The sequence below is a fragment of the Lithobates pipiens genome, unplaced genomic scaffold, assembly GCF_037356315.1.
Source record: "Lithobates pipiens isolate NorthernLeopardFrog02 unplaced genomic scaffold, aLitPip1_a1.2 Scaffold_19, whole genome shotgun sequence".
In the NCBI taxonomy this organism is placed as follows: Eukaryota; Metazoa; Chordata; class Amphibia; order Anura; family Ranidae; genus Lithobates; species Lithobates pipiens.
The window spans coordinates 233,197,702-233,258,649 of record NW_027507764.1 but is presented as its reverse complement, the minus strand read 5'-3'; the positions used below and the strand labels follow the sequence as shown (position 1 = coordinate 233,258,649).

Genomic DNA, 60,948 nt, shown 5'->3' with positions numbered 1-60,948 from the left:
AGATAAAGGAGTTAGGAAGCTGAGAGGAACCCTCACCCTCTACAGTCTCACCTCGACTGATTGAGATACCTTGGCAACAGGGGCTTATCTACCATGAGACAAGTAGGGCCTTTGCCTTGGGGGACATTTTTTAGGGGGACAGCACCGCCCCCAGGCTCCCTTTCCTTGCCACTTTACCCTGCTGCACTTAATTCCCCCCCCTCACAAATCCGATGCCCTGCAGCTGTTTATTTCCCTCCTCTGCCTTCCTGCCAACTTTGAGAGCTGCAGGGCATTCACAGAGGGATCTGTTTGGCCAAATAGATCCCTCTCCAATCCTTTGACTCCCCCTTCAGTGCCCCCCACCTCCCTGATTTCTGGGCGCCCCTTCCATGCAGCTGCTGGATGGTTTCCCCACTTCCCCCTCCTGCCGGCTGCAGCCACTGCTAGAGCGAGAGAGCTGGATGGATGGAGAGCGGGGGCTGCTCCATGCCGCTGCTGGCCGGATCCCCCATCAACCCCTCCCACCAGCTGCAGCTGCTGCTAGTGAGGAAGATCGGTGGATGGATGGAGAGCTGGTGAACTTGTTTACCAGCCCCCTTACTTTCCTGAAAGAATATAGACAGCAATCACAGTACTGATCGCTTCTGTATTCATTATTCACTGATACATAGTAAACTGTAAATGAAATATAGTAAACACTGTTTACTATATTTAATTTTATGAATGAATAGGAGTCTCTATATAGACTCCTATCACACTCATCCACAGTGCAGCTTAGGCTGCAGAGAAAGGCACTGTCTTTTCTCCCTTTCTCTGTCTCAAAGAGGTCTGTCTGTCTAAAATAAATAATAATTAAAAAAAAATTGTACCTGTACAAAACAATAAAAATAAAGTTGTAAATTAAAAAAAAAAAATAGTAAGTCTTCCCACATAGCTTGTAAAGTGGATCTGCCTGCTCAGTGGGGGATCTTTCCGCTATGCAGAGTGGACAACCCGCTCTTCTTTATGGGGCTGTTGGAGTGAAACGGACCATCTGTCCATTTCCATCAGACTGCCACCTAATCCGGCGGACAGATGGGGAATAGACCCCCCATCCATCTGTTTTTGGCAGACAGGATCGGCTCAAATGATGGCGAATGTCAACTGACATTAAGGGATGGGAAAAATTTGAATGGAGGGCACCCGATTTTAGTGTTGCCTAGGGCAGCACGAAACCACTGCATGCCAAGCAAGTGGGACCTGTACAGCTGGAGGCCTTTGCAGAAGTCACCATCTATGGTCTAGGACTCAGGGGACGGAGTGAGTAACCGCTGCCTATTTCACCATACAAACTCTATAGGAGAGTGTCACAACAAGTACTTACCGAAGCTGAGATGCCGAGAGCTGTTAGCCCATGCAACTACGCGCACCCCGTCCCCCGGAGGCGGTAGAGGGAGTGGGTGGCACGCATAAGCACTGGCCACCAGCAGGTGTAAGTTCCTGAAAAGGGCTGAGGAGCTGAGGAAGTGAGTTACTGTAGTTCAGGAACTGGCTGAGGGTCCCGTGCATGGTAGTAAACAATCCGGGAAGTAACCAGAGATCAGGCTAATACCTAGCTAGGCATTCAGGAGGGACAACTATTGCCAACCTTCAACCCCTGCTTGGGATAATCTTGTGCTAATGTACCAGTGCTGGGATCAGTATTGGAAGTGCTGTGCCAGTCTGTTAAAAGTAATTCCCCCTTGGAGTATAATCTGGAGTTTTGTGCTAAAAAGACAGTCTAGCCACAGTTGTCCCCGTAGTTCTTATACACTCCCTCCCACACCCGTTAAAGCCTATAAGGGAGATTGCAGCCAAGTGCAATATTTAGCTAGCTTTCAGAGGCACAGCATGTTGTTATCTTCAGTTGGAGCCAGGTGTGCTGGTATTTGGTAGGGAAGACTAAAGTACTTGAAATCAAGTTGGGACTTGTGGCTAGCCAGGATTTACAGTTATTTCAGAGGGAGTACAGTCTAAGATATTTTCTAGAAGTCTGTGATCACTCAAGTTGTCCTTAAAGTTCTACATTGACCAAGTTTGGGGCATCCCATAAAATCCTAATCCCATCCAAGTTATTTACCCCAATAAATAACAAAATCCTGACATTTCTGACTATGTGTGCCTGCTGAAAATTCATGCAGCCTGGCTATGCAGACAAAGCGGGACCCAAATGACAGTGACTCCTGGAGTGGTATCACTACACATGTGTAAATCTACCTTAAGCCCTCCTATCCTTTATAGTCAAGGAAGCTGCCATCTTAGCCTCTGTTTGACCTACAGTAGCCATGGTGCTGCACATGTCATCAGACATGACACCATTGAATGTAACAAATTTGGGAAGCGGTAAAATGTATGTAATTAGCTCTGCTGTAAGCATCATTTGAAGAGGATGACGCAGGCATTGGCAGAATTACTATTCTAACCCTTTAAATAATAACCTTTTTGCATGTAATATATAAATATATGCATGGGGGTCTAGAGAAATGTGGTGACTTAGTTAGCGCACAAGCACAATGAGGTCCAGAGCATACTCAGAGGTCAAGATGTTTTGCAAAGATGGCAGATGTCTGTACCAGAATTAGTTAGTATCAGGCTATGAAAAACATAATTTCCGGTTGGCGGACAAACAATAGGCATTTTAATTCAATGAGCATATGATTCCTGTATGCAAGAGAGCACACTTTTTTTCTAGAAGATCGCTATCTTTGTTTTGTCTTTTAAGTACAATATTTAGCATGTGGAAAACTCTAACAACAGTGTAGCATTATTCTCTCAAATATATGATACATAAGAAAACAGTTTAGAAACATGACAGTATTTAGATTTGATTGTGTGCAATCAAATTCAATGTTCATAGAATGTACTTGGGATGCATGATAAGTCTGCATCGTGTATATGTGGGATTTACTAATAAATGTATTCTGCCATGGGGTATGCATTCCAGCTCCTGATCTTACACTAGCTAAGTTGTGACATGTCTAAAATAAAAATGTGTTTTTTTCTCTAGTGTTTTGGGTCTAAGTAGGCAATGTCAGTTGTTTTAAATCCGCATACCATGTAGGACTAAAACCACATCAAGTGCAGTAGGCTTTTAAAGAACTCTAATGGGTTAAAAGCTTTAGCGAACAATATGCTGAAAGGTATTGTGCTGTGTAAGCACATATCTGTGTTCAAACATTAGTAAGCATGCAGATTCGATATATTGTTTCATGACTAGGGTAGCCAGATAACTTACTTCCCCAACAATACATGTAAACCTTAACTATTAACCTTAAAATAAATACTCGGACACCTGCTTGGATGAAAATGGCCTCAACGGCCTTTATTTAAATAACAATAAAAAACTAAGCTTTATTTTAAATATTTTAATAATACAAAAACTTGTAACAACTTCCAGTTACCCAAAAGACCCTAAGTGCTTTTTGACTGGTCCCTGACGACCCCTTATTATTTTGAGCCTGTGATCCCCTCTTCGTCAGCATCTGTCCCCAGCCGCCAAACTTGCCTCGAGGACTCACTAACTGACCACAGACCCCCCAAACATGTTAGCCATTAATCTGGACTGACATCAGCCCAAACACAATGACTCCATCTCTGGCATGGGTCCCAACCTTTTTCAAATGACCCATGCATTTCTACATATATATTTTCATATATATATATATATATATATATATATATATATATATATATATATATATATAGCAGTCGCCAAGGACCCAACGCCACACCCCGTAACGACAACACTACAAACCAAACCACTATCTATTATTAGGGAGGGCGGGCGGGAACGTCTCTCCTCGCTTGCTGACCCCCAACTGCTGACTTGCCCCAGCCTGGCACATGGAAGAAGGAACCACACTCCTCCCCCCTTGTGACAATCCACCAATGGGGTAAGTACGCCTGCATCCTAAAAACCACCCCCACGCTGCTTTTTCTTAGCCCAGTCATTCCCTTGCACCCTGTCATGTATGTCCTGCGCTTCCTTTTTAATACAGCTCCGTACATGTCTTGACTAGGGTAGCCAGATAACTTACTTCCCCAACAATACATGTAAACCTTAACTATTAACCTTAAAATAAATACTCGGACACCTGCTTGGATGAAAATGGCCTCAACGGCCTTTATTTAAATAACAATAAAAAACTAAACTTTATTTTAAATATTTTAATAATACAAAAACTTGTAACAACTTCCAGTTACCCAAAAGACCCTAAGTGCTTTTTGGCTGGTCCCTGACGACCCCTTATTATTTTGAGCCTGTGATCCCCTCTTCGTCAGCATCTGTCCCCAGCCGCCAAACTTGCCTTGAGGACTCACTAACTGATCACAGACCCCCCAAACATGTTAGCCATTAATCTGGACTGACACCAGCCCAAACACAATGACTCCATCTCTGGCATGGGTCCCAACCTTTTTCAAATGACCCATGCATTTCTACATATATATTTTCATATATATATATATAGCAGTCGCCAAGGACCCAACGCCACCGCGGAACAAGTGTGAAACCTTACACTTGTGACCGCCGCCAAGCCAACAAAGCCCGGTGTACTCCATCTTCCAGCCCTAAGGCCCACAGATCAATGCCCACAGGGTTCAAATGAACCCCGTCACCCCTCAAATACCTCCAGGTGTCCACCTCCAGCTCCCAATGACGAACGACCACCCCTCCATTCCGGGCCACAAACCTTCCCACCTCCTTGTTTACCTTAATCCTGGTTTTGTTCAGTTTTTCCCAGGACCGAGCCCCTCTCCACGACATGTGGGCCACTATATCCGACCACACCACCGTCATGTCTGGGAAAGCGGTACGGAGCCTCAAGAAATCCCACTGGATATCTTTGATCACCTGTCGCATCGATCGGACCCCCAGATCATTGCCCCCAACATGGAGCACCAAAATATCCGGGGACCGATCCAAAGCAGCAAAACAATGTACCTCGGGGACTACCTTATGCCACATCATCCCCGGAATCCCAATCCACCTGACCGTGCCTTCCTCCCTGACCACCCTGAGTTGTCTACCTTCAGGCCTGACATCTGCCCTCCTGGCCCCCCAAAAAACAAAAGAATGTCCCATTATCCAAACGAGACATCTTGGGGGATCTGAAAAGACATAACCAAAGGAAAAACATTCAAACCCATCAACATTATTAATAGACAAAATTAACAAAGCAAATCAGTACAACAGTTGTGGCCTAACATATAACCGGTACCTAGCCGATTCCCACCGACCTATCCTCTTAATGACTTCCGACGGAAGTCCCCATCGAGCTGCTTCAGTAGCCGCCCCTATCCTAAAAGAGTGGGAAGCATACTCACCCGAAGGAAGACCAGCCGCCTCCAGACACTTTCGAAAAACCGCAGGAAATTGAAACCTGGACAGGCAGGATCCATCCTGATGTACAAACAACGCCCCCTCCCCCGGCGGACGGAGTGCCAAAAACTGCTGCATGGCCGTAACTGGACAAAGCTGCTCATCCACCCCTTGAAACAACTCTACCCAGGCCCCCCTTCCTTCCTGATCCATCTTCGACTTCCTAATCCAGATCCTTACCTTGCCTCCCGAGCATTGGACGTCACCCCACCGCAGTCCACCAGCCACCCTCCTGGACGGCGAGACTAGCTCCCCAATCCGGAAGGCCCCAAAGAACGCCAACACAAATGCCGCCTTAAACAGTACTACCTCGAAACCCGTTGAACACACCTCCCCCAACACTGACAGAACTGACCCCAGCACCGCAAAAGAAACGGTGCGCCTGGAGTCGCGTTTTTGGGAACCCCGTCTGTAACCCCGCGAGCCCTGCGGACCAAAAATGCCTTTGTGACATCCACCCTACCTTCCATCTGAAACCAGAAGGCCAACGCAGCCATTTTCTGTCCTATGGCTGCCCCAGACACGCCCCTTGCAGGATTAGCACATACAAAGATCAACACCAGCATCTCCATCCCTTCCCCCTATACCTCCTACCTCATTCACCAAGACCAACCATTCCTGCCAAACTTTCTGATAAGCCTTCCACGTTCCTGCGCTGAGAGACGGTCTGATCAATCCTGCGGCGACTTCAATGCAACCGTCCACAGCTCCTGCGGGCACAGTTCCCCTTCCCGACTTGCCTCCGGTGCCAATTTGCGAAACGTGTCCCACTGGAAACGAGACAAAGCATCCGCTAAGCCATTGTCGACCCTAGGGATATGCACAGCATATATAAACGCATTTATGCGCAAACAGCAAAGCACCAAGCGCCGCAACAATCTTATCACCGGGGGAGAAGAGGCCGAGATGTTATTAATGGCCATCACCACCCCCATGTTGTCGCAATTGAATCGCACCTTCCTGTTCTCAAAGACCTCCCCCCACAACTCAACAGCTAAAACGATGGGGAATAATTCCAGCAAGACTAAGTTTTTGAGAAAACCCGCTTCCCTCCAACTCTCCGGCCTCAGACCCGCGCTCCACCTACCCTGACAGTAAGCGCCATAGCCACCCGAACCGTCCGCGTCCGTGAACAAGACCAGATCAGCATTGCCGACCGGCCCAACCTGCCAAATAGCCCGCCCATTGAAATCCGCCAGAAAGGAATCCCAAATCTTCAAGTCTTCCTGTAACTCCCTTGTCAACCTCACAAAGTGATTCGGCATGCGCACCCCGCCGTGGCAGCCGCCAATCGTCTACAGAAAATGCGCCCCATAGGGATAATCCTGCGAGCAAAATTCAATTTGCCGAGCAAGGACTGCACTTCCTTCAAGCGAAGCTTACGCTTGCCACTGGCCACACACACCTCCTGCCTCAATGCCACCAATTTGTCCTCCGGCAATCTACATTCCATTGCCATCGAATCAATCGTGATTCCCAGGAAAATCAAGTCCGATTTTGGGCCTTCTGTCTTATCCACCGCCAGGGGGATCCCAAATCTGTTTGCTAAATGCTGAACTGTCCCGAGCAAAATGCCGCAACAACGAGAATCCGGGGGGCCTATGCATAAAAAATCATCCAAATAGTGGATAATAGAACTCACCCCCGCAACCTCCCTAACCGCCGATTCAAAAAATGAGCTGAACTGTTCAAAATATACACCAATGGGGTAAGTACGCCTGCATCCTAAAAACCACCCCCACGCTGCTTTTTCTTAGCCCAGTCATTCCCTTGCACCCTGTCATGTATGTCCTGCGCTTCCTTTTTAATACAGCTCCGTACATGACTTAAAATAAAGATTCCAGTGATTGATGAACACTGCTTTATATGATACATTTCATTTCTGCAACAGCATAGCAAACAGGGTTTTTTTACATGTTGTTTAGCTTGGTGCATGTGCCTTTAACTTCTAAGCAAGTTCGTCACTTCCATTTATTTATAGTTATATATATACACAGAACTACATTGCTATAGAAACGACTTCACTTATAAATCATTCCCTAAGTTCTCATTGTCATTTTTTAACTTCATCTTTATTTTCATTTTTTCCAACATACAAAATTTCCATACAAAAAACAATAAGATATATTCCATAAAATACATACCCTTAAATCTGCCCCCCCCCCCCCAAAACCCCCACTCCCTAATAGATTAATATATTAGCAAAACAGACTTTCTCTTGGGGTTTCAATCCATACTTTCCAAAACCTTTCCTTTCAAGTCTACTCACCCCCCCCCCCCAAGTAGGCCAGTTTTTCCCTTATTATTATATTGTTGATCATTCCCAACCAATCCATTACCGATGGTGGCTTAGGTTTTATCCCTTACCAGGTAATTGCCTTTCTGGCTTGATATAGACATCTCAGTACTGCTATTCGTTTAGCCCCATATACCACAAGCTGCTCCATATATCCCAACACACACAGCACCAGATCCAATCATAAACTTATTCCAAATACTGTTTATTTTACCCAAAACCTCTTTACAATATTTATATAGTTTGGGACACATCTAAAGCATATGAATCAAGTCTAAATTTCAGACTCCACATCTGGGGCAAGCATCATCCGGATGTCTACCAGACCAAAACAATCTTTTAGGTGTGTAGTATGCTCTATGGATGAGCTAAAAGAGACAACAAATCTATTGAGGTTAATATACTATTCAATTGAGCATCTGTTAGTTCCCCCACATCATCCTCCCATTTTGCTCCACTAGATAGCTGAGAATCTTTTTTTAGTAGTTTTAGATGTATGTTTTTATATAATTTTGAGATATGTTTTTATATAGATTTCAAAGTAGAGGCCGCTTCCTTTAGGGAAGCAGCCTCTACCAAGTGTTTTCAATAAGTGTTTTCAGTGTTTTCAATAAGGGAGTTTTACTCCATTCTAACCTCCCCTCATTAAACTGTGTTGTCAGTGCATGTCTTAGCTGCAGAAACTGATAGAAATGTATATTTAATAGCCCAAATTCCTCTTTTACCTCCTGAAAGGTCTTCAGAACCCTTGCTATGTATAATTGCATAAGCCTTACCACTCCAGCCCCTCAAGCTCATGCAAGATCACGTTGTCCCAAATAGGTGTACATTCTGTAAATCCTGAGTATTGAAGTATTGTTCGTGTTGTATTCCATACCTACACCATCAACTTTCCCGTGGAGCACCGACCTTCCTTCCCCAAGGAGTCTGCTTCTAATGCTTCCATCAAAGATGTGTGTCAGGTACAGGCTAATATTGCATGTGAGTTATCTAGTGGTGTTATTGCTCACCTCCCAGCCAAGCACCTGTTGTAGCTGGGCCACCAGTCAGAAACTCCAGGGGTGCTGCACAACCAGACCCCTCCTATCTCTTGGTAACTGTAACACTCATAGATGGATTCTAGCTTGCCTTTTCCTCCAAATCAGTTCCCTAAAGAGGCCAAACCACACTCCGTGGAATCAAATTGGTGAATTGTGCAATTAAAGTTGAGGTAACCACTCCATTTTAATTAGGCTACCTCGACCCATTACTAACAGGGGAAGACAGCTCCATATTTAACATTTCTCCCTAAATACATTTATTAGAGGCTCTAAGTTTTTTTTTATACATATACAGCTTAGGATTTACTATTATATTTATTCCTTGATATTTAAAGCTCTCCACTAACTGTAGATGTCTAGCACTCTCCGTTAACTCCTTTCCCAATCTATTAACCGGGAGGAGAACCGATTCCTTCCAGTTTATAGAAAGCCCAGACATTCAACTGAATATTTTTATGATATCCATCGCTGCGGTTAGCGAATAGTATTTAGAAACAGGAGAATATCATCTGCATATAGCGAGATCTTTTCTTCATCCACCCCTCTTCTAATATTTCCTTCTGTCCTAATTGCTATTGCCAAAGGTTCCACCACTAGGGCCAAAGGAAGGGGCAATAAAGGACACCCCTGCCTTGTCCCCAAAAAAACAGTGGAAAATATTTAGAGAGTCTTTCATCTTCACTTCACCTTTGGACCAGTATACAACAGTTTCACCCATTTTATAAAGGAGGGGCTGACCACAAATAGTGCTTCTCAATGCTGTCAAACACTTTGACAGCATCGAGGGACAACACAACTCTTGAACTCTTGATCCCACCTCTTCTAATGGGATTTGTAAGTTTAAGAATAGTCTCCTAATATTTAACGATGTGGCTCTACCAGGGTTAAAACTACACTGATTGGGATAATTTATATTGTGAACTATCTAGCTTAATCCAATGGCTAGTACTGGCACCAATAATTTAATATCTGCATAAAGCAAAGAGATAGGTCTATATGATGCAGGTTGGGTTAGATCTTTACCTTTTGGTAATATTATTATCATAAATAAATGTAGAATTATACTCATGCTTAGTGAATAAAAAAACAGCAGCTGAACACTATATTATATTATTATGACTGATATGCAGTTTCAATACAACTGTGAAAAATAAAAATAAAAAATGCATATGTAAATAACACAATGCATATTAAGCATATACTGAACTGTAAAGTGCAAACGTGCAATAACAACTGTGACCAATGTGTAATAATAAGTGACAATACAAAAAAATTTAACAAAAGTTCATACATGACTGATGTTCAATAGCTGATATTCAGTAAAGGAGATCCCATATAGGTGTAAAGCATTGATCAGGTACTTGGCAGTGTGATACCCATCACCATAGTAGGATTAAAGGCTTACCAGAAAGCCTGCGACCACCATACTCAGGAGGGTCACAAAGCGCTTTGTTGGATCAAAGATCCACTAAAGAGGTGTCCAAACATCTCCCACCAGAAGCCTGTGTGTGCACTCGGTGATGATCAAAAGCCTTAAAGCGGGAGTCCACCGGGACTCCGCGTTTTTTTTTTTTTTAAAGCCAGCAGCTACAAATACTGCAGCTGCTGACTTTTAAAATAGTGACACTTACCTGTCCAGCGCACCCGCGATGTCGGCACCCGAAGCCGATCTCTAGATCGACACTCGAGTGCTGCCGCCGCCATCTTGGGTATGGGAATCAGGAAATGGAGCCTTTCGGCTTCATTTCCCGGTTCCCTACTGCGCATTGCGCAAGCCGCGCTGCGCAATGAGGACGGTCCCCGCTGCCTCTGGGATCTGTGTGTTTCCCAGCAGGCAGCGGGGCACTTGCGGGAAGGGGCGGGCACTTGCGGAAAGGGGCGTAAGTTACGCCCCTTTCTGCAGAGAGTTATCCCGGAAGTGGGTGCAGTTACCTGGATTATCCAGGTAACTGCACCCCCCTCCCCTCTGAAAGGTGCCGATTGTGGCACCGGAGGGGGGGAGGGTTCCGATGAGCGGAAGGTCCACTTTAGGGTGGACCTCCGCTTTAAGTTCAGACAGCCTAAGGCAACAGGATGTTTGTATATGCAAAGAGACAAGAGGCTCCAGAGAGTGTAATATTGTCTCTGTAACAGTTTTATTGGCAATGCTGCAGTGCTGCATACACAAGTTTCAAACACAGAGTAAATCCCCAGTGTAAAACAAGCCAAAAGCAATTCCTTACAGGTTACAGAGCCATAAAAGTGATTGCGTATGTGCAGATCCGTTTTCCAATGCCCATGTAGAAGCCCTGGCAACATTATCTCTCCATATTCCTTATAAATCTCTTTTGGTAGTCCGCATTGCCCAGGTGTTTTAGCAGATACCATCACTGTCTCTTGTAATTCTTCAATAGTAATGGGTCTTTCCAATGATTCCCTATCTTCCCCTTAAAGATGTGGAATTGTTAAACCCTGGATGAACTCCCTCCACTCTTCACCTACCTTTCCCATCCTAGAACTATACAGGTCAGAGTAGTACTCTTTAAAGACATTCACTATTTCTACTGGACACCTAGTCACCCTTCCAGCATAAGTCTTAGTGGACATTGTGGTAGACATAGAAGTATTTTGAGACCTTGCCAAGAGATCCAGCGAGTGTCCAGTGCTTTCTCCTTCTTCATAGTGGGCTGTTTCAACCACTTCAGCCCCGGAGGGATTTACCCCCTTCCTGACCAAGCTCTTTTTTGCGATACGGCACTGCGTCACTTTAACTGACAATTGCACAATGGTGTGACATTGTACCCAAACAAAATTGATTTCCTTTTTTTTCCCACAAATAGAGCTTTCTTTTGGTGGTATTTGATTACATCTGCGTTTTTTATTTTTTGCGCTATAAACAAAAAAAGAGCTACAATTTTGAAAAAAAGCAATATTTTTTACTTTTTTCTATAATAAATATCCCCCAAAAATATATAAAAAAACGAATTTCTTCCATTGTTTAGGCCAATATATATTCTTCTACATATTTTTGGTAAAATAAAAGTTGCAATAAGTGAATATTGATTGGTTTGTGCAAAAGTTATCGCATTTACAAAATAGGGGATATATTTATGGCATTTTATTATAAAAAAATGTTATCAGTAGTAAAACGGCAGTGGCGGCGATCTGCGATTTTTATCATGACTGAAAAATTGTGGCAGTCAGATTGGACACTTTTGATACTATTTTAGGACCATTGGCATTTATACAGCGATCAGTGCTAAAAAAATGCACCGATTACTGTGTAAATGTCACTGGCAGGGAAGGGGTTAAACACTAGGGGCGATCAAGGAGTTAACTGTCTTCCCTCAGCATGTTCTAACTGTAGGGGGGGTGGGCTCACTAGAACATGACAGAAATCACTGCTCCCGATCACTGAGAGCAGTAGATCCCTGACATGTTGCTAGGCAAAACAGGGAAATGTCTTGTTTACATAGGCATCTCCCCATTCTGCCTCTCCGTGCCACGATCGCGGGCCACCGGCAGACATCGAGTCCGCAGGATACATCGAGTCCGAGGCGAGCTAGCTGCGCATGACGCATCGGCATACGGGTACATTGTTTTACGCACCTGTGCCAATTTGCTAACGTATATAGGCGCGAGCCAGGTCGGCAAGTGGTTAAGAAGTACAATACAGCACAAGTACAGTACAGCTTTTTTCAGGGTTACTCTTCAATATAACTTTTATTCCTCAGTCCATTTGGCTACATTATTTGGTGATGGATCTTCTATATATACTTTTTCCATTTCGGTCACTTTCCCCATTATGTTAATTTCCCAGTCCTTAGAAAAAAACTTCCTTTTAGAAATCTGCTGAATTATTTTCCCCCTAAATAGGCTTGCAGTGTCCCACACCATACCTGGTGTTGCTGATGTTCTATTATGCACCAGAAATTCCCAGAGTGTGTCTATCATATACTCTTTAGGGCTAATTAGTTGTAACCAAATGGGGTTCACTCGCCACTCTCCCTTCCCCCACCGCTTCCCTGTTCCTAATGTTAGAATTAAAGGGGAATGGTCTGACAGCCCTATCTATCCGGGAGAGTGATAAGTGCATTCCAGAGTGGCATGAAAAATGTCCTGGCCGTTTTTTAATGCATCCCTAGCTGCCAGGTGCTGCATGCAGGCAGCCCATTCAAGTCTATGAGGATGCAGCGGCTGCACAGACAACCTATTGCCTGTATTAAGACTTAGGTTTGCTTAAAAAATATGACACTAAAAATAACATGGTGTATCCTAATCTCATGTTATTTTGGGACTACTGCAATAAAACAGTTTTTTTTTTTTTTTGGTGTAAAAGCAGTAAACTATATTCAGAAACAAATTTGCTTCACTCATGAAGTTATGTAATGTTATATAATGTATAGGCCTCATTCCCAGAGGTGCTGATGCCCTTGCATCTTTATTTAATTATGCATCCCTAGAAGCCAGGTTCTGCATGCAAACAACCCATTCAAGTCTATGAGGATGCAGTGGTTGCACAAACACAGTCGCTCATCCTAACATGACAGGCGTACTGGTTTGGATGAGCAGTGAATGAGCAGTTCACGAGCACTGACGCCCACAAACCTATCAAACTAGGACAAGCAACTGTGTCTATGCAACCACTGCGTCCTCATTTGCCTTGCACACACGGTCGGACATTCCGACAACAAAATCTGTCTGATTTTTTATGACTGATTTTGTCCTAAACTGGTGTTGCATACACACGGTCGGACAAAGCTGTCAGAAAATCAGATCGTTCGGAACGTGATGACGTTCGCTCGTTACGATGGGACCATGTCGAGGCTAGTAGCCAATAGCTCTTGTAGTTTGATCTGCGCATGCATAGCACTTTGTCCAATCTGAATTCTCTACAAACGATCAGAAAAAGTCAGATCAGATATTTTTGTCGGAAAATTTGAGATCCTGCTCTCAAATTTTTTCCGTCTGAATTTCCGACGGAAAAAGTCTGATAGAGCCCACACACAATCGGATTTTCTGACAATATAATCGGATCGAACCTTTTCCGTCTTAATTTCCGACCATGTGTAGACTTGAATTGGCTGCTTGTATGCAGCACCTGGCAGCTAGGGATGCATAAATAAGTAGCTTGTTAAAGGTGCATAGGCATCTGCGCCTCTGTGAATGAGGCCTAAAACATTACATAACTTCATGTAATCATCCTTAGTGAACCAAATTTGTTTCTGAATTTGCTTATAGCTTAATGTTAAAAAGTTTTATTGCAGTAGTTCTAGAACAACATGGGCTCAGTGTACACCATGATGGATAAATTAATCATTATTAGTGTCATATTTTTTAAGGAAACCTAAATCATAATACAGGTAATAGGCATATTAATGAACATCGTCCTTTGTTTACAACATTAGAAAAATATGAGCTGCATTATCGTAGCATTAAATTGTGTGATGTGACTTACAAAATGTCATATCCCCTCAAGACATCTTTTTTAATTTAGCTTTATACATTCATATTTAATATTAATGCACTGTATCTTCATATTTCATTTCTCATCTTTAATATCATATAGCACATATCAACCAGCCTACAGCAACGTATTCTGCATTCTGATAATGTTTAAATCTTCTGAAGAATATGATTGCACTTTGAATGGGTGCAGTCATTTAACTCTATCCCTGGTCAACTGCTATTAAGTTAATGTGGTTTATCTGGGGATAATGAAATACTTGAATTGCATCTTCAGACTCTTTCAACCTGCCTTCAGCATATACAGTTATGCCGCGTATACACGACCGGACTTTCCGGCAGACTAGGTCCAATGGGATCAGTCCGTCAGATAATCCGATCGTGTGTGGGCTAGTCCAATAGTTTTTCAGAAAAAAAATCAGACGGACCTAGAAATAAAACATGCTTCAAATCTATCCGATGAACTCAATTCCGACAGACTAAAAATTGGGAAAACTGTTCGTCTGTGTGCTGTTCTGAAGGACCAAAAATGACGCAAGGACAGCTATTGGCTACTGGCTATTGAACTTCCTTGTTTAGTCCGGTTTACATCATCGCGTTCAAACCAAACAGACTTTTGAACGGACTTAGTTCATTCGTGTGTGGCCAAGTTCATTAGTTCGGAAAGTCAGTCGGACCACCGCTGATAGTCCGTCGAAAAAGTCCGGTGTGTACGCATTATGTTTTTGTTTTGTTTTTCAGCTGGTGGGCTATCATCAACACAAATGAGGTGTGTTGGAATGGAAGAATCCTCCCTATTGTAGCATTGTATTCTGATAGTGGGGACTCTCCATTGTCACAATACACTGATCAACAGCTGCAGCCATTTAGCTGCAGCCGATGATCGATTCAAGTTTTCTAAAATAGCTGTTTGACAGAAGTTAATCTATTGACCAACTACTGTTGAACAGAGAGTGCTATACACAGATCAAAATTCAGCCAATCGCTGCATAATTTTACATTTCTCAACACTAACCCTCATCTGCCATAAGGCCCAACCTTCTATTTTATCGATGTCTTGCTGTAATTATGTTACATCTTGCGCCAAAGTTATCTCCAGACACAACTTGGTGTCATCAGCAAACACTAAAATTAAGCTCTTGATTCCAACCTCTGTATCATTAAAGTGTTTTTTTACCTTTGTACATTCTATATATTAACCACTTCCAGACCACCCCACGTGCATATACTGCGGCAGGGCAGCCCTTCAGTGCGAAATCACGTACCTGTACATGATTTACTTTTCTTGGTCTGGGGCACACATGCGCACCGCCGACGACCAGCTCCCTCTGTGATTGAACACAGAGGGAGTCAATTCACACTCACCTTAGGGAAAATCATGCCTCTGGTATAGTGGTCTTTAATATTCCTGAAAGTCTTTGGTCCTTTTAGTCTCCTCAAATGCGCTCAGAACAACTTCTTCAACATTTGCTCAGTGTAAAAAGAAAACTTTAATCACGCAAAATTGCTTCAATAAATATATTTTATTAAACTAAACATTCACACTCACATAGCAATCTTCTTGTACAATGCATACCATCAAAAAGCTCGCCTCCTCACCGTTCATTCCAGATTTACCGAGGCATCGACAGTGATGTCACAGCTCTGCCCCAAATGTTGCTTGACTTCTTCAAGGTAAAGGAATCTAGTCCACTAGGCTCCTTTCCCTTGAAGTCACATGACCAGTGACACAATGCGTCGGGCAGAGCCGGTGAAGTCACTTCTCTGTAAATGGCCTGGTCATGAAGGGGGGTAAACCTTCCAGAGCTGAAGTGGTTAAAGTAAAAAAACCTTCTCTGTGCAGATCTCCCCCAGCCACCCTATACTAACCTGAGCCTGACCTTGGTCCAGTGCTGTGTATGAGAGCACTGGGCAGATTGATAGCAGCGTGAACCATTGGATCCTGATGTTGTCTACCAAATCCTATGATGAGAGAGTGGGGGATGGGCCAAAATCATTGCACAGAGCAGGTAAGTATGACGCTTACAAAATAATGTATCCCTTAGAACCACTTCAACCGCTTGCCGACCAGCCACCGCAGTTGTACTGTGGCAACATGGCTCAGCTGTGTGAATCACCATTATGTTAAATCGCTCCCTCTGGTAGCCACTAGAGGTGCATGCGCAGCTCGCCTCCGGAGCTGATGCGAGTGTCCGGTGGTCTCCATGACCGCCAGGCTCCTGCAATCACTTGACATGACAAGAACCAGGATCTCTGTGTGTAAACACAGATCCCGGTTCTCTAAGGGGAGAAGTGACAGATCGTTTTTTCATACAAAGTATGAACAGTGATCTGTCATCTCCCCTAGTCAGTCCCATCCCTACTTCAGTTAGAACACACACTAGGAAACACAATCAACCCCTTGATCTCCCCCTAGTGTTAACCCCTTCACTGCCAGTGACATTTTTACAGTAATCAATGCATTTTTATAGCACTGATCGCTGTATTTATGCCAATGGTCCCAAAAATGTGTCAAAATTGTCCGATGTGTCCGCTTTCCTTCTCTGGGATGGCTGCTCAGCTGTCGGCTAATTGCCAGCTCTCATCTCTCTCCACAGTTACCAGCTGTTCCTGATAATGTTCGTCTGACCTGCCTACTTAAAGCTGTCCAGCTCACTTCATCTCTGCCTTCGCCTTGGTCACATCACAAGAAACCATCTCCTGCTTTTAAGACTGTCTGTTTTAAGACTGGCTTTCTGACATCCCTTCTGGCTCCTTATGCCCCGTACACACGAGCGGACTTTTCGACATCCAAACTCCGACGGACTGAGTCCGGCGGACTATCCGATCGTGTGTGGGCTGCAACGGACTTTAGCGAAGCTAAAGTCTGACGGACTTTAGAAATGAAGCATGCTTTAAATTTTCCCGACGGAACTCCGCCGGACCCGGTCCCCTTTGAAAAATCCGCTCGTGTGTGTGCTACTCCGACGGACTAAAACCGACGCTAGGGCAGCTATTGGCTACTGTCTAGGAACTTCCTACGTCGAATCCAGTCGTACGTCATCACGTTCGACTCCGTCGGAGTTTGGTGTGATGGTGTGTGGTCAAGTCCGTTCGGTCGAAAAGTCCGCCAGAACTCCGTCGGAACTCCGGCGGAACTCCGGCGGAACTCCTTTGGAGGTCTGTCAGACTTAATCCCTCTCGTGTGTACGGGGCATTATACTGCTTGCTGCTACTCTACTTGGATTCCTGACTTCTGGCCTGGCTGATTATCCGATCTGGTTATTGAACTCTGGCCTGGCTGACTACTCAATCCGGTAACTGGACTCTGGCTATGCTTTTGACTACGCTTTCTCTATTTACCTTTTTATTTTTATTTAATAAATAAGTGTGATTTAATTGTACTTCTGTCTCAGTCTGATTCATGGTTTCTGACACCTTCTTGCATTCCCTAAGATATGTGCTGCTCAGGCCACCAATTTTTTTTTTAAATAGTTGATGTCTGCCATGGGGACCTGTGGCTTCACCAATTCCAGCAGTTTCTCCATCGCTGCCTGCCTCTTTATTTTGTTATTATATTGTGGATGTTTCACCTGCCACAGACAGGGCAGCTTCCTGTACTTGTCTATGAAGATTGGGAGAAAGCTGTGGTCTTTGAACCCATCCATTGTCTCTGCAAGACACAACATGAGACAAACACTAATGTCAGGCTAAACTCTCCTAATCCTGACCCAATATAGGCCTTGATCTCTAAGCAGTATAGGCTAGTGATGCACCAAGTTAAAATTGTACCTTCGTTAGAACGAGCTTGCTTCCGTCAGATCGTACACGTGTTATGCTTTATATACACTGCGCATGCGTGAAACTCTGCCCGCCCCTGACGTTCTTTCTAGTCTATTCCCTGCCCCTTCTCTTTCGGCCCAGTGGGGAGAGCACATGATGGAGACACAGCAGGTGCATGATAATCTCAGCAACGAGGACAATGAAAGCCAAGAGCCACAAACGTCCCAATCCTGCACGAGATTTAAGGCCTCAAATATGTTCTTTGTAGAGATGGTGGAGATGGCGGACATCTTGAAGAGGGCCAACTATGACGGGAAGCAGGGACTTAACCTAAACCCAAATGTCAGAAAGGCCAAGATCATGGCTAAAGTTGTGAAGAGTCTGCAGAAGAATTATGGGGTACAGCGATCCAAGTATCAACTTGAGGAAACGATGGTCAGACCTCAAATTGTGGGAGAGGGATCAGTACAGAAGAATCAAAAGAGTGCTTCTAAAAAGTAATTAGTTGTCCTGTGTTCCTATTATTATTATTACTTGCATACTGGCCCATGTGCTTTGCTTTACTGTTGTACAGTTTAAAATGGCAACTTTCATGGTCATGGGCACATTAATCGGTCGTAGGAAACATTGTTCATTCGCCCACTAGAATACAATGTTTTCGGCAGATGCAGGTTAACTACATTTGCTCAGGCCTATTTGTATTAAAAGAAATTTGTTGTCTATATGGGTTTGTAAGTAGAATGAAATGCAAACTTGATTCAGTGTAAGTAAAGGACACTCAGCAGCTGTTTATACATCTGTTTATACATCTGGACGCAAGAGCACTAGTGTGGGACACCAGAACAAACTTTTTTAGAGTGTCCCACACAGGTGCTCCAGTGGATACTAGGGGTCTCTCCATGTGCGAAACTTGTCCAAAAAAAGGAAGTATTCCAGCTTTAGAAAGGAAATAAAAATGTCTTTAGCTTGGAAATCTGCCAAAACACACACTTGTACTGGTTCTGGAAGTTGGCGAAATTGTCACCACAACCGGTGAGTGTCTGAGACCACAGCTTCAGATAAAAGATGGGCGGCTGCATATTTATAATACGTGGTGTGTTTTTTTTGTTTTTTTTAGGTGATGCGGGTGTTGTGGAAGAAGAATGTAATTTCACAAGTGAAAGTGCCCAGATCCTCATCGGGGAGATAATGGGGTGCAATCGCAATTTCGAAAATCTAAGTAAAACATCAATGATGTTCAACAAAAAATAAAGAACATCATTGATGTTTTAGGGAGAATCTGAAATGCACAAAAATGTAACCCTTTTTTATTGTGTATTTTTGCTTTTAAAACATGTGCTATCTGCCATCAGGGAATATCAATGTACATGGTTATTTTGTAAAGGCAAATCCACTTTTCAGTGTAGTTTCACTTGCACTTTTGCAGTACACTTGTAGTGCAAAGTGGATTTGCCTTTAGTAAATAACACCCACAGTGCTTTATCATTTTCCACAATCACGCCATTTTCATGACTCCCCAAATTTCATTTAGGGTGCTGAAAATTATGAATATTTTTCTCAGTAATGCATTTCATACATTAACAACGAAAACAAGGTGTGTGTAGCAGACCCACAACATAATAGTTTGCTGAAGAAGAGGTTGTCACCTCATGTATCAAAGAAATGTTGTTTTCACTATTGAAGAAAAAGGCCAAAAAAAAAAGACCATTAGATAACCCAGGAGACAGCAAAAAGAAACCCAAGCAGTAAATCAAAGCAAATATTAGTTCTGTTTCAAATATACAGTATATTTATTTAAAAAATGTCTAAGACATTTGCTGGCATATCAATGGCCCCCCTACCCACAAAGTATTCCATGTATTATATACGGACCTCACGGGAGCTTTGGGGGGGCAAACCAGGACGACCAGCTTCAAACGCCATCAGGGTTTGTTCATTAATAAGTCTGGCCCCAGGCTCAACTGAGGCAAGATAATTCAAAGAATTTCTCCTTAAAAAGTTGTGGAGGATACAGCAAAAAAGGATTATATGATTGAGCTTATATTCCGCCATATTAATTGGCATAGGAATAGGCGGAACTGGCTGGCCATTATCCCAAAAGCATTCTCCACCACTCTTCTGCCTCTGGCCAGCCTGTAATTAAAAACCCTCTGCTCCGGGGTGAGGGTCCTCAAGAACGGCCACATCAGGTGTTCACCCAGACCAAATGCTTCATCAGCAACAAACACAAATGGGAGTTCTTCAATCTTTTCTTCCAGAGGTAGCAATCCCAACCCACCACTCTGAAGACGCCTGTAGAACTCGGTCTGGGCGATGTCTTCACCATCCGACATCTGGCCACTCTTCCCCACGTCCACATAGAGGAACGTATATGTCGCCAACACCACTGCCAACATCACAATACTATTAAACCTCTTATATTTATAATTGTATGACCCCAAGTTGGGGGGTGAAACTATGTGGAGATGTTTCCCATCAATTGCCCCTCCACAGTTGGTAAAGTCACAACAATCAGCAAAGTGGAATGCTGCAGTCTGCCATTGCTGTGGCATTGAAGGAAACTGTGGAGTCAAACAAGAAAAAAAAATAGTAATTTTGCACATAAACATTGCAAGCACATTAGACACAAACATTCTTGGCCAACATCAGTATAACATTTATTTTAAGGAGTATTTAAAGATAAAAGTATAAGGTGCACTTATCAGATTCCTCCCCCCTCTGATGGCCCATTGTAAAAATTCTAGGGGGGGGGGGGGGTGTTTTGGACAGGTAACCCTCTCCACTTCATTGAAAGCTGGATGCATACATAATGTGTGTTACTTTGGCCAGCCCCTCCTTACTTACACTATTGGCAGCCCACTGAACAGATAAGTGTCATAATACAAAACTAAAAATACACACTGTACAAATGGAAGCACATTTTTACACTCTGCAATTACCTATCAAGATAATAGGAAAACAAAACTTTAAACAGTACCATTTGAAAGTATTCAGGCAGGACCATTCACTACATGCTTTGATGAATCGATCCAAAAATATGACCACAAAAGAGGTAGGTATAGTGTGTATGGGTTTGGGCCTCTGCATGAATTTAAGGACACAAATAACATTTGTACACATTTTAGGGGGTGTTTAGGGTAAAGCACTACTATGGAGCTGACAAAATACAAGTGATTAGGCCAGGTGGGTATGGGCCCAGGATAGCATGCTGGGGAGATTAGTGAAGGCAAATATGCATGAAGGACAAAAAAGGAAGTTTAAAAACTTCCAGCATGCATGAGGAAAAAGAGGACATTCATAGCATATTACAATCATGATAATTAGGGAATGATGAAAGAAATACAATACATTAGCAATCATTAAATACATAGAATGAGATGTTAAAGGAGAAATCTTACCCTAATATAGTCAGAAAAAATCCCATGGATTTTGTTGTCGGAATGTGTGATCATGTGCACAAGGCATTACCCTTGTTTACATAGGCAGAGCTCTGTTCTGTGTCTCTCCTCACCGATCAGCAGGTGCTGGTGGACATCTATTGGCCAGCACCCACTGATCAGCTTGTGCTGTGTCTAATCACAGAACAGCTTGGACGCTGATCCAGAAGTGCTAGGTATGTGATCTGGCGCAGGAGAGCCGCTCTGCGCTCTATAACTAAGTTATGCAGTCGGCAATCGGTTAAATATGTATGAGTATTTCCTCCAATTATTACCCTCTCCCCTCCAGGTATATAACACCGAACTTCCATTATTACCCTCTCAGGTGCTGAATACTGCCTCTCTGGGTGAAGAACTTTGCCCCCATACCCTCATTACCCACTACCCACTAGAGAATACTACCTCACCCATTATTATCCCCCCAACCCTGATAAAGAATACAGTACAGTCACTCACCAGAGAATATACAGGAAGCTCACAGGAAGGGGAAGTCCAGAATGTGTGAGAAGAGTAAAGGGCAGAGCAGAGAGGACTGAGGAGATTTTCTCTCACTATCATCTCCCAGTCTCACTGAAGTTGTAGGTGAGGACTCTCTGGGAGTGACACAGCCATGCCGGGCAGCTCTGTGCAACACATGCATACACACACAAAAAAACACACACACACATTAGCAGAAAAAGAAAGGAATACCCCTCACTGACCCAGTGCATGAATATGTAGATAAATGTGGCCTCAGCCAGTGATACTCCAGCCATGCCACACCCTCTTAGCGGTGCTTCTTCCTTTCTCTGCTAATGTTCTTGCACTTCTGAATGGTGCACAGACACCTTGCTCCCTTCATTGTAACCGTCGGGGAGAACTTTGTCTCAGCTTTGAGCGGCGCTGCAAATTATACTTGGATCACACACACACACACTTAGTACACCACAAGTTGCAATGTGAGACGGAGCAGTGAAGCACAATCATTGTGTAGCAAAGAAAGTAGCAGAACCTACATACAGTGCCTTGAAAAAGTATCCATACCCCTTGGAATTTTTTACATTTTGTCATGTTACAACCACAAACGTAAATGTATTTTATTGGGATTTTATGTAATAGACCAACACAAAGTGGCACATAATTGTGAAGTGGAAGTAAAATGATGGATGGTTTTCATTTTTTTTTTACAAATAAATATGTGAAAAGTATGTTGTGGATTTATATTCAGCCCCTTTACTCTGATACCCTTAACTAGAATCTAGTGGAACCAATTGCCTTCAGGAGTCACCTAATTAGTAAATAGAGTCCACCTGTGTGTAATTTAAACTCAGTATAAATACAGCTGTTCTGTGAAGCCCTCAGAGGTTTGTTAGAGAACCTTAGTAAATTATGAAGGCCAAGGAACACGCTATACAGGTCAAGCATAAAGTTGTGGAGAAGTTTAAAGCAGGGTTAGGTGTAAAAAAATATCCCAAGCTTTGAACATCTCAAAATAGAAAGAGTATGGCACAACTGCAAACTTACCAAGACATGGCCGTCCACCTAAACTGACAGGCCGGGCAAGAAGAGCATTAATCATAGAAGCAGCCAAGAGGCCCATTGTAACTCTGGAAGAGCTGAAGAGATCTACAGCTCAGACAAGACAATCTGTTCACAGGACAACTATTAGTAGTGCACTCCATAAATCTAGCCTTTATGTAGGAGTGGCAAGAAGAAGCCATTGTTGAAAGAAAGCCATAAGAATTCCTGTTTACAGTTTGCAAGAAGCCATGTGGGGGACTCCACAAACATGTGGAAGAAGGTGCTCTGGTCAGAAGAGACCAAACTTTTTGGCCTAAAAGCAATCATGTTGTGGGGATACTTTTCTTCAGCAGGGACAGGGAAGCTGGTCAGAGTTGATGGGAAGATGGATGGAGCCAAATAGAGGAAAATTTTAGAAGAAAACCTGTTAGAGTCTGCAAAAGACTTGATACTGGGGCAGAGATTCACCTTCCAGCAGGACAATGGCCCTAAACATACAGCCAGAGCTACAATAGAATGGTTTAGATCAAAGTATATTCATGTGTTAGAATGGCCCAGTCAAAGTCCAGACCTAAACCCAATTGAGAACCTGTGGCAAGACTTGAAAATTTCTGTTCACAGATCGCTCTTCATCCAATCTGACAGAGCTTGAGCTATTTTGCAAAGCAGAATGGGCACAAATTTCACTCTCTAGAAAAGCTGGTATAGACAACCCCAAAAAGACTTGCAGCTGTAATTGCAGCGACAGGTGTTTCTACAGAGTATTGACTCAGGGGGGCTGAATACAAATGCAAGCCAAACTTTTCATATATGTGTAAAACATTTTGAAAACCATTTATTATTTTCCTTTCACTTCACAATTATGTGCCACTTTGTGTTGGTCTATCATATAAATCCTAATAAAATACATTTATGTTTTTGGTTTTAACATGACAAAATGTGGAAAAAATAATTAAAATATTAACACATAACACAAAAAATGTTGCACATTAAATTCAATACTTTTATAAATATATTTAAAAGGGCTTTGAAAACACCACACACTGTTTGCATAATACATTTTTTGCTATTATGTTTTTTGTTTTGTTTTTTAGTTTTGGATTACATGGCTCAAAGTTACAATGGGATTTGGTGCTTTTGGATTTAAGGGTGCAATGGGCTTCAGTGAAAATATATAGAACAAGAGAGAGTGCACTCCAGCCCTAGTGTGTTATCGTTTAAGTGCAAGGTGCAATATATAAAATACGAGAGTTGCACTCACTGACATCAGATGTTAAAGAGCATTGAAAATCCATATTGACCCCCTCTCCTGGTCTGTAAGGGTCAGTTGGCTCACTGAGACTTGCAGCATGGTGAGGGGTAACAGCAAGCACTAGCCGCCTAATACCTAGTAACACACCACCGATCAAGACACTCGCAAGGACCAGCCGGCACTTGTGTGAGGTCACTCGTGGCCAGGGGAGGGGGAGCACAGTGATACGGCTTACTCCTCTAGTTTGCTTCATGCAGCACTGCCTCATCAAGATTCTACTTCCACATTATGGCTGTACTGTCCTGCACCCTGGATGCAACCTTACTTTAGGTGCCATGCTGAGGTCTATAGCTATTGCTACCTCCTCCACTAAGGGTTTCATTCCTCCTACATCTGACTGATCCCTTACCACCACATCCTGGAGGAGTAATTCTTAGTCCCAACTGTGCTAGGGTATGGGGCCCTACCCTACTCTGGCTGGATGGTCTGCTACAGCAAAGGTGAAGATGCTGAGTTTATCTGATGAGAAAAGTCTGCTTGGTTTACTCATTCTGTCCCTGCCTGATCTTCTTTTATATTAGCTGAACTAGTGCCATGTGTCTTGAATATTGAGCACATTAAATATTTAAAACATTTTTTAATTAGAAAAAAAAATAAGAAAAAATACCCCCAAAAATTCATATATATATATATATATATATATATATATATATATATATATATATATATATATATATATATATATATATATATATATACTATATAATGAACTTTATCATAAAAATAAACAATTCATTGATTTATATTAAAAATATCCACAGATTGGGCACATTGCTGCAGTACCTCCCCTGACCTCGAGGGGTTGTCTCACTTTGCTGTGCTCAGCCAGGGTGTGCAGCCCAGGCCGTGGTGGCTCGACCCTGCTCCCTTTTCGGTGGGATGTCCATTCATCACCTGGAGTTTGGGATGTCAGTTCCCATGGCAAGCCAGATGACATTGGACTCCTCCAATGCCCCCTTGTCTCACGGGCACTAGGACCGATCTGTGAGGATTGGAGCGTGGTGCGCAGGCACAGCTACAGTCTGGCTACAGTGAGACAAGGGGACATTGAAGGAGGCCAATGTCGCCTGGCTTGCTGTGGCTGGGTGACGTCAGATGCTAGTCTGGCGCATGATCCTAGCCTGAACACACATACAGTATCTCACAAATGTGAGTACACCCCTCACATCTTTGTAAATATTTTATTATAGTTTTACATGTGACAACACTGGAGAAATGACACTTTGCTACAATGTAAAGTAGTAAATGTACAGCTTGTATCACAGTGTAAATTTGCTGTCCCCTCAAAATAACTCAACACACAGCCATTAATGTCTAAACCGCTAGCAACAAAAGTGAGTGAAAATGTCCAAATTGGGCCCAATTAGCCATTTACCCTCCCTGGTGTCATGTGACTCATTAGTGTTACAAGGTCTCAGGTGTCAATGGGGAGCAGGTGTGTGAAATTTGATATAATTATTATTATTACTCTCAGTCACATAGGTACAAAAATTATTTGAATAAAACATAGTGTTGCTTGACCCATATTGCCTGACCACTGATATTCTCCAGTAAAGTATATAATACAATAGTTAACAATACAAAGCCATTGGTTTGGTCTCCAGTAGTAGAAAAATATTCAGAGTCCCAGAGAGTGGTGCCAGGTATGTGGGTCCGTATTTTTAATTAGCAAGATAGCTCGACATGTTCCGCGCTAGTTTGGCGCTTCTTCAGGAGCGATTCGCGCTACAAAATATATACATATACAAATCAGTGAACAATTAAAACAATTTTTTAAATACATAAGTAATCAATAAAAACATAAAAAACAAGATAGAAAAACACCAGCTATGGTGTTAAAAGGCATAAACGCATGCTGATGCCCATGGGTTGCCAAACTGTACCTACCCAAACACGAGAGGGGATGAAGGAGCAGAGGGGTAGAAACACAGATCCCAACAGACCTCCGGGGACCCAAGAGCAAGGCAGGGAGATGGGAGTCTGCAGGCATATGAACAAACCAATGTGGTGCAAGTCGCCCCAAAAATAACATAAGGCATGCATTGCCCATTTAGTTACCAAGCTGATATAGAGAAAAAAAACCCGGAGGTCTGTTGAGATCTGTGTTTCTACCCCCCTGCTCCTTCATCCCCTCTCGTGTTTGGGTAGGTACGGTTTGGCAACCCATGGGCATCAGCATGCGTTTATGCGTTTTAACACCATAGCTGGTGTTTTTCTATCTTGTTTTTTGTGTTTTTATTGATTACTTATGTATTTAAAAAATTGTTTTAATTGTTTACTGATTTGTATATGTATATATTTTGTAGCGCGAATCTCTCCTGAAGAAGCGCTAAACTAGTGCGGAACATGTCAAGCTATCTTGCTAATTAAAAATACGGACCCACATACCTGACACCACTCTCTGGGACTCTGAATATTTTTCTACTACTGGAGACCAAACCAATGGCTTTGTATTGTTAACTATTGTATTATATACTTTACTGGAGAATATCAGTGGTCAGGCAATATGGGTCAAGCAACACTATGTTTTATTCAAATAATTGCTGTACCTATGTGACTGTTTTATGTGTATGACATTTTTGATAATTAACCACCTCGCGCCCGCCCTATAGCCGGCGCGTTCGTCCGCTAGGCCGTCCCTGGACGTCCTATTGTTTACTTCCGCAATGCGCGCCGCCGCGGGCACGCACCGCGGAAGTTCTGTGTTCGCCGTGTCCCCCGGGGACAGGCAAACACAGATCACTGTAAACGGCCAATCACAGCGGCCGTTTACAGCGTGATCGGCGTGTCCAATGGGAGATGATCTCATATGTAAACATATGAGATCATCTCTCAGCGCCGCTCTCCCTCCTCACACAGAGTGTGAGAGGGGAGAGATGAACGGCTGCAGCGGCAGCCGTTCTGCTTCGCTTTGAAAAAAAAAAAAAGTTAAAAAAAAGTGCCATCCTTCCCCAGCAGTGCCATCCATCCTCCCCCAGCAGTGCCATCCTACCCCAGTGCCATCGCCCCAGTGCCATCCGCCCCAGTGCCATCCACCCCAGTGCTACCTGCCCCCAGTGCCATCCACCCCAGTGCTACCTGCCCCCAGTGCCATCCACCCCAGTGCTACCTGCCCCCAGTGCCACCTGCTGTCAGTGCCATTTGTCACCAGTGCCATCTGTCATCAGTGCCACGTGTCATCAGTGCCACATAGTGCCATCTGTCATCAGTGCCACGTATTAGTGCCATCTGTCATCAGTGCCACGTATCAGTGCCATTTGTCATCAGTGCCACCTGTCAGTGTCACGTGCCATCTGTTGTCAGTGTCACGTGTCATCAATGCCACTTATCAGTGCCATCTGTCATCAGTGCCACGCGTCATCGGTGCCATGTATTAGTGCCATCTGTCATCGGTGGCACGTATTAGTGCCACGTATTAGTGCCATCTGTCATCAGTGCCACGTATTAGTGCCACGTGTCTTCAGTGCCACGTATTAGTGCCACGTTTCATCAGTGCCACGTATAAGTGCCACGTGTCATCAGTGCCACATATTAGTGTCATCTGTCATCAGTGCCACATATTAGTGCCATCTGTCATCAGTGCCACATGTCATCAGTGCCACGTATAAGTGTCATCATTGCCACGTATCAGTGCCATCTGTCATCAGTGTCACGTGTCATTGTCCCGGTGCTTCAAAAGTGTAATAAATAGTCAACAAGTTAGATGTGTAATTTATGTTCCTAGAACACATGATGGCACTACATGCATGTTGGGCCTCTCTATGTGGCCAGGCTGTGAAAAAGTCCCACACATGTGGTATTGTAATACTCAGGAGGAGTAGCAGAATTTTTTGGGGGGTGTCATTTGTGGTATACACATGCCATGTGAGAGAAATAACCTATTACAATGACAATTTTGTGGAGAAAAAAAAATGAAAAATCTTAATTTTGCAAAGAATTGTGGGAAAAAAATGACAACATAAAAAAGCTCACTATGCCTCTTACTAAATACCTTGGAATGTCTACTTTCCAAAAAGGGGTCATTTGGGGGGTATTTGTACTTTCCTGACTTGTTCGGGTCACAAGAAGCAAGATAGGCCACCAGTACATCAGATGTGATCAATTTTGTGCGATTCGCACCACAGCTTGTAGACTCTCTAACTTTCACAAAGACCAAATAATATCCACTAATTTGGGTTGGTTTTACCAAAGATATGTAGCAGTATAAATTGTGGCCAAAATTTATGAAGAAAAATTAATAATTTGCATAATTCTGTCACAGAAACAAAGAAATATGCGTTTTTTTTCAAAATTTTCGGTCTTTTTTCATTTATAGCGCAAAAAAATAAAAACCCCAGAGGTGATCAAATACCACCAAAAGAAAGCTCTATTTGTGGGAAAAAAAGGACAAAAAATTCATTTGGGTACAGTGTTGCATGACTGAGTAATTGTCATTCAAAGTGTGAGAGCACCGAAAGCTGAAAATTGGTCTGGGCAGAAGGGTGTTTAAGTGCCCAGTAAGCAAGTGGTTAAATAATAAAATATTTCTAATACTTTTTAGATTGAATACTCATGTGCCGTATAAAGTCCACCCAATATTAGTCTTTTTTCCTTATGTAACCTCATGGTAAAGAACTCTCTAAGGATCTGAAAAAAAGAATTGTTGTTCTACATAAAGATGGCATATGCTATAAGAAGATTGCCAAGACCCTGAAAGCTGCACCTCAGTGGCCAAGACCATACAGTGGTTTAACAGGACAGGTTCCACTCAGAACAGGTCTCACCATGGTCGACCAAAGGAGTTGAGAGCACATGCTTAGCGTAATATCCAGAGGTTGTTTTTGGGAAATGGATGTATGAGTGCTGCCAGCATTGCTGCAGAGGTTGAAGAGGTGGGGGGGTCAGCCTGTCAGTGCTCAGACCATATGCCTCACACTGCATCAAATTGGTCTGCATGGCTGTCATCCCAGAAGGAAGCCTCTTCTAAAGATGATGCACAAGAAAGTCTGCAAACAGTTTGCCAAAGACAAGCATACTAAGGACATGGATTACTGGAACCATGTCCTGTGGTCTGATGAGACGAAGATACACTTATTTGGTTCAGATGGTATCAAGCGTGTGTGGCGGCAACCAGGTGAGGAGTACAAAGACAAGTGTGTCTTGCATACAGTCAAGCACGGTGGTGGGAGTGTCATGGTCTGGGGCTGCATAAGTGCTGCCAGCACTGGGGAGCTACAGTTCAATGAAGGAACCATGAATGCCAACATGTACTGTCACATACTGAAGGAGAACATGATCCCTTCCCTTCAGAGACTGGGCCTCAGGGCAGTTTTCCAACATGATAATGACCCAAAACAGACCTCCAAGACCACCACTGCCTTGCTAAAGAAGCTGAGGGTAAACGTGATGGACTGGCCAAGCAGGTCTCCAGACCTAAACCCTATTGAGCATCTGTAGGACATCCGCAAACGGAAGGTGGAGGAATGCAAGGTCTCCAACATCCACCATCTCCGTGATGTCGTCATGGAGGAGTGGAAGAGGACTCCAGTGGCAACCTGTGAAGCTCTGTTGAACTCCATGCCCAAGAGGGTTAAGGCAGTGCTGGAAAATAATTGTGGCCACACAAAATATTGACACTTTGGGCCCATTTTGGACATTTTCACTTAGGGGTGTACTCACTTTTGTTGCCAGCGGTTTAGACATTAATGGCTATGTGTTTAGTTATTTTGAGGGGACAGCAAATTTATGTTGTTATACAAGCTGTACACTCACTACTTTACATTGTAGCAAAGTATAATTTCTTCAGTGTTGTCACATGAAAAGATAAAGTAAACTATTTACAAAAATGTGAGGGTGTACTCACTTTTGTGAGATACTGTATATAAAATAAAAAAAAGAAAAGTGCCATTCTCTAGGTGCTTAGAGGGAGACGGCTGTCCCCTTGTCTTTCTCTCTCCCCCTACCCACTGTGCAGCACTGGACATGGATATACAGCAGCTTTGACCATTTAATACAGGTTGGTGTAGGATTTTTCAAACTTATCCAGATACTGTGTATGTTGTATATATTCCCCTCTGGTTCCTTATTATATGCTACTACTTATTATTACTTATCATCTCATCAGGTGTTACCATGAGAACCATTATAAAGCGAACGACATTGCTAGGGATTGTATGCCTTGAATTATATATTATCTACTGGAACCGTGATGTTCTAAGCACCAACCTAGTTTTAAAGTATTACTGTTCTTTTTTCTCTACTTTATCCCTCAGTTCCATCTATGTTCCAACTACTGGAAGATTCATGGTATTGTGACTTACTTGAACCCTTTTTAATGTCCCTCCTTAGGTCTATACGGTAGGTAGCCCTAAAGATGTTCCAGTGTTAGGAGTGCTCCCTTTACATGATTATGTGAGTATATACCTGTGAGTATCTATGCTCTATATTCAAAGACAAAATACCTATTTATCTTTTATACTTTTCTAGTTATCTTGTGTGTCCCCACATTCTGGCACAAGATGCCATCATATTGGGGTACCTCGGGGAGTTTTGGGGATAAGTGCTGCTGTTCTGGCATCCGTGGTACTAGTGAGTGCTATTGACATATAGGGTATTGCCTATGTTACTACTATAGTCTGTTATATATGTATTTTAACCAAGATATTTTCAAATAGACACTTCAAGCGCCTGAGGAAGCGACTTTGAGGTCGCAAAACATGTAGAGCAGAAACACTGTATATACATGAGGACAAGTGATCTCCCCAAAATGAAGGATTATATACGTGGATACATTGAATGTATGGTCCATACATACACATTTGGTATTATATCATGTAGGGGAACCAGGGGGAGTTCTATGTGATTTTAGATGTCTTGTATGTTTATCATAATTCTGTGTATGTTGTGAAAACCTTTTTTTAATGTAAACCAATACGTTGTTTATTTTTATGATACGTGCCTCTAAAGTCCATTATTAATTTCTTTAGCAATTTCAGAATTCACTGGTCAAAAGCATTTAATAACAAGTCATGATATGCATAGAAGTAATTATTATCATTTGCCTAATTACCCTGTTACTGTAGCTTAAATATGAGTGTTTCACACTTTTGACAACAAACATATGCTTACTACCCTTTGTGGTTAACAAAAATAATCTTATAATATTTTATACACCAGTGAAAAATATCAAAAGTATAGATTGTATTTTCTCAATACTAATATGCTTGTGACCTTGCTAGTTCATAATAATACAGCAAAACCATTTAAAGGGTAACTCCACTTTTGTAGGTAAAAATATAGCAAATAAAGAAAAACAATATAGCATAATATTGTATATTGTAATTAAAAGTAATTAAAATGATCTTTCCTTTTCAATTTGCAGCCTCTTTAATTTTATGAAAATGCAATACAATATGGCTACCTGGAGCTACCCAAATTGTTCTGGTAAGAAAAGAAAGTGTGAAATCATCTCTAAATGTATTGATAATAGAAATTTAAATTTAAGAAGTCTTGATGTTTATCAGCTTCCCAGAGCTAGAAAATCTGTAGAGACATTTGGTCAAGCATTCTGTTTTTTTTTTCTTTTTTATATTTGGCTATAAGATATTGTCAGTTGCCTGTAACAGATAAGCCAAAACTGATTTTGTAACTCCTTCCTATGGGTTTATTTTTTAATTTTTTTTAATCATAAAGAAGTTTATTAAGTAAAAAAACATATATACATTGATTGCACAGCTCTTCAACACAAACATATAATCTGGAATACAATGCAATTAATCAAGCAAGAGGTATATTCTAACGTGTCACTAGATCTCCAATACCAATGCATCCTACCCGGCATATATCTTATTTTTATTTGTCATTATGGTTTCTTTTGTGTTCCACACAATCAAGGTAGGCAATGGTGGGTACCTCACGATTTTGCGCTCTCCTGGCTCAAGTCCCACTCCACGTCCTTTACCGTAACATCCTGTCCATGACAAGATCGACCAGAGAAAGGCCGGGAGTGTCCAGCCATGGTGCCCAGAGTCTATCAAACTTTCCCGGTCTGCCTCTATCCTTCTACACATACTTCTCCATCCTATTAGTATCCCCCATTTGGGCAATTCATTCCTTCATCCTTGGAGGCTCAACTGCCTTCCAATGCAGGAGGATCAACTTGCGGGCCTGCAACAAGGCCCTGGCCATGGCCAGTCTGATATTGTCTTCCCCAGGAACGTCATCTATTATCCCAAGTAGGCAAGGTTTTGGGTCTGTAGGTATGTTGGTCTGGTAGTCCCCGTGCTCCCTCGCACATCCTCCCTCCCATTCTAAACAGTCTGTCAGGTGTAAGATGTACTCTGAGTGCAATGTAAAGTTGAGACAATCTCTGGGCCACATTGACTGAGCAATCTTGTACTGCCTGGAGTGCCGCCTCCCACTGCTCGTCCTCGAATGTCCCCACGTCACACTCCCATTTCCTCGATGCAGTTTGTGGAAATCCCCTCACCAAAATATTGAGTACCATAGAGTATGTTCTGGAAATAAAGCCCTGAAATTGTGACACCTCCGCCATATATCGGGTCGGTGAAAGAGACCTCGGGAGCCCCCCCACCTGTGCCTTCACTGCATGTTGCAGCTGTAAATACTGGAAGAGCATTGACTGTGGGAGATGAAATTTCTCCTCAACTCAGGGAAGGGAATCAGTTTTCCTGCTGTAAATATATGTATCATGTGTGTGACCCTGTGCCTCTTCCACTGAACGCTACAATCCAGCGATAGTAACTCTTCATAGTACCTATTTACCCATATTGGGCTGTACTCGGTGAAGCCCTCCACCTCCTGCAACTGTCTGAGTTTGTTCCACACCTTCTGCATTAGAACGTATGTTGGGAATAGTTTGTTTGATTTTGCGTATGCCAGGGCCTCCATAACTATGGATACATCCTCTTGTCCTGATGCATAGCACATCAGGGCCCTAAAAGGTCCCAATGGCATGCTCCCCGCCTCCTCTCCTGTCTCCCCAGACATAGCCCGGGCTATGTGTTGCACCTGGGCTGCCAGGTAGTAGGCCTATGGATTAGAAAGGGCGAGGCCCCCCCGCATCCTTGAATTTTTGTAGTTGTTCCAATTTTATTCTTGGGGGTTTATCTAACCAAATGAAGCTTCTAAAAATGGAGTTAATTATTCTAAACTGTTTTAATGGGATCACCATTGGTGTGCTGTGCAGATTTACTCTTCACACCATGGAGATCTTTAGGTGGGACCAGATTTTAGTTTTATCCCGGATTCTATTTAAAAGTGGGGTCAAGTTAAGGGAGATAAAGTCTAATGGTTCAACTGTAATCTGAATGCCCAGGTACTTAAGACTGGTAGACACTGGTATATTGTGAATCACCCGTCTGCTATCCGGATGTTCATCCAGCAGCATCAGAGAGGACTTGGTCCAGTTAATAACGAGTCCTGAGTATTTGCCAAATTCCCCTATTGTTGCCATGGCTGCCCCCAAGGAGCCCGCTGTGTCTCCCAGGAGCAGCATGGTATCATCCGCATATAATATACGTTTTTCTTGAAGCTCACCATATTGGAAACCACACACCCCCTGGTTTGCCCTGATTAGGGCTGCCATGGGCTCAATGGCGATGGCAAATAACAGGGGCGACAGTGGGCACCCTTGTCTGGAGCCTCTGTGCAGGGTGAATGGGGCGGAAATGTGTCCTGCCTCCCTTATGAACGTCCGTAGTGTGCAATATAATAGCCTCACCCACGATAGGAACCCCTCACCGAAGCCAAATTTGCCCATGACAGCCCATAGATATTCCCATTCGACACTGTCAAATGCCTTATGGGCATCCAGTGCCAGCAGAGCCCTATCTCCCATATTATCTGCTTGTGTTTGCAAGTTCAGGTAGAGCCTTCGAATGTTAATGGAAGTGGATTTTTGGGACATAAATCCTGCCTGATCTGGGTGAATAATAGACGATATGACCCCATTAAGTCTCAGAGTCAGAACCTTCGCCAAAATTTTAATATCGCTCTGCAAGAGTGATATCGGTCTATATGACCCTGGGTCCAAGGGATCCTTTCCTGGTTTCAAAAGAAGAATTATGGTAGCCCTGGTCATGGAGTCTGGCATTCTCTTGCATAATTAAGCAGGTGGGGCAAAATGACCCCCCCTCCCTGTATTGTTTAAAGACTTCCATGGGGAGGCCGTCATCTCCCGTGGCTTTCGAGTTCAGAAAGAGGTTAAGGGACTCTTGTAATTCCCCAAGTGTTATCGGTGAGTCTAGGAGCGTGCGTTGGGAGTCCGACAGACCAGGCAACCCTATTCCCTGCAGGTATTCCTCTAAGTCCAGTTTGAATATGCCACCCTGGATCTATACAAGTCAGAATAAAACCCTGCAGTACCCTCGTAACCTGACTAGTGATATTAACCAGTCTCCCTCCCTCTGCACGTATTGCGGGTTTATTTTAATTTAACGATATGCTATTCACCTGACTATCGCTCTAAGCTTCAGCATATAAAGCACCAGTGCTGGGGAACTGAGGGATATTAACAGAGCTGGTTCAGTTCCAGGTTCTTGCACTGAACACTAGGTCATGTAAATCTTAATTCCTAACACTATGAAATTAACATTTGTTTTGCTGCCCAACAAAATGTGCGACTGCTAAGGAATAATGGCAGAGCAAATGTGATGCCTGCTTTGGTGTGGTTTTTGATCATTCTTGCATGTGTTTCCATAATGTAAAGGTATGAATAGGGCATGCAAATATAAGATTATTCTTCATCACAAACTGGGGTAATTTGGTAAGATCCAAACAATCTTTCTAAATGGATTATGGAAAGTAAACCACAAAGTTCTGACAACTACAAATATAAATGCAGTTTTATAATTATACAAATGTAAAAAGCAGACATTTAAGGTAAACATAAGTAAATAAAGGTGGTAGCTGCACTAAAGTGGACACATTTTTGGATGAAGAATTTTGAGAAATGAAGAGCTTTGCATGTTGTAGAGGCACACATCATTGTATTTATTTATTTTATTATTTTTCTTGCACAGTGAAGCACTGGACACCTTTTTATTCATAAACCTGTATTGTATGACTGTTGGGTCACATTTTTGACAATATTGATTGTGATGGACACATATTGGTTTGCACATATCACACATGAATATATTTCTTGCATTTGGTTAAACATGAATTGAATTATTTTAATTCATTAATTTATTTATTTTATTTGTTAGCACATTTGGCAGCACTTTCATATATTTATTCTAAGTATAAATAATTACATGGTAGTCTCCATCCCCCAATCTAAAAATGCTGTAAAATATGTACAAAAATAAATAAAAAATACTTACCTTACATCTTGGGCCCTGGAAATGTCAAAGTCTCACTGCTGCATTTATAAAGAATCTCCTTATACACAAGATATTATAGGAAGATAAAACATTTTCAAAAAGGAACGACACATGCACTAATTATTCAAAACTCAAACCTAAAGTGGAGTTCCACCCAAAAGTGAAACTTCCACTCATTTGTCTCTAGCCCCCCCCCCCCCCCTCTGGCAGAACATTTGGCACCTTTTGGGGGGGAGGGGGAATCCTGTTCCCACTTTAGAGATTCCAGGCTGCAATGAATTACGTCACAGCTTAGCTCCCTCCTCCTCCTTCCTCCTTCACCCGCTGCCAGGCAAGTAGGAGAGCACAGCAGTACCTCGCGCATGAGCAGTAGGGACCCGGCGTGAAACCGTATAGCCATACAGCCTGGTTCCCCTACCCACAATGGCGGCGCCAGCACCCAACAGTTGATGGAAACATCAGCTGCAGTGCCAACATTGCTGGACTCCAGGACAGGTAATGCCGCGTACACACGATCGGAATTCCGGACAGAAAAAGACAGATGAGAGCTTTTCATCGGAAAATGCCACCGGCAAAAAATTGATAGCATGTTCGCAATTTTCCAGATGGAAAATTCCGATTGTGTGTATGTAATTCCGACATGCCAAAAATCACGCATGCTCAGATTCAACTACGAGACGGAAGCAATTGGTTACTGGTTATTGAACTTCCTTTTTCTAGTCCCGTCATATATGTTGTACGTCACCGTGTTCTAAACGATCAGAATTGGGTGTGACCATGTGTAGGCAAGAGAGCTTGAGCGGAATTCCATCGGAATTTCGTCAGGAAAACCATCAGAGCTTTTTATGACAAGAATTCCAATGGTGTGTACGCGGCATAAAAGTCCTATTATTAAAAGTCAGCAGCTGCAGTATGTGTAGCTCCTGGCTTTTCATTTTTGCAGGGGTGGGCCAACCTCCTCTTTAAATGCTTGAATCCATATATAAGAAAGTCCCACACAATATATCGAAAAGTCCCACACACACAATGTGAAGAAAGTTCTCTGTGTTATCTTCCTTTCACTTCCTATTATTGCTTTAGTGCTGCCACATGTGAAACACCAATGCGCTTACCGCAATTACATAGATACATAGTAGGTGAGGTTGAAAAAAGACACAAGTCCATCAAGTCCAACCTATGTGTGTGATTGTATGTCAGTATTACCTTTCATATACCTGTATGTTGCGGTTGTTCAGGTGCTTGAAACTATCAATGCCCCCCACTGAGACCACTGCCTGAGGAAGGGAATTCCAGATCCTTGCCGCTCTTAGGCCTCTTTCACACGGATGGATAGAATGGTGCTTTTAACTGCAGATTTTCTAGTTTTCTACCGCAGCTAAAAGCACACAATGCATCCCTATGGCCCCATTCACACACAGCATTTAGCTGCGATTTCGTTACATGCTGTTCAGTGCGAATAGAAAAAAATTGAATTGAATGCATCCAGGTGTGATGTAGCGCAGCTATATGCACATAACCGCAGGTAATCGCAGTCTTATGTAGTTTAAGGTTAGACCTCTTTTCTTCTAATTTTAATGAGTGACCACGAGTCTTGTTAAACTCCCTTTTGCAAAAATTTTTTATCCCTATTGTGGGGTCACCAGTATGGTACTTGTATATTGAAATCATATCCCCTTTCAAGCGTCTCTTCCCCAGAAAGAATAAGTTCAGTGCTCGCAACGTTTCTTCATAATTAATATCCTCCAGACCCTTTATTAGCTTTGTTGCCCTTCTTTGTACTCGCTCCATTTCCAGTACATCCTTCCTGAGGACTGGTGCCCAGAACTGGACAGCATACTCCAGGTGCAGCCGGAACAGAGTCTTGTAGAGCGGGAGAATTATCGTTTTATCTCTGGAGTTGATCTCCCTTTTAATGCATGCCAATATTCAGTTTGCTTTGTTAGCAGCAGCTTGGCATTGCATGCCTTTGCTGAGCCTATCATCTACTAGGACCCCCAGGACCCCCAGGTCCTTTTCCATCCTAGATTCCCCCAGAGGTTCTCCCCCCCAGTGTATAGATTGCATTCATATTTTTGCCACCCAAATGCATACGGCCTCTTATCAAACAAGGAAGGTCAGGTAGTGATTTGTTAATGACTTGGATTGGAACATCACCTTATCCGATAGGCATCTAGTTCTCCCTCTCACTGGGCGACACTCCTTTGCTCCCTCCCAGAAAGTGGTCAAGATAAATGCTCTCATTGTGCAGTATTTATTAAATGAATGTATTCACATAAAAGTTAAAACCTACTGTATAGGCACTCAAATGTTATGGTGCCCAGTATCTCGGCACCAATACACACAGTCATCTCTCTCTGTCACCGCCTTCGCTCTAATCACTGGCGTTGGCGTGCATGCCAACACCCTGAACTGGAAGTGTTACATATATGGATTTGAGCATTTACGTTTTGAATTTTGAATATTTAGTGTACCTTCTTTATAGATATTTTGTTCACAGTTGAAGAGGAGTGACACTTAAATTAGTAGATACATTATACTTATATCTATTTTTGAACACATTTAGATCATTAAAGTACCGTATATGTGGTGAAAGAGTAGGTGCCTGCTATTTACACTTGTTTAAATTGTAGAAAAATTATTGTTTATTATGTACAAAGTCACTAATGATTAAAGAATTATCAAAACAGATTTCCCAATAAACAGTTTTAAATATATTCCACCAATTTGTTTACCATTAAATAGCTACAGTATATACAGGCTACTGACAAGCAGATAGATAGTGCTAGGCTTTATAATGTTTTAAACTCTAAGCAACATAATGTGATAAATAAAATAAATAAAGGTTTGTAATAATGTATACCATGGTTTAAAAATTAAATAAAGTATCTGTTGAAATTTTTTACATTTAAAACGTGAAAATAAAATTGAGAAAAGGTAATTTTACCTTTCCTTTATGTGCTTTCTTTTTAGTTAGAATATAGTTTCCTGAAATAAAGCGCATCTTGTAGTTGACATACTTACAATTTGATGTTGTTCTGTAAGTTGTTGAACAGTGATTACAAAACATTAAGGTATAACTAAAGGCATTTTTTTTTTGATTTTGGATAGATTGGAGAGGGAATAGAACAACTGTCAGGTTTTATTGTTGTCTGTACTCTTGTTAGGGAGATTGAAACTCTTTATTATCCTGTTTACCATTATTACCAAACATGAAAGTATAGGAAAAACCCTAATTTTGTATTGTCCCCAGAACTGCAATAGTGTGGATATTGTCCAATGGGGATACTAATTCTGGTGACCCTGGTGACAACCAGGCATTCCCTCACTCCCTCACTCTTGTTCCTGTTCCTGTTTTGGCTATGGGACAGGAAGTGTAGGGAAATCTCCCCAACAGGACACAGATGGCAAAAATAAACCTAACAGGGGTTTTAACCCTCTCTTAGTCTATCTAAAATGAAAAAAAAAAAAAAAAAGTTTGCCTTTAGTTATACTTTAAACGGTCTTATCCTGCTTATTTGCATGGGTACAGAATCACTTGTTTTAGTATGCCAGCAAGAACGCCTCACCATATGAAGATTCTATAGGTTGCACAATGTTATCTTTGGTCAAACCCTACTGATATATTTATCTCATTCGTTTTTGTGTCTCCTCCAAATCATTTAAAACTAGGGCAGTGCTCTGCCTCTCCAAACTAAGCACTGCAAGTGTGATCTCTATAACTGAGCCAGTTGTGGCAAGATAGCTATAACTGTGTACAATCTCAATAAAATTAGTAGACAGTTACTTGATCCAAATTGCATCTTGTAGAAAGCTTTTTAATACAAAAACTTGTCCAGATCATAACAGATTAACATCAGATAGGTTAAAAAAATCATATAGGGGTTTATTTACTAAAGCTTGTGTAGAGTCAGTCTCACTTCTGCATAGAAACCAATCAGCTTGCAGGTTTTATTGGCAAAGCTTAAAGTGGTTGTAAAGTCAGAAGTTTTTATCTTAATTCATTCTCTGTATTAGGATTAAAAAAAACCTTCTGTGTGCAGTAGCAGCTCCAGAACCCCCTAATACTTACCTGAGTCCCTTCTATCTCCAGCGATGTCCACAAGTGCCTCAGGACTCTCCGCCTGATGAGCTGAGACACAGCAGATGTGCCATTGGCTTCTGCTGCTGTCACTTAAAGTCCATTAGCCAATTAGGAGACCGGTGGGGCAGGCCAAAATCAAGGCCCCTTGTCTGAATAGACACAGGGAGCTGTGATTCAGTTTGTGTGCCCTCATAGCAAGCTGCTTGCTTTGGGGGCACTCAAGAGGAGAGAGGGTCAAGGAGAGCCAAAGAGGGACTCTAGAAGAGGAGGATCTGGGCTGCCCTGTGCAAAACCAGGTAAGTATAACATGTTTGTTATTTTTAGAGGAAAAATAGACTTTACAATCACTTTAATTGAACAAGTTGAGGTTAGAAGCTGATTGCTTTCTCTATAGAAGTGAGACCGATTTTGTACTCTCCAGCCTTCGTAAATAAACCCCAGTGTGTCTAGCTCCAGCAGGATATAGCACATTTGGTGAATGAAGGCTAAAGCATGAAGAAGAAGGGTGGAAATAACTGCATAGAGATGCCTTAGCTACAAAATAAATAAGGGATAACATTATTTAAATGCAAGCAAAAAAAAAAAAACAATGCATATGTAACATGATAGGCTGCATAGGCTGCTAAAGAGACTTAAACTGAATCTGTGCTTTGCCTTGCAGCGGGGTCGTATAGGAGAAACAAGTTACATGCATCCACCCTACCCTTGCTCTCTGCATAGATAAAGGACAGGTAATCTTAAATGCACATGAATTGGAAGAACTCTCAATCTCCCTGTTTAATCAACTAAATCAATATTTTGTACTTTAACTTCGAACCTTGATTTCTAAAGTTCCCGTGGGAATGATTACAGGACCAGCCACTGATGTTTCAGCTATTGGTAGTATTTCCTTTGCTGCGTAGTTACACTGTCAAATAAAGGAGTCAAATAACTGAAGCTATACTGCAGGCCTCCTGTGTTTCTCAGCTTGACATATTTATCAGGCTCCTTACTTGCATTACTTTTATGTTAATGTGAACTCATATTAGAGTACTGTATTTCAAAGTACAGAGCACTTCAGGAGTATTGTTCTTGTTTTGTTGTTTATATAAAGTATGTTTTGCTAAATAACTAACTACCATAATTCTATGAACCAACAATCCAATCATTCATTGATTTCCAAAAGTATCTTTCACTATCCCAGTTTTTATTTTGCTATTCTGTTATAATTAACTGTTTACACCATACATTTCTATTTTCTATGATGGGCAAACAATGAATTGTTAAAAAAAATAGACTAGTCTAGGCTATGCTTAAATAACAGCAGCGCCACCAACTAAATCACTAATGTTTTATAATACATTGTCACATTTGCCAGTTGCTGGTGCCAATAGTAGCGTCTTATTTGAAGTAATTCAAGTATGCTTCATGTCAAAACTCTTTAAAACTCTTGAGAAACAAAATCAATTCCCATAAATGTTTATTTGAACTTACATGCAAGGTCATGGTGAGCATGAGAAAACACAAAAGACATTCAGCCAATGACACGATGCCATAGATTTCTGTTTCCTGTACTGCTTTCCAAGACTTAACCAATTCATAACTTAGTTGGCACATTAAAGCGTACAATGCCTTGTAAAAGTATTCACCTCCTTGGCTTTTTACCTATTTTGTTACATTACAGCCTTTAGTTAAATGTTTATTTAATCAGAATTTATGTGATGAATCAGAACACAACTGTCTAAGTTGGTGAAGTAAAATTAGAAAAATATACATAAAAACATTTTTCAGAAATAAAAAACTGATAATTGGCATGTGTGCTTGTATTCACCCCTTTGTTATGAAGCCCATAAAAAGCTCTGGTGCAACCAATTACCTTCAGAAGTCACATAATTAGTGAAATGATGTCCACCTGAGTGCAATTTAAGTGTCACATGATCTGTTATTACATATACACACCTTTTGGAAAGGCCCCAGAGGCTGCAAGACCTAAGCAAGAGGCACCGCTAACCAACCACTGCAATGAAGACCAAGGAACTTTCCAAACAAGTAAGGGACAATGTTGTTGAGAAGTACAAGTCAGGGTTATGTTATAAAAAAATATCCAAATCTTTGATGATCCCTAGGAGCACCATCAAATCTATCATAGCCAAATGGAAAGAACATGGCACAACATCAAACCTGCCAAGAGACGGCCGCACACCAAAACTCCTGAACCGGGCAAAGAGGGCATTAATCAGAGAGGCAGCACAGAGACCTAAGGTAACCCTGAAGGAGCTGCAGAGTTCCACAGCCGAGACTTGGGCATCTGTACATAGGACGACAATAAACCGTACGATCCATAGAATTGGGCTTTATGGCAGAGTGGCCAGAAGAAAGCCATTACTTTCAGCAAAAAAACAAAATGACACGTTTTGAGTTTGCGACAAGGCATGTGGGAGACTCCCAAAATTTACGGAGGAAGGTGCTCTGGTCTGATGAGACTAAAATTTTACTTTTTGTCCATCAAAGAAAATGCTATGTCTGGCGCAAACCCAACATATCACATCACCCAAAGAATACCATCCCCCCACTGTGAAACATGGTGGCAGCATCATGCTGTGGGGATGTTTTTCAGCAGTTAGGACTGGGAAACTGGTCAGAGTTGAGGGAAAGATGGATGGTACTAAATACAGGGATTTTCTTGAGCAAAAACTGTACCACTCTGTGTGTGATTTGAGGCTAGGATGGAGGTTCACCTTCCAGCAGGACAATCACTCCAAACACACTGCTAAAGCAACACTTGAGGGGTTTAAGTGGAAACATGTAAATGTGTTGAAATGGCCTAGTCAAAGCCCAGACCTCAATCCAATAGGAAATCTGTGGTCAGACTTAAAGATCTCAAACGCAAACCATCCAACTTGAAGGAGCTGGAGCAGTTTTGCAAGGAGGAATGGGCAAAAATCCCAGTGGTAAAATGTGGCAAGCTAATAGAGACTTATTCAAAGCGACTTGGAGCTGTGATAGCTGCAAAGTATTGACTTTAGGGGGGGGTGAATAGTTATGTACATTGACTTTTTCTGTTATTTTGTCCTATTTGTTGTTTGCTTCACAATAAAAAAAAATCATCTTCAAAGTTGTGGGCATGTTCTGTAAATTAAATGATGCAAATATTCAAACAATCCATGTTGATTCCAGGTTGTGGGGCAACAACAAACAAAAAATACCAAGGGGGGTGAATACTTTTGCAGTTCACTGTATGTGATTCATCCCATTAACCACTTAAGGACCAAGCCTCTTTTTCAGATTCAGTGTTTACATGTTTAAAACATTTTTTTTTGCTAGAAAATTACTTAAACCCCCAAACATTATATATTGTTTTTTTTCTAACACCCTAGAGAATAAAATTGCGGTTATTGCAATATGTTTTTTCACACTGTATTTGTGCAGTGGTCTTACAAGCGCACTTTTTTTGGAAAAAAAAATCACTTTTTTAAATAAAAAAATAAGACAGCAGGAAAATTAGCCCAATTTTTTTTAATATTGTGAAAGATAATGTTACGCCGAGTAAATTGATACCCAACATGTCATGCTTCAAAATTGCACCCGCTCATGGAATGGCGTCAAACTTTTACCCTCAAAAATCTCCATAACCGACATTTAAAAAATTCTACAGGTTGCATGTTTTGCGTTACAGATGAGATCTAGGGCTAGAATTATTGTTCTCGCTCTACCGATTGTGACAACATCTCACATGTGTGGTTTGACTACCGTTTTCATATGCAGACTCTACTCACATATGCGTTCGCTTCTGCACGCAAGCTTGTAGGGACGGGATGTTTTAAAAAAAAATGTTTTTTTTTCTTATTTATTTTAATTGCTTTTATTTATTTTTACACAGTTTAAAAAAAAAATTGGATCACTTTTATTCCTATTTTATTCCTGTAATAAGAAAAAGCATGACAGGTCCTCTTAAATATGAGATCTGGGGTCAAAAAGTCCTCAGATCTCATATTTGGACTTAAATGCAATAAAAAAAATGTAATTTGAAAAAATGACATTGAAAAAACGTGCCTTTAAGAGGTGTGGGTGCTATGGTATAGAGACGGGTGGGGGCCATCTTAGCCTCACTCCATACCACAAACAAGACAGGTCCCGATCGCCTCCGCCACTACCAACAGCTCCGGTAAGTGGTGGAGGGCGCGGGACAGCAGGGAGGGGGGGTTGCACCTCTCCCGCCGCCGATAATGGTGATCTCGTGGCGAACCCGACACAAAGAGCACCGTTATCATAAACACGACCAGCGCCTGAAAAGATGGATATATCGGTTGTGGAAGCAGCTGCTGCGATTACCAAGATATCCCTCTTCAAAAAATGGACGTACATCGCCGTGCGCCAGTTGTAAAGTAGTTAAGTAATCGTAACTATTTCCCAAGCCATTTTCAGCTTTCAGCACTGTCGCTGTTTAAATGACAATTGCGCGGTCATGCTACACTGTACCCAAACAGAATTTTTATAATTTTGTTACCACAAACAGAGATTTCTTTTGGTGATATTTGATCACCTCTGCGTTTTTATTTTTGCTAAACAAATTTTGAAAAAAAAAAGTTTTTCTTTTTGCTATAAAATTTTGTAAATAAGTAAGTTTCCTCTTTTAGTGATGGGCACTGATAAGGCGGTACTGATGAGGTGGCACTGATGAGGTGGCACCAATGAGGTGGCACTGATGGGCACTGACAGGGCACTGACGATGGGCACTGATAGGCGACACTGATGGGCACTGGTAGGCAGCACTGTTGGGTGGCACTGATATGCAGCACTGATGGGCATTGATAGGCAGCACTGATGGGCACTCATGGGTGGCACTGGTGGACACTGATAGGCGACACTGATGGGCACTGAAAGGCTGCACTGATGGGTACTTATGGGTGGCACTAATAGGCGGCACTGAAAGATGGCATTGATAGGCATCACTGATGGCACCGACACTGGCAAGCATTGGGGAAGGCATTGATTGGCAGCTGCCTGGGCACTGATTGGAATTTCCCTGTTGGTCTAGGGTGGCATACCTGGTGGTCCAGTGTGGTGACAATCCCCGGTGGTCCTGGTGGCATCCTGGTGGTCCTGGGTGGGCATCTGAGGGGGGCTGCACTGATAAACAATCAGCACAGACCCCCCTGTCAGGAGAGCCACTGATCGACTCTCCTCTACTCACGTCTGTCAGACGCTAGTGAGGAAAAGCCGATCAATGGCCCTTCCTGTTTACATCATGATCAGCCGTGATTTGACATGGCTGATAACCTGGTAAAGAGCCTCCATCAGAGGCTCTTTACCGAGATCGGTGTAGCGGTGTGTCAGACTGACACACAGCACCACCAATCACCGCAATGCGTGCCCCCACGGGTGTGCAACAGCGGTTGTTCTGGAGGGCCATCATATGATGTCCACCCAGAATGAGAGCCGTACCGCACAGCCGTCATTTGACGGCCGGCGGGTGGGTAGTGGTTAAATACACCTTTTATGAAATGTCCAAAATCACCCATGACCTTAACTTTTTCCTTTTTTCTCATAAATATGAACAAATACACTTTTCTGTTCAATATGTTTTGTTAAAGCTTTTAAAAGGTCCACATAAAAATAGTGGAAAAGATATCCCATCATTGAAAAATATAACTCAATGGGTTGCAGTACATTTGTACTTTATTGTTCTTCTTCAGCTGCACATTATTTCATAATAATGTGCAACCAGTTTTCCACTAGGTGTTATCCAAGTTCCTGCTCCAATAAACATGCAAATGCAGGGACAGCAAAAAAGCGGAGGGGGGGGGGGCTTGAGGTTAGACTATGGGGACTATGTTTTTGAAGTGGGGGACATTAGGCTTTTGGGTTTTAAATGCTGTGAGAGGTAAGCATCAGGGATAGGTTTTATCGTGCTTGTGATATATTGTTGAACCAGTTGTAAGGGCTGGTAGTATTTTTGCGACATGCATTACTCCTAGACCTGCAAAGAGCTTTGGTAAGTACATAGTGGTATGGGATATGGGAAAGCCTGTGTTTCTAAAAAAATGTAGACACATTTGTTAATCTCTTTCTGCATTATACAAAAGTCATAGAATGGGGATTGGGAGAACCCAAAATCTTAATTGCTGCTATACATCCAAACCAGAACAAATTATAATAGTATCAGGTTGTGAACATATCCTTTGCTTTCTAGAAAAGCATAGGCTAGTTAGATGCATAAAGGGACTAAATGTTTTATCATAATTTGTGACACTATTTGGCTTATATAACTGAGATGTCCTTTTTTTTACAGTGGTCAAATTAATAAAAGATTTTACAATGCTTTGGGAACCAATAAAACTTAAAATTAGAAATATAAACACGCTATATTAAAAGATTCCTAGAAGTAAAATTATGTCAGAAGCAATCCAAATAAATTGCACAGAAACAAATAACAGGGTTGCATTTGAAATCGCTCTTAAAATGCCTTCTTTAAAATGCCATTATTGGGGCATGGAGAGGTTTGTTGGCTTCAGTGGCTCTGTTTCTGCAGTTAGTAATAGGCAGATGACTTCTAGTATTGATCATAAAGTTGATTCAGCCCATATCAACGATTTCGACTGAGATGACTGAAACACTGCATTTCTAATAGTAGAAAAATTGAATGGATGATGGTTTCCTGACTTTGATGGCTGTGAAGCTAGATTGAAAACATATAAAACAATTCTCTTGCTGGCCACATCTCAGTTTTGGCTGAATGTTGAACAACCTAGATATGAAACAACAGTGCTTTTTTCATGATGGCTGTAAATGCATTGAAACATTTTCAAGTGTTAGATGATAATATCTTAAAAACATTTATTTTTTATCCACAGAAATTCATCAACTACTCCACAGTCCACACTGTCAGGATACTTAAAATGCACCTATTCTATAAATCAAAGTTACAAAAATAAAAAATAATAGTTTTTTTAACTGTCATTCTGTTCAGTCTGTCTTATAATTCACAATTATTTGTGATTATGTGAATACAAATAAATATTAAATATTATATATTTAAAGAAGTGATATATATATATATATATATATATATATATATATATATATATATATATATATATATATATATATATATATATATATATATATATATATATATATATATATATATATATATTTGTAGCTACACTAATAGCAGAACTTACACATATATATATATATATATATATATATATATATATATATATATATATATATATATATATATATATCACTTCTTTAAATATATAATATTTAATATTTATTTGTATTCACATAATCACAAATAATTGTGAATTATAAGACAGACTGAACAGAATGACAGTTAAAAAAACTATTATTTTTTATTTTTGTATATTTTATATATCTCACTTTAAATATATAATATTTAATATTTATTTGTATTCACATAATCACAAATAATTGTGAATTATAAGACAGGCTGAACAGAATGACAGTTAAAAAAAACTATTATTTTTTATTTTTGTGACTTTGATTTATAGAATAGGTGCATTTTAAGTATCCTGACAGTGTGGACTGTGGAGTAGTTGATGAATTTCTGTGGATAAAAAATAAATGTTTTTAAGATATTATCATCTAACACCTGAAAATGTTTCAATGCATTTACAGCCATCATGAAAAAAGCACTGTTGTTTCATATCTAGGTTGTTCAACATTCTGCCAAAACTGAGATGTGGCCAGCAAGAGAATTGTTTATATCTTTTTAGTCTCAAATGATAATAGCTTCACAGCCATCAAAGCCAGGAAACCATCATCAATTCAATTTTTCTACTATTAGAAATGCAGTGTTTCAGTCATCTCAGTGTGTGTGTGTGTGTGTGTGTGTGTGTATATATATATATATATATATATATATATATATATATATATATATATATATATATATATATATATTTGCACCTACACTAATAGCAGAACTTACATGTTCTTGCTTCTTCACTTAAGATTTTCTCCTCCGAGCTTCAACCTCCTACTGCCCCCAGCCACGCTGCCAAGTGCATGCTTTCATTTAGAACTACAACCTTACATGCAGCCATTCCTGAAAGGGATACAGAGTGAAAGCCAAGTTTGCACACAAGCCACTGTCCATCACCATAATGGAGGAGGGACAGGGCATGGCTTTGGCTCTGTATCCCTCCCACTCTACCCGCGTATGTGGTGCAGGGAATGCCTGTTCATAAGTTTGTAGTTCTGAACAGGAGCATGTATTAAATGGAGACTGCAGAGGGACTCCATTTGTCCTGGCAAGCAGAAGGAACACCCACATACCTGTAATTGGGGAAAATTATAAAAGTAACAACAAGAACATTTAAGCTCTGCCATTAGCAGCACATTTACCAACATATTTTAATATCACTTTAAGCATCGTAGCTTAACTTGTCACCTGCTTGCTTATTCTTCGGGTGGGAATTGGCTGAAGGATATTAAAGATATTAAAGATATTGGTGCAGCATATGTCATGGCAATAAGTGTTGCAGGCACTCATATTAGTCAGTCACATTTTCCTAGACGTGTTTGGCAATGTTAAAAACATTGTTAACCATGTACAGTTAAATGTAACAATAATTAGCTATGCCATGGCATAGGTAAATTAACATCATAATTGTGGGTTCCAAAATAAAGTATTTTTCCATTATGATCCATTATGATACAAGTGGCTTTCGTCAATTTGTTCTTTATTTAAAGCGGAGTTCCACCCATTTAAAAGTCAGTAGCTGCAAAAAGTGTACCTGCTCACTTTTAATAACCAGACACTCACCGGTCCCACGGTCCAGCGATGCAGGTGCAGGAAACTTCGATCCTCACCCCCTCCTCTCCATGACCCTGGAATTCTAACTGTGGGCTCCCAGCTGAGGCTTCCCAGCCGGGTGCCCACTGCACATGTGCGAGTCACACAGAGTGCTGTGAATAGCCAGACAATCTTCTGAGACCTGTGACATGTCCAAGAAGATTGCAGGAAAGGAAGGGGGGGGAGGTGATCTTCCTTCCAGTGCCGCGGCACCAGGGAAGGAAGTGGGAGCTTAGTGCCTGTAACCCTGTGGGTTCTCCCCCCTCCCCAAAAAATGGCATGCCAAATGTGACATGTCAGGGGGTCACCAGCGCTTAAAGCGGAAGTTAAATTTTTGGGTGGAACTCCACTTTAAAATGGAGGTAGTCATGTCTGGAACATGGTCATGTGAGGAGCAACCTTACAGTTGCTCCAAGATATTCTTGACATGTAGCTTACCTACAGCACTGATATCCACCAAACACACAGTGAAATATCTATGTCGCCAAGCAAAAACAACAGGGACGTAGAATAGGATACTTTCAAGGCTAACATCCACAAGGATTTACCTTCTCAATCCACTGAGACCCCAGACCTCATGAAATTAAAGATGACACAGAATCAACAGGCTGCCCACAGAAAAATTATACAGTAAGGCTTGCTATGTTGGACCCACCTCACAGGACAGTTTCTTGGAGGATTTATCAAAGCACAATAATTCAAACGCCTCAAAAAGGCATAACATATAGATGAGGGATATGAGCCTGAGGCCATCAACTTGCCTGGCACAGTTCTGTTGGACCTGAGTCTTCTGTTTTAGCAGAATTTATTATAAAAGCAAGCATACAGTCATAGATATTTGTTTGAAAGATTTAGTATAGAGACTAACCATACAACTCACTCCTCTAAACTCCAGCTGCAATTTAAGAATCTGGAAGACAGGCCACCCCACCAGTCCACCTCAGAGAGGCAGTCCTGGGCATCCCAAGCTAACTACTTGAAAAAAATGCCTCAGAGCTTTATAGAGTTCACAGGGCCCTGGTTAATTGTTTCAAATATCTAAACATACCTCAAGACATTTTGTGGAAAATAGATTTATTCACTACCAAAGAGGAAATATTACGCAAAACATGGCAGCAGTGTTATAGAATTCAGCAGGACCTATTTCCACATACTCCCATACCTATCCAGGAATACCATGAGGAGATGAGCAATACCAGAAATACTACTGATCAGATTCTGCACTGTAGATGCCACATACAGATGAGGCTACCCTCTACACTTGATTTTTCGTAAGGAGAAAAAAATATTCTGATCTGGTTTCATGTTGATCCCTATTGGAACAGCTGCACAATGTTCCTTCCTGATTACTGTGCCATCAATGATGGCACTAGAAATGAGGGGGGATTCTCCTACACCCTATATTTGACTCCTGGTCCATAGTATCAAGACCATCCTCCACAGCAATCCTCTCACTCTTAGCTATTTTGTCTTGTTCGTTAGATATCTGACCATTAGCTGGTCTCAAGTGTGTCATTTGCCCAATAGGTATAGGTAAATTAGCTGACTTTTAACCTGCCAAATCTCCAGTTTTTGTAAGTTGAAACACTCTTATACTAATTATCATCTGCATCAAAAATTTACAGAACATTATGGTAACTGGACTATGGTATTTGAATCATTTTGACTGGATCATCCTTTACAGCTTAAGGATAAGTCCACCTTTAGTAACATGTTAAATGTTACACCCATATTTAAGTTGTAAAATGTAACATGCTACTAAATCACCTGCCGCCACCCCAACCTGATCCCCCATTGTGACAGCAGATGGGGGATCTTCTCACCGTATCTGCTGTCACAATTAAAAAACAATGTGGCCATGCGGGGCTCTGCCCACATGGCCACATAATTTATTCACAAAGTTCTATAAATGAACCACAACTACCATCAGCCACTGCAGCTAACAGCTTGTAGTTCTCAGTGAACTATGAGGGCACTGGTGTGCACTGCTTGATCTTCCTGCAACTCAGTAACTGCCTGCCCATATCAGAAGTAGGGGCAGACAGCTCTACTGACAGTCTGCAGGAGCCTTTTTGCCTAAGATCAAGTGTAGTATCTGTTCTTATCAGTTGCCAGGAGGTGGCGCTTGCTTCCGTCCCTCATCTATGGCGAGGCGGATCAGGGGTGGTGGTGGCTATGCAAAACCTGCTGGTGTAAAGGTAACCTGGAGCGGTTCATAGCCGAAAGGGAAGCCTTCTGATGGGTATGGAGAACCACTGGGTCTGGCCGGAGGGTCAGGTTCCTGGTCTCTTGGCCTAGATTGGTGTAGTCCTAGCTCCGTACAGTTATTTGAGAGAGAACACTGGCTTCCCCTTTGTAGGGAAGGAGTGGTTAGTATCTCCTGAGTGTAATTAGGAAGAAGGGGCAGGAGTGAAGATTGAGTCTTCATTCAGGGCTCTCTCTAAGCTCCCAAAACTTCAGGCTTTTCTGTGGGGAGTGGGGACTGCACTGGTCTGAGTGGTTGGTCAGTGTTGAAACGAAAAGCCATTGGTGAATGTGCCCCTGAAGTGGCAGTTCAGGGATGCCTTATAGTCACTGTGATGAGTCACTTTGATTTATGGCACCATGGTCACTTCACTACAACGCACCTGCCTCTAAGGCCGAGCCTAGGACCAGAGGAATTTTTATTCCTGGCCGAAGGGCTGGCCATTGTACTGCACAATGTCCACTTTTCACTTCTTCCACCTTCCTTCTCCCCACTTTCTTTTTATTTATCCCTGTGTTTGTCACTTTTTTGTATTTTTTTGTTTGATGTTGTCACTTTTTGTCACAGTGTGATGAGTAGGGCGTGTGTCCTCAGGCCAATCCTGAAAGTCTTGGGGGGGGGGGACATAGGCCTTGGTTCCCCCTCTCTCATGGGGTCTCCCTTTGGGGGAGCCCCACCTAGTACTTGGGGGGTTCTGTTTCGGCAGACCCTCCAGAGAAAGGGTTTCGGCCAGATGGACCCATGTGATATGCCTCAGTCCCTGTCTGGAGCCTAAAGCCCCGGGGATCAGGGTAAGGTCCTTCCCTAGTGGAGGATAGTGTAACACCCGTTGCACGTTTTGTGTTTCACACTTTATGTGTGTGCACTTTTTTTGGCACCGGGTGGAGTTTTTGGGTATGTTTCACACGCCATCGGCTTTAAAAAAAAAAGAAGACAGTCTGTAGGAGCCTGGCATTGCACCCTCAATCTGATGATTGTGGGTGCAATGCTTTGCAGGCTTCTAAGAAAAAAAAATGCACATAAATAATACATTTTTTTTTTACCTGCAAGAATATATATTTTTTATTTTTTTCAAAAGTAAACTTAGTCTTTAAACATCAGCAAATTCCTTACCATTTATAAGTGGTTAAATGTCTGAAGATTATAAAACAAATTGTCTTTGACTTAAAGTATCTGTAATCCTAGAAAATATTTGCACAATCAAGCCATTTATGGTCAGATTGGAAAACATTTGTATGTCTGTAAACTCTCCCGGACGTTCCCTAGCAATACCTGTTTAGTGGGTTAATTTATTAGATGGGCTGTACAATGTATTTTCTTTGAAGATTGCTATAGTTTTTTATCGAGAGAAGCTGGTGCAAGCAGTGTCTCTGCCTCGCCTCTCTAAAAAAACGATCATGCAACTTTAATCAAAGTAAACGCCTATTTTTAGATCATGTATAAGAACTTTTTAGTTGCTGGATCACATTGAATGGTCAGGAGTTATCTACTGTCTGTAGGCACCTTTACTACTAGGCAGTTGCTAGATATCCCTTGATCTGTATGGTATACACATAAAGATGCATTTATTTAACGCTGCCTAGGTAGAGACATGAATACTACTGCACAAGTTTAAAATAAAAAAGACATCTTTTAATGTACACAGCATCAAAACTACCAATGTTTTATAAGTAGTCAAATATAAATCATACCCAATAACCTCTGAACTGTAGTTAGTTATGAACTGCAGTTAGCTTAAAGCACTTCAGGCAAAATGTCCCCATGCAGTGGGGCTGTTTTAGTGTAGCGTAAAAAAAGTCTGTAAAAAGATAAGTCGAGCCATGTAAGTTTATATTACAGCGTGTTTGTATGTTAAACCATTTTGCAAGATGAGAACTAGTTGGATGCTGGAATGTGATTGATATCAGTGTGCTCAATTTAGCTCTTTACATCAGCAAAGCAACTATATTCATTACTCATACCCTACAAGACAGGACCAAGCTATAACATATTGAAAGTCAGGAGGTTTTCAAAGGGCACGACCTTCAATAAATCTCAGCTGACATAATACAGTCAGTTGAATTTAGCTGCATGGTATTTATTGTGCCTGGTATGGTCATGGTCAATTCACTAATTTGCAAAGTCTGCTTTACAATAAGTTAAATGATGTTTGTGCCACTTAAGAATTTACATTAAACAATAAACAAATAAAATTAAGGGTGAGCATCAATTGTGCATACTCTGTAGCTGCAAAAGGGCCTTCTAGGTTTCAGGAGATAATTTATGCTAAATGTGGGTCTGATAGGTGCAGAAACCCCCTCACAGTGTTATATGTATCAATCCAGCTGTCAATCCATAAACAGTAAATAATTGTTTTTACCCATGCAAGCTCAAAATTTGGAATTGCACAGGGCCTGTAAATGATTATATATATAGTCTTGCATAACACACCTATAAGCTATGGTTCTGTGAGGTTTAAAGTATTAGACTATGTACACATGGGCACTAGATGCAGACACTTCACAGCATGGTTGAGGAAAATTAAAAAATAGCACTGGACCCATAGGTTTATCTCACTGGTATTGCTATCTTAAAGTATTGATGTTGATGTAAATGATCTGGTTCTTAAGCAGGCAGCATATACACCCTAGAGAATCTCCATGGTCTCCTTGACTAGTGTAATGTAACTAAAATTGAAATTGATGTACCACACCACTACTAAGAGGTCTGGATACAACTTTATCCCACAAAAAGTCAGGGGGACAATCCAAAAGGTATCTAATGTGTTTTGGAGGTCCAAGAGTGTCTTCTTCTTTAGGGTTAGAAATAACAAAAGGACATATAATATATATTGTTTAAATATAAACAAATACATCTGATATCAATACAATATGTCCCCCTCTGGATCATATTTAAAACCAAATAGCTAGCAGTATTGAATGTATCAAAATTTATTTACAGATTAAAAAAAAATTCCAACCATGCCTACAATCAGGCACTCTGTTTTCTCAGATGTCCCAGATGTTCCATATATGTAATTATGTCCCACGTATCAGAGGACTTGTTTTTATTCCTTATAAACAAATTATAGCTAATTTTGACACTAGCCTTCCTCCCTATGTTTCTAAATGGGAATAAGCTCTAAACCGCTCATTCGATGATACTGAATGATCCGGTAAAAGGTTAGCCACTAAATCTGCTTCCTTTAATGTTGTTGCTGTGGAAACAAATTATAAGATGCTTTCACTTTGGTATCTAGTTCCTGCTCGGATAGCGAAATACACTCCTGGTTACCCTGCAGCTTGTTTTCCTGGCTGTTCAGATCCTGGTACCCAACTACATATATGGTGAAATTCTCCAATAGCCCAAACATTTTGGAAAACAGTTTTAGCTTCTAATGTGTCCGAAAACTTCCATACAACCTAATCCGGCTATAGCTCTTTTTGATATAAAACCAGATAGAATTAAACATAATCAATTTTTCCTTCTTTTACAGCTCTTAATAGCCACAAAACAAACCATAGCTAAGGCATAGAAAACTCAAAATCTGATTGTAGCCAAAAACATTCACAGAACCAATAGAGCCCTTGTTCATGCTAAAGTGGAAGCAATTGAGAGTGATCGGATCTGCAAAATTTTAAAAACGTTGGTTACCTTAGGTTAAACATTGTTTACCTCCAGACTTTGATGACACTTTACTATTTTCCAATATCAAGCCATGCTGTAAACTAAAAAAGTGACACATATGATGCTGTGACCTTATACAGATGACACAGTGAAATATATAGCTGATCGAATAGTGAATGATTAATAGTCCATTCAGATTGATAGTCGGTCTCCTCTGTGCAAATATCACACACAACACCCAAGAGTAGTGATAAAAGAAAAGGCTCTGTCTTCCACCTTCTCACAAACTACCGCTTGCCCCTATGGATCTCTTAATTATAGGAGATCGTATACGACTGTGGCTTGATACCCAGCCTCAAGTAAGATTAAACTGAAGTATCTGAGGCCATAAATGTTACCGTCTGCATTCATGTAATGCTCAGTTCATTCTATGAAAACTTCATTTCAGAGGGTTTTTTTTGTGTGCCGAAAACTTTACAGTTAAAAAATGAATACTGGTACAACCTTCTTTGTACATATGAAAATATTTTAAGAGTAAATCCACCATGAACTAATAGTTCAGTTTTCACTTTATACATAGTTACATAGTTAGTAATGTTGAATAAAGACACCAGTCCAACCTGATTGAGTGTCTACAATTGTCCCTATCCCTGTACATTGCACACTCACATCAGTCCCTACCCTCAAGGAGCCCACAATCCAAGGTCCCCATTTGTATACTAGGACCAATTAATCTACCTGAATGTCTTTGGAGTGTGGGAGGAAACCCACACAGGCACAGGGAGAACATGCAAACTCCAGGCAGGTAGTGTTGTGGTTGGGATTTGAACCAGTGACCCTTTTTGCTGCTAGGTGATAGTGCTAACCACTACACCACTGTGCTGTGCTGTGCTATACAGAAGAGATGTTTTACTGAATTAATTGTTGTACTTCTTAGGAACTCCAGATGGAACTGATTTAGCTATTATAGATCAAGCAAAGGAGTCTTGATAGTTTTCAGATGATACAGACAATATACAAAAAGGAAATCTGTCCACTGACTGATAAGCACAATGAGACACTTCATCTATATACCATAAAGTGAGACTTGTTCATAAGGGCTGAGTGGTGCAGAGTACTGGAGTCCTGAAGTAGTAATTGATACGGCCACTTTTTTTGGTGGACTTAGCCTTTACTATATTAGTATAGGAAGCTGAACAAATCGTAGCAAAGGAAAAAAATAAAAACACACACACACACACAAATGCCTAATTTGCCTAAAACATATAACAATATTTTCCTTTGATAAAATAAAAAATAATCAGAGATGAAAATGTATTTATCCCAAAGTTTGTGCATTTAATAGAGTTACGTTTTACATTGCCCTTGATAAACCAAACATTTTATGGTGAGTAAAACTACATGTTCCTAAGGATGTCTTAGTGGTAAAGCTGTAATTGTCTTTACAAAGAATTTCCTCCTCCAGACTAATGTCTTTACACTTTTCACTTTTTTTTTTTTTTTTTTATCTTTGTTTACATAGGAAGAACAAATGCCAGGAAATGTGTTTCAGCAACCCAAACCTACCATTAAACATTACCGGTCTAAAACAGGAAAAAGTACAATTGTATTTAAACAAGGTTAAGATAGAGGCACAGCAGATTTCTTATATAGATTTAATTTAGGATAGGCACTCTTACTAGATAATAAGGGATGGGGCAGCAATGTATGTATGATGAAGGAGAAGAATAAGAGAATGGGGAGAAGGATCGTATAAAAAAATTAAGGATGTCCTAATAATAATTAATTGTTGGTAAGCCTAACTCCAACTAAAACCAAGTTATTGGGACACTGTAAAATTAAGATTAGAATTGTCGACAAACTCTTTGTCTGGTGCATAACTATAAAATAATGAAATATAAAATAACTATGTATTTTTTTTTATTTTTTATTTTTTTTGCCTCTGATCATATTTTGCTTATTGTCTGCTGGAAACCTATCATATATAAAGCCCATTAATAGGCTGGATTCACCCACATGCCCAACAGATAGAATCACATTTTATTTTCAGCTTTTCCAGATTTCCTACTGATACAAGAGAATAAAAAAAGAAGGTATATTTTTCTCATTTATGATAAAAAGAGTGAAAAAGCCATTAACCCCAAAGTCAAACCATTCATTTTATCAATATTATTCCATTGTAGAATTAGTAAATAATAAGTATATAGCCAACTGTAACTAACATGAAACGACAAGGCGAATGTCAGCTACTCTAGACAGACAAATGTAAAAGTAAATATGCCCCCGTGTTTCCAAAAGCTTTGAAAAAAATGTTGTCTCTCAGAAAAGAAAGTTTGGGCATTTTAAAGCTGAACTCTGAACAGAAATAAAAGGAAGAAAGTAGCACAGCTCCTTTAATCATTAATAAACCATTGAATGTATTCTTTAAGTACCTGAATTTGATCAGGTATTAGCATTCTGCATTCTTTTTATAGCAGGCTGGAACATGAGAAGAATAGTACAAGAAATCAATACGCTCAAGTGCCGACAAGAAGCAAGCTGATATAAAGAGAAATCAGAGTTACAGAGAGAGCAGGTCATTACTGTGCTGCTTTTCCTTATACTGTTTAGTCTCAGGCTGGGGTGGGTCTAAGATAACCTGGGCTCAGAAGAATTGGATTAAAAGATGATGGCCATCAGACTAAGGACATCTAGCAGCATAATACATGTACAGCAGGGGAAATCACTGGATTACATATTAAAGCTTTTATTGTGCTATTTATTTATGGAGTTCTGCGTTAATAATTGGATAAGCCATCGTGGTGTTTTTGAGTCAGTATTGATGTTGCAGTGTAATATAATGTTTCTTTCTGGCCTCAGCTTTGTTTCCAGTATCTAGGTATAGGACAGAATGGATCTAAAAACTAATACTTGTCTGTACATGAATTGCTCTCTACAATACTATAGATACTCATTCTGCACATACTTACTGCTCCTGCTTCAAGATCCCCAGTGCCTAAAACCATTTGTTCACCAACAAGAGATACAAGCACGGGGATCCCATTGTTGGAAATCCCTCAAGCAGGGTTGCCAAGCATTAGTAAACGTATGGACAGCTTGTAAAAATCAGTAATTTTTACAACTGTCTGTAAGTATAAGGGGATGATAATTTATCATGTTGTGTTGACTTCTTAAGTGTAAACCAGGCAAATTACGCTTTATAGATAATGTCAGTGTTTCCATATTATGTTTATACTGTTTGAAAATCGGTTGTCTTAGTTTTTAATAGGAGTTCTGTCATTTTTGATTTTGTCAGCGAAAAATGTTCTCCATCAGAAAATTTTCCATGTTAAGGTCCTTAACTCACATTCATATATACACATACTAGAGCCATTTTAGACAGAAGTTATTTAACCTACCATTATGTCTTTGGAGTGTGGAAGGAAACCCACACAGTATGGAGAAAGATGTCCCTTTGACAGCATATCCATAGCATCCCAAGGTATGCTGGTAAGTGGCAACCTCAGCGTATACTCTGGCCAAGCCAAACCTCCAAAACATTTCACTCTATCCCCATGAATAATCTCCGAACAGTGGAGGGAAATGTGTTGTGGGTATTGCCTGGCTAGGGTCCAGGAAGAGGTTGCCACTTGCCACCATACCTTGGGATGCTATGGATGTGTGGTCACAGGGACACCTTTCTCCATACTGAGCTATCTTAAGAGCCAGAATGGGCTCCCTCCATCTCAGCACTCCCAGCGGTGAACGTATAAGATTGACGCCCCCTTCAGTAAGCCTGAGCAGCACACTATACAGGTCTCTTAAGAAACCTATGCAGGCACAGGTAGAACATGCAAAGTCCATGCAGGTAGTGTCATGGGTGGGATCATGACCCTAGTCCTGCCAGGAAAAGGTGATAACCATTATCCTGTATATCTTCAGCAGCTGTGTTGCCCACACTGCACCTGAAGAATATGGCTGACATACTGGTGCCACAGAAAAGGCCGGAGCCACAGATCATGATGAGGATGAGAATAAAAGACTACAGTGAATTGGAGAATACTGAGCATTGTGCTTTCACAGTTTGGCTAGCACAGCAAATATATCACACCTTACAATCCTTAAGGGCCAAACACACGGTCTGAATATCGAGTGGCATTGGTTCAATAGAAAGTGCCCAACATTCGGCCCGTGTGCATGGCAGCCGGTCCGACAGAAAACAACTTCTGTCAGAGGGGCATGACTAAAAAAGATCTGCTGATAGGCACCTATTCAGCGCTCTCAACCAGTGACTAAGAGCGCTAGTCAGTGTGCTCTAGTGGGGGGGGGGGGGGGGTTCTGCTGTCAGAGCACAAAAGCTCACTGGGGGACTGTGTTGTACTAACATCGAATCATTAGTACAGCGGCTCCTGCTGAGCTCTTACATTTTTTTTTTTGTTCAGCCTGCTGGGTTGAACAAAAATAAAACTGTTAGTGTGTACCAGGCTTTTTATGTGGTGGCTGCATTTGTTTTCTTCTTTTTTCAGGCTTTTCCATTGATAAACAAATGGAAAAAGCTGCTCCAAAAATCATATATATATGTAGATAAATATATATCACCTAATACCAACACATGAAAAATGTGTAACAATATGTGACAAAAAATCTGTGAAAATTTGATGGTCCAATAAAATCCAAGAAAGTAAAGAGTGAATGGAAATCCTGAATGCACAGACACCACCAACACGTGATCCACCACCACACAAATACTGCACTTACCAGAGGGCAAGCTTCATAAAGCCTGTATGATGAATGAACATCCAGGTCTCAACCCAGCAGCGTCCCCTCTCAATAGCCAAATATCAATGGTAAGCCAGGAAACACGGCAGGTATAAAGAGCACACATCAATCATGGGCTCATAAAAATGGAAAGAATCCAACCATAGTGTGAATCCAGATAATTAAAAATTGCACTTACACGCAATGGGTAGAAACAAGCATCCATAAAAAATTTGCCAGCTGACTAGCATACACCCGTTCACAAACGAGTCACGATGACGTCAGTACAGTGAGTAAGTATTGTGACTCTAGGACAGGAAGTGTGTTACTGACAGGGTCACCAGGTGAAAATAAAGGGGGGAAAAGCTTTAAAGAGCTAACGCCACCATATCTAAGAACTGGTAAGTAGGAATGCCCAAACCCTGAACCTAGCACTGGCATCCATTGAAGTCTTGAGTAAGACCAAGCTTGTTATTTTTTCTTGTCATTTTCAAGGCTAATAGGCAAGCTGTTGTTGAAGAAAAGGGCATAGGGATCTGAGCAATCTCACATAGGACATGCATCAATGCAAACAAATGTAAAAAATACTATTCAGTTGTGAGAGGGTCTTTTCATGTAGCTTATAGGGCAACATTGAAAATGAACAAATCCTTTAAATAAAATGCACTGGGATACCTCAAAGCTGCATATAGTGTTACCGAAACATACAATGTATCATTTAAAAGTGTCAATACACATAAAAAAACAGGGAAAAACAGTGTGGGTTTCCTATAAAATTCCATCCAGACCCTTATCCAGGTATCCACTCTGGGTGGCCAGGAAAAGGAGGTCAGCAAGCACGCAGCAGCTCACCCTGTAGCAAACCAGGCCACATGCCTTTCAACATTGGGAGGGTACATTGCAAGGAAAGGTAAGGCAAAAAATCTCCCTTTGCAAATCACCCTTTTGCCAATGTTGACAGACAAAGGCCTAATATAAATAAATAATAGGGGGATATACCCTTAAATAAAGGGTAAAATGGGGGAGACTAGTAGTGGAATATGGATATCTACTCAGGTATCACCCTCCTTCCAGGGGAATAGGCAGAAGGTTACATTTGTGCCCCATACTTATTCGCACAAAAGGATTAAAAGAAAAAAAAAACATTAACACCATAAAATATCCTATCATTAAAATAAAACAAATTTACATAAAATATGTCCCCCAAGGTAAATCCACATAAATCACAATTTTTAGCATTGTAAATCCATTCATCAGATAGGGATCCCAGTGATGTGAATATTCATCATGACAACCCAACACCTTCCCCATATTTACCCACCACACTCCTGCCACTAAATCACATATTCCCAGTGCTGCAATCATGTAAACATGATTGAAGTCATTGGGTAAATCTTCTCTATCACTACATTTTTCAATGACATCTCCTGGTATGCCCAGTTGTTTATTTACAATACAGAAGCAGTCCTATATTGAGGCTGTACAGTGGATAGATGGTTAGCACTAGGGTCATCAGTTCAAATCTCAACCAACGCACAAACTGGCTGGTGTTTGCATATTGCCTGTGTGGTATTCCTCCCACACTCCAAAAACATTCTAGTGGGTTAATTGGCTTCTGTCTAAATTGGCCCTAGTATGTGTATAAATGTAAGTTAGAGACCTTAGATTGTAAGCTCCTTGAAGGCAGGGACTGGTATAAATGTACAATATATATGGAAAACACTGTGTAATTTGATGTTGCGATACAGCATAAGTACCTGAAATAAATAATTTGGCTGGGCAAATCGACTCAGTGGTTCCATGAATTGCAAATAGTTTGCCTCAACTCCACATTTGTCCTAAACCCAAATCTCATCCCCACTGCTAAGCTTAAATGTATTCCTTTTTTGTTCTTAAGTTTAAAGACATTTTTTTTTAACATAAATTGAAATAAAAGTAAAATGAAGTAAAAGGTAAATAATTAAACTAGGGCAAAAT

At 41.2% G+C, this 60,948-nt stretch overlaps 1 long non-coding RNA gene across 1 annotated transcript; it reads right to left on the bottom strand.

Annotated features, from left to right (window-relative positions):
* Nucleotides 1-19,689: 19,689 nt before the first annotated feature.
* LOC143998264 (uncharacterized) lies at nt 19,690-47,644 on the bottom strand. The gene is made up of 2 exons (XR_013277812.1): nt 47,517-47,644; nt 19,690-20,484 (listed from the first exon to the last, which is right to left on the bottom strand). It is a non-coding gene; the product is annotated as an uncharacterized LOC143998264 (long non-coding RNA).
* Between the last annotated feature and the right edge of the window lie 13,304 nt (nt 47,645-60,948).